The following is a 72,089-nucleotide window of genomic DNA, read 5'->3' as shown; positions in this document are numbered from 1 at the left end:
GCCCCGTCGCGGTACCCCCTTTCCCTGGGACCTATAGACTGCGGCGCCTTACACCCTGGGATCGGGCCACGGGTATGGAGCACTTCTTAAAGGCCCCGATCTCGCCGATCACCTTGCCGAGCGAGGTCTATGCGGAGCTACGGCCGCCAGAGCGAGAGTAAATCTCGATACCATGGATATGTAAATAGTTAACTGCTTGTTTCCCTGCTTTTTGCTGCTAATACCCGACTAGGGTTATTCTTAAAGGGATCCCTTCGTTTACCCGGGATCCCTATTGCTTTTTATTTTTGCTTTTATTTTCATTTTTGCTTTTGTTCCACAATGTTACAAAGAACTGCTGGATCATGAACTGTTGTGAATTTGGATTCTGGGCTCCCCCGGTGGCTACTGGTGGAATTGAACTTGTGACATCATCTTCCCTGTTCACCTGTTCTGATTAGATCTGGGTGTCGCTATATAACCTGGCTTCTCTGTTAGATGCTTGCCGGTCAACAATGTTATCAGAAGCCTCTCTGTGCTTGTTCCTGCTCCCAGACATCTACTAGATAAGTTGGACATTCGTCCATGTTTTGTTTTTGTATTTTGGTTCCAGTTCACAGCTGCAGTTTCGTTACTGTGTCTGGAAAGCTCTTGTTGATCAGGAATTGCCACTCTGGTATTATGAGTTAATGCCAGAGTCCTAAAGTAATTTCTGGATGTGTTTTGTTAGGGTTTTCTACTGACCATGAAAGTATGCTTTCTGTCTTCTGCTATCTAGAAAGCGGACCTCAAATTTGCTAAAACTATTTTCCTGCTGCGTTTGTTATTTCTTCTAAAATCACCGCCAATATATGTGGGGGGCCTCTGTCTCCTTTTTTTTGGGCATTTCTCTAGAGGTGAGTCAGGTCTTATATTTCCCTCTGCTAGCATTATTTAGTTCTCCGGCCGGCGCTGGGCATATAGGGATAAAAAGTAGGACATGCTACCTGGCTACTTCTAGATGATGCGGTAGGTTTAGTTCATGGTCAGTATAGTTACATCTTCCAAGAGCTTGTTCCTATAGAGGCTTATGCTAGTTCTCTGGCCATGGAGATCATGACAGTTTGACCGGCCCGCTAAAGGGTTAAAATCCTTGGCTGAGAAAGGAGAGAAATAAGAAGTCTGCTGAGAGTTTTTTTTTTTTTTTTTTTTTTCTCTGTGCTCTTAATTGGATCACTTGCCAGTCTGTCTATGCTGCAGTCTTTCTTTTTTTTTCTCTCTCCTTATAATCTTTGAATGGCTTTGTGTTCACCTGTTAATAATGGATCTTCAGAGTGTAACTGCAGGTTTGAATAATCTCACCACGAAAGTACAAAATTTGCAAGATTTTATTATTCATCATCTATTCCCTCTGAAATCCCTGAGTTCCTGTCTGATTATCGTGACGTCTTTGAAGAACCCAAGCTGGGTTCACTACCTCCGCACCGTGAGTGCGATTGTGCTATAGATTTAATTCCGGGTAGTAAATACCCAAAGGGTCGTTTATTTAATCTGTCTGTGCCTGAACATACTGCTATGCGAGAATATATAAAGGAGTCCTTGGAAAAGGGACATATTCGTCCATCGTCATCTCCCTTAGGAGCCGGTTTTTTCTTTGTGTCAAAAAAAGACGGCTCTTTGAGACCATGTATTGATTATCGGCTTTTGAATAAAATCACGGTTAAATATCAATACCCATTGCCGTTGCTGACTGATTTGTTTGCTCGCATAAAGGGGGCCAAGTGGTTCTCTAAGATTGATCTCCGTGGGGCGTATAATTTGGTGCGGATCAGGCAGGGGGATGAGTGGAAAACCGCATTTAATACGCCCGAGGGCCACTTTGAGTATTTGGTGATGCCTTTTGGTCTTTCTAATGCCCCTTCAGTCTTCCAGTCCTTTATGCATGATATTTTCCGCGATTTTTTGGATAAATTTATGATAGTGTATCTGGATGATATTCTGATTTTTTCGGATGACTGGGACTCTCATGTCCGGCAAGTTAAGAGGGTTTTTCAGGTTTTGCGGTCTAATTCTCTGTGTGTCAAGGGTTCTAAGTGCGTTTTTGGGGTTCAGAGAATTTCCTTTTTGGGATATATTTTTTCTCCCTCTTCCATTGAGATGGATCCTGTCAAGGTTCAAGCTATTTGTGATTGGACGCAGCCCTCTTCTCTTAAAAGTCTTCAGAAATTTTTGGGCTTTGCCAACTTTTATCGTCGATTTATTTCTGGTTTTTCGGATGTCGTTAAGCCATTGACCGATTTGACTAGACAGGGTGCTGATGTTGCTAATTGGTCCCCTGATGCTGTGGAGGCCTTTCAGGAGCTTAAGCGCTGTTTTTCTTCTGCCCCTGTGTTGCGTCAGCCTGATGTGACTCTTCCTTTTCAGGTTGAGGTCGACGCTTCTGAGATCGGAGCTGGGGCAGTATTGTCGCAGAAAAGTTCTGACTGCGCCGTGATGAGGCCTTGTGCCTTCTTTTCCCGTAAATTTTCGCCCGCTGAGCGGAATTATGATGTTGGGAATCGGGAGCTTTTGGCCATGAAGTGGGCGTTTGAGGAGTGGCGCCATTGGCTCGAGGGGGCCAGACATCAGGTGGTGGTATTGACTGACCACAAAAATTTGATTTATCTTGAGACCGCCAGGCGCCTGAATCCTAGACAGGCGCGCTGGTCATTATTTTTTTCTCGGTTTAATTTTGTGGTATCGTACCTACCAGGTTCTAAGAATGTTAAGGCGGATGCCCTTTCTAGGAGTTTTGAGCCTGATTCACCTGGCAACTCTGACCCCACAGGTATTCTTAAGGAGGGAGTTATCTTGTCAGCCGTTTCTCCAGACCTGCGGCGGGCCTTGCAGGAGTTTCAGGCGGATAGACCGGATCGTTGTCCGCCTGATAGGCTGTTTGTTCCTGATGATTGGACCAGTAAAGTCATCTCTGAGGTGCATTCTTCTGCGTTGGCAGGTCATCCTGGAATTTTTGGTACCAGGGATTTGGTGGCAAGATCCTTCTGGTGGCCTTCCCTGTCACGAGATGTGCGAGGCTTTGTGCAGTCTTGTGACGTTTGTGCTCGGGCCAAGCCTTGTTGTTCTCGGGCTAGTGGATTATTGTTGCCCTTGCCTATTCCTAAGAGGCCTTGGACACACATCTCGATGGATTTTATTTCAGATCTGCCTGTTTCTCAGAAGATGTCTGTCATCTGGGTGGTGTGTGACCGTTTTTCTAAGATGGTTCATTTGGTTCCCCTGCCCAAATTGCCTTCTTCTTCCGAGTTGGTGCCCCTGTTTTTTCAAAATGTTGTTCGTTTGCATGGTATTCCTGAGAATATCGTTTCTGACAGAGGAACCCAATTTGTGTCTAGATTTTGGCGGGCATTTTGTGCTAGGATGGGCATAGATTTGTCTTTTTCGTCTGCTTTTCACCCTCAGACTAATGGCCAGACCGAGCGGACTAATCAGACCCTGGAGACATATCTGAGGTGTTTTGTGTCTGCTGACCAGGATGATTGGGTTGCTTTTTTGCCATTGGCGGAGTTCGCCCTCAATAATCGGGCCAGCTCTGCCACCTTGGTTTCCCCGTTTTTCTGTAATTCGGGGTTCCATCCTCGATTTTCCTCCGGTCAGATGGAATCCTCGGATTGTCCTGGAGTGGATGCGGTGGTGGAGAGATTGCATCATATCTGGGGGCAGGTGATGGACAATTTAAAGTTGTCCCAGGAGAAGACTCAGCTTTTTGCCAACCGTCACCGTCGTGTTGGTCCTCGGCTTTGTGTTGGAGATTTGGTGTGGTTGTCTTCTCGTTTTGTCCCTATGAGGGTTTCATCTCCTAAGTTTAAGCCTCGGTTCATCGGTCCGTATAAAATATTGGAGATTCTTAACCCTGTTTCCTTCCGTTTGGACCTCCCTGCATCCTTTTCTATTCATAACGTTTTTCATCGGTCGTTATTGCGCAGGTATGAGGCACCGGTTGTGCCTTCCGTTGAGCCTCCTGCTCCGGTGTTGGTTGAGGGTGAGTTGGAGTACGTTGTGGAAAAAATCCTAGACTCCCGTGTTTCCAGACGGAGACTCCAGTATCTGGTCAAGTGGAAGGGATATGGCCAGGAGGATAATTCTTGGGTCACTGCATCTGATGTTCATGCCTCTGATCTGGTTCGTGCCTTTCATAGGGCCCATCCTGATCGCCCTGGTGGTTCTGGTGAGGGTTCGGTGCCCCCTCCTTGAGGGGGGGGTACTGTTGTGAATTTGGATTCTGGGCTCCCCCGGTGGCTACTGGTGGAATTGAACTTGTGACATCATCTTCCCTGTTCACCTGTTCTGATTAGATCTGGGTGTCGCTATATAACCTGGCTTCTCTGTTAGATGCTTGCCGGTCAACAATGTTATCAGAAGCCTCTCTGTGCTTGTTCCTGCTCCCAGACATCTACTAGATAAGTTGGACATTCGTCCATGTTTTGTTTTTGTATTTTGGTTCCAGTTCACAGCTGCAGTTTCGTTACTGTGTCTGGAAAGCTCTTGTTGATCAGGAATTGCCACTCTGGTATTATGAGTTAATGCCAGAGTCCTAAAGTAATTTCTGGATGTGTTTTGTTAGGGTTTTCTACTGACCATGAAAGTATGCTTTCTGTCTTCTGCTATCTAGAAAGCGGACCTCAAATTTGCTAAAACTATTTTCCTGCTGCGTTTGTTATTTCTTCTAAAATCACCGCCAATATATGTGGGGGGCCTCTGTCTCCTTTTTTTTGGGCATTTCTCTAGAGGTGAGTCAGGTCTTATATTTCCCTCTGCTAGCATTATTTAGTTCTCCGGCCGGCGCTGGGCATATAGGGATAAAAAGTAGGACATGCTACCTGGCTACTTCTAGATGATGCGGTAGGTTTAGTTCATGGTCAGTATAGTTACATCTTCCAAGAGCTTGTTCCTATAGAGGCTTATGCTAGTTCTCTGGCCATGGAGATCATGACAATGAACACTGCATGATTACAAACTCATTGTAAATAGTTTGCACCTTCTTAAAGGTGCCCTCTACTGGTTTTACAAAAGAAAGGACTCTTTGCGAAGAAACTGTTCCTGGAAACAGCACCGGAGTCCTTACTGCATACGGACTTGCAGCTTGAGAAGTTGCACTACCTCATAGAGACTTGGTCCCCTCTTAAAGGGAACGTTCATTAATAGCACTTAAAAAATGATGATACTTTAACAGAAGAAGTAATAATGCTGACATGTAGCAGTTATATGTAGTTAGCTAGTTAATTGTAAGGAATGTTTAATGTGTTAGAGAATGAGGACAGGAAGTGAACCCGTACGGGGTTAGTCGGTGAGTCCTCCTAGGAGCCATACAGAGATGGCTCGGTGATCCTGAACTGAGAGATGGATGATACGTTCTATACTGTGTATAGTAGCAGAAAGGCAGTAGGCCCGGGCGGAAAGGGGCGGTCCTGCAACAGAACGAGAGGCAGTTGGCCTGGGGCAGATAGACAGGCGGTCCTGCAGATGTAAGGATGGAAAATGAAGGAAAAGTTGATTAGCCTTATAGTGTTTTATAAGAAGGTCTTTAGTGGATTCAGTGTGTACGTCCTTAAAGGCAATGTTAAATTATTGTTCAAAAACTTGCACTTAGTAGAATACCCGGTTGGGTAAGAGAAGTTATTTATAGTATGTTATTTAAAATATTTAACCATGTTTGTAATGTTCAAGTGTCCTCACCTCCCATAAAGGGAAGCTCTGTTCAAACTTACTTATTGTTATTGCATTTCAAAATTGTATGTCTTTTTGCTGACCTGTATTGTTGTTTTCTTCCCAGTCCAGGAGTACTGGATTTAACCGGGGGGGAGTGCAGAGTCCTGGTCGTTGCAGTACTGATGCTCCGCCGCTAAGGGGGGCTATGGTACGTCTGATGGCACTGAAGGAGTTCACCTGACCAGGTATCACAGACACTGTCATGTCCCACGACTTGAGAAATCATTTAATGTTTGCATTCCATCCTTTCTTTCTAGGCAGAAGTTTGCCTTTCCCTTTATTTTGTCCCAACTCTCTCACTGTAGTCCTGTGATGTATGTTTGTTCACGCCCTTATTCTCCATTTTGTCATCATCCCCATATCTGTATGCATCCTATTACATGTCCTCTGTTGAATATTCCTTTTTACCTGCTACTTTCATCATAATACAAGAATTTCGGTTAAAGCAATCCTCTTTTCCTGGAGTCTTCTTACATGAGATCGTGGCTGAGTTAAGCTATCTGATAAATCGGTATGAACGTGAGTACAGGTCAATACGGAAGCGCCCAAAAGAATAGGTCTATCCAGGCACCACTGCGTTCTACATACCCATGAGTCAGAATAGTAAAAAGGAATAGCCTGCCTTCAGAGACAGTAACTCAAGGTCTGTGCTGAACCTCAGTGGAAAAGGACATTTCCCAGATACACAGTAACCCAGTTCCCAGCCAGACCCCAGTGTGCATAGAAGCACACACTGCAGATAAACAGTGAGAAGTATAACCCTCATCATCCACTCTTCCTGCCTGCAAGCAAATCATGTCTGAAGCAAGGAATACAATGTCCCTACCAGACTTACAAACACAGGACAGAGACCCAGATCCCCATCCACCAGCTAGTGAAAGAGGAAAACGTACAGTTAAACCTACATGGAAAGTCATGGAGAATTTAGAGACTGAAAAATGTGTTGTATATAGTGATGTGTCTTCACTGTGGGAGAAAGTGCTGAGTCACATAGACACTGTATCAAGGCCTGCTTCTCATGAGTTACCACTTGAGGGAGCCCTAGAACAATTATGCACAGCATACCAAAGGTATATGGAGAAGACTGACCAATACATTATTCTCCTGAAGAAACTGAATTTGCCAGAGACTTTAAAAGAATTGCAAAGTTTCCAGCAGCTTAATTCTGAAAGGGACTGCACCGTACGCGACATTAAGACAAAGATAGAGGCTAAAATTGCACGGACACCAGATGCATCATCTCGCTCATCCAAATCGTCTAAGCACTCAAAACGCTCATCTAGGTCAAGTCCATCAAAATATTCCACTCTCAGCCAGCAGCTTATAAGGGCACGTGCTAAGGCAGAAACGTCTAAGATACAAGCAGCCTTTGCGCAAAGGAGAGCAGATATGGACGCAGCCACAGCACAAAAGAGAGCAGAAATGGATGCAGCCACAGCACAAAAGAGAGCAGAAATAGAAGCAGCCAGAGCAGAAAAGAGAGCAGAAATGGATGCGGATGCAGCACGCAAGGAAGCTCTGGAGAAGGAATGTGAGCACGCAACAGCCATGGCGGAGTTAAGGATCCTGGAGCGAGCTATCAGTGGGAGTCAAAGAGACAGCATCAGTTTGTGTGAAGTGGAGGCGGAGGACCCTATTGAACGCACAAGAGACTACGTGCTAAGCCAAAATGGCGAACCGCAGATCATCACTAACACTTCTGATGGCGTTCATGCTTCTCCAGGACACCAGGATGCCGATCAACTTACAGAACCCTACACTCAAGGTCAGTACAATGCTCCCAAACTTGAACTTCCTTCGTATTCCAGTATGCGCCAAGACCCTGCATCTCATCAAACTCCACAGGCTATTATCTACACGCAACCCAATATACCGGCAGGTCATTATACTCTCGACAACCGCACAGTGCCAGCTCCGCATGTAGCAGAGACTATACCCACCAAACCAGTTGCTGGACTAAATGCATATGCCACTCCATACTTACCCACGTTTCAAGTCCAAGACGTCTCCACTCCTATGTACAACACCGCTCAGCCCACATTCGTGCATCCTAAGTCAGAAAGAACAGACATGTCCGACTTCGCAAGGTACATGATTCGCCGCGAACTTACTAAAACCGGTCTCACAAGGTTTGACGACCAACCTGAAAATTACAGAGGTTGGAAAAATGCCTTTAGAACCGTAACTAGTGACCTCGGCATCACTGCTGCCGAAGAGCTGGACCTGCTAATCAGATGGCTAGGACCACAATCCACCGAGCGTGTCAAGAGACTCAGGTCTGTACATATCAGTAATCCAACGGCTGGTCTCATGGCTGCATGGGAAAGACTAGAGAAAAACTTTGGCAGTCCAGAAGCCATAGAGGACGCACTGTTCAAGCGATTACAGAGTTTTCCAAAGATATCAAGCAAGGACAGTTCAAAGTTCCTAGAGCTCAGTGACTTGCTGTTAGAGCTCCAGCTGGCCAAGGCAGACACCCACCTACCTGGCCTCAGCTACCTGGACACTGCTCGTGGAGTAAATCCCATTATCTCCAAGCTACCGTACAACGTGCAAGAAAGGTGGACTACACTAGGGTCAAAATACAAGAAAGACCATCAAGTGTCATTTCCTCCATTCTCCTACTTCTGTGAGTTTATAAAAGACGTGGCAGAGCGCAAGAACGACCCAAGCTTTTCTTACCAAGAATCCAGTGGCCCAGCTTCACCTCCTTCTAAATACGTCAGCGCACGCTCGAACGACAGAAACCGCAGAGGTCCAGTGTCAGTGAAGAAGACGGATATTCTTCCCTTACCAACACCAGCCCCAGACAAGAGTAACAAAGGTGAAAAGATAGAGAACCCAAATCGTGAATGTCCCATCCACAAGAAGCCACATCCCTTAAAAAAGTGCATCGGCTTCAGGAAGAAACCGCTCCAGGAACGCAAGGAGCTTCTAAAGAGGTTCGGGGTATGCTACAGATGTTGTGCTTCTACTGAACACCTTGCTAAAGACTGTAAAACTACAATTAAGTGCATGGAGTGTGACAGTGAGGACCACGTACAAGCACTCCACCCATTCCGTCCTGACTCTACACTTACTCCTTCCCCCACCACGAGCCATGGCGGGGAGGACGCAGCTCAAACTGCAAGCCATACCACAATATCTTCTTCATGCACAGAAGTCTGCGGAGAAGACCTCTGGGACAAGTCCTGTGCGAAGATTTGCCTGGTGAACGTATATCCCAACGGTCACCCAGAGAAAGCCGTGAAGGTGTACGTCCTTCTGGATGATCAGAGCAACCGATCACTTGCAAGGTCAGAACTCTTTGATATGTTTAACTTAAAGGGAAATGCCTACCCTTACACCTTAGGTACCTGCAGTGGTGTTACAGAGGTTTATGGGAGAAGGGCCAGTGGTCTTACAGCGACATCTCTCGAGAACACCGTCGAGATACCGTTACCTACACTGGTCGAGTGCAACCAGATTCCATCCAATCGAGAAGAGATCCCAACGCCAGAGGCTGCTCTTCATCACCAACATCTCAAGGGGATAGCAAACAAGATACCAGCCCTCAACAACAGTGCAGATATCCTGATTCTGCTAGGCAGAGACATCCTCCGGCTGCACAAGGTGCGTCAGCAAATTAATGGACCACACGATGCACCATTTGCCCAACGCTTAGATCTAGGCTGGGTAATCATAGGCAATGTTTGCATACACAAGATGAAGAGACCTAACAACATCTCCTCTTACAAGACACACATTTTGTCAAATGGTCGCAGCACCCATTTCCAACCATGCCCACATCACTACTGGGTGAAAGAGAAAGTGAGCAACACCAAGTGGCAACAGGAATCCTTCAACAACATGAACACACTCCAGTCCTGGGAAGAAAACCTCGGGTCATCAGTGTTCGATTCCACAAGTAATGACAACAAGTTGGCACCCACAAGGGAAGATAAAGAATTTATAAAGGTTATGGATAAAGAATTTGTTCAAGACGACTCCAACAGTTGGGTAGCTCCTTTACCCTTTCGTTTCCCAAGAGTGAGGTTGCCGAACAACCTGCAGCAAGCAACTGCAAGGTTCTCATCCTTAAAGCGTACCCTAAAGAGGAAACCAGAGATGGAGAAGCATTTCATTGACTTTATGCAGAACATCTTTGACAGAAATCATGCTGAACCTGCGCCACCACTGAGGGAGGGAGAAGAATGTTGGTATCTTCCATCCTTTGGTGTCTATCACCCTCGCAAGCCTAATCAGATCAGAGTGGTGTTTGACTCCAGTGCTCAGTTTGAAGGCCTCTCTCTCAATAACCTGCTCCTAACTGGGCCCAACCTGAACAACAGCCTCCTTGGAGTATTGATCCGCTTCAGACAAGAACCTGTTGCCATAATGGCCGACATTCAGCAGATGTTTCATTGCTTCATTGTGAAAGAAGACAACTGAAACTATCTTAGGTTCCTATGGCACAAGGACAACAACGTCAACAATCAGGTCATAGACTACCGGATGAAGGTCCATGTCTTCGGCAACAGTCCCTCACCTGCTGTGGCGATCTATGGACTGAGACGGACAGCCCAGGAAGGTGAGAGAGAGTACGGTTCCGATGCTCGGCAATTTGTAGAGAAGAACTTCTACGTGGACGATGGGCTCAAGTCCTTGCCCACAAGCGAAGATGCAATTGACCTACTCTCCAGAACACAGGAAATGCTATCCACATCAAACCTCAGACTCCACAAGATTATCTCTAACAGTCAAGAGGTAATGAACGCGTTTCCATCTGAGGACCATGCCACAAACCTAAAGGACCTCAACTTGGGTTCCGATGTTCCTCCAACACAGCGCAGCCTTGGTCTACTGTGGGATATCAAACGGGACACCTTCACTTTCCAAGTGTCACCCTATGACAAACCCTTTACCAAACGAGGAGTCCTATCTGTCATAAATAGCATCTATGATCCTCTCGGGTTTGTAGCACCCATCACTATTCAAGGCAAGATACTGTTAAGACAGCTTACGGCCGAGAACACGGATTGGGACACCCCGCTCCCAACTCAGAAACAGCAAAGGTGGGAGGCGTGGAAGAAGTCTCTGAAGTTCTTAGAGCAACTCCAAGTCCCACGTTGTTATTCTCCAAGATCACCTTCGACTGCAATCAGAAGAGAAGTCCATATTTTCTCTGACGCATCTACAGAAGCCATAGCCGCAGTAGCTTATCTGATGACCTTAGGAGCTAACAAGGTACACTGTGGTTTCATCCTGGGTAAAGCCAAATTAACTCCAAAGCCTGCACACTCTGTACCCAGACTCGAGCTTTGTGCTGCGGTATTGGCAGTAGAAATTGCTGAAGTTGTACAAGACGAAATGGACATTACAATTGATTCCTTTACTTTCTACACTGACAGCAGGGTGGTACTCGGGTACATTCACAACCAAACAAAGCAGTTCTATACATATGTGAGCAACAGAGTTGAGCGCATCAGAAGTTTTTCTACCCCTGAGCAGTGGCATCACATCTCCACCGATTTAAACCCAGCCGACCGAGGTACAAGACTCGCAGCTGCTTCTAAGCTTGGTGACAACATGTGGTTGACGCCTCCCAGTCTCCTGTACGAAGATTTCTGTGCGAACAACACCAAAAATGCTTATGAGCTGGTGGAACCAGAATCTGACAAGGAGATAAGACAAACTATCTCTGCTCACTATACTTCAATGACATCTAGGCAAGGTTTGAAGTCTCATCGTTTTGAACGCTTTTCAAGCTGGTCCTCCGTTGTACGAACTGTAGCTCGTCTCATTCACATTGCTCGCTGTTTTACAAAGGACAAGCCCTCAGGGTGCCATGGTTGGCACGTGTGTAAGAGCCGTCTTACTGCCGACGACATAGACCATGCTGAACAAGTTATCATCAGGTGTGTGCAACAAGAAGAATATTCACATGAGATTGGCAGTATTACCAAGGGAGTCAGCGTGTCCAAAAACAGCACTCTACTCGACTTGAATCCAGTAGTCGATCATCTCAAGTTTCTAAGAGTGGGAGGACGTTTAAGTAAATCAGACCTATACGATAAGGAGCAGAACCCTATCATCATTCCAGGTCGACATCACGTCACTACTCTGTTGATTCGGCACTATCACGAACGAGTACAGCACCAAGGCAGACATCTTACTGAAGGTGCCATCAGGTCTGCTGGCTTGTGGATCATGGGAATGAAGAGGTGCGTCTCTTCAGTTCTCCATAGATGTGTCAAGTGTCGAAGGTTACGAGGAAAACACCAACAACAACAAATGGCGAACCTCCCAGCAGATCGACTGAGCATGGACCAACCGTTTTCATATGTTGGTGTAGACGTCTTCGGGCCATGGTCGGTTGTTACCAGGAAAACCCGTGGAGGAGCCGCGAACAGTAAGCGATGGGCTGTCCTATTCACCTGTCTCAGTATCCGTGCAGTTCACATCGAGGTTATTGAATCCATGGATACCTCCAGCTTCATCAATGCCCTAAGAAGATTCTTTTCCATCCGGGGACCTGCCAAACAACTCCGGTCCGACTGCGGCACAAACTTTGTAGGAGCCTGCAAGGAACTGCAGTTTGACAACTTCTTGTCCGACAATGGATGCACTTGGGTATTCAACCCTCCACACTCTTCACACATGGGTGGATCTTGGGAACGCATGATTGGTGTTGCACGAAGGATCCTCGACTCCATGTTGCTGGACCATAAACTTCCCCTTACTCATGAAGTTCTGGTCACCTTCCTCGCAGAAGTGTCAGCCATAATAAATGCTAGACCTTTGGTTCCAGTATCATCCGACCCCGATGCTCCAACGATACTTACTCCAGCTACACTCCTTACACAGAAGATTGGAGCCGCTACAGTCCCACCTGGGAATTTCGATAACAAGGACATTTACAAACGTCAGTGGAGACAAGTTCAACACCTGGCTAATGTGTTTTGGCATCGCTGGAAGACCGAATATTTACACTTGCTTCAAAACCGTCACAAATGGCAGACGCCCAGTCCCAATCTCCAAGAAGGAGACCTTGTTCTCTTAAAGGACAAAGAGGCTCATCGTAATGACTGGCCAATGGGACTTATCACCAAAGTCCTACCCGGTGAGGACGGAAAGACTCGTAAGGTAGAAGTTAAGGTGACAAAAGGGGGCTCTACCCGAACCTTCTTCCGCCCGGTCACTGAACTCGTGCTGCTTCTACGAAAGGAGGACATCACATGAACTGAACATGCTCCTGGACGTTGTTCACGGCGGGGAGCATTCCTCCTCATTCCCCAGTTTACTGAATGTTGACATTTTCCATTGGATTGAACCCTTAACATTCCCATTGGATTCTGGGTTGGTGGAAGAGTTTGCATGTTTGCGGCTTCCCCAATCTGAAGATGGGTTTTATATACTTGAACTTATCTTTCGGTGTGATCTACGGGTCAACAACAACGAGTTGGACTTAAAAATCTTTTATGTTTATTATTGCATGCATGTTTTCTTCCTCTTGTTTTTTCAGGTTCGAACGACTTCGAAAAATTACGGACATCGTGAAATCCAAGGATTTCAGACGGGGAGTGTCATGTCCCACGACTTGAGAAATCATTTAATGTTTGCATTGTTTGTGTTCCATCCTTTCTTTCTAGGCAGAAGTTTGCCTTTCCCTTTATTTTGTCCCAACTCTCTCACTGTAGTCCTGTGATGTATGTTTGTTCACGCCCTTATTCTCCATTTTGTCATCATCCCCATATCTGTATGCATCCTATTACATGTCCTCTGTTGAATATTCCTTTTTACCTGCTACTTTCATCATAATACAAGAATTTCGGTTAAAGCAATCCTCTTTTCCTGGAGTCTTCTTACATGAGATCGTGGCTGAGTTAAGCTATCTGATAAATCGGTATGAACGTGAGTACAGGTCAATACGGAAGCGCCCAAAAGAATAGGTCTATCCAGGCACCACTGCGTTCTACATACCCATGAGTCAGAATAGACACCAATGCACTTCACAGTCTGGCCTCCAGGGGGAGCTAAGGGCGCTATGTATTAGGCCACTCCTCACAGTCTGGTAAAACTGGGGGTTAGACAGGAAGTTAGAGAGAAGCTGACTGGGTTGGAGCCAGGCAACATCCTGTGGCAGAGGGTGTTGCCGGGGAAGATTCAGGGGGGGTCCCTGTCAGGGGTGGGATCCTGACAGAGGCCTAGCGAATAGAGAGAATGTTACGGGACCGCGCCTGCACGAGATAGCGGCGGTGCCCTAAGAAAGGACAAGAAGCGAGGTTTATTGTGCTGAGTGAGAAACGAGATCGACGCAACAAGGAGAAACACCAGTAGGAGTCGTGCTGTGAGACGAGGCAACATCCTACTGAGGCGCGCAGCCGGTGGCCAGAACGCCGAGGAAGTATAGAGCTCCAGGCCTAACTTCAAACCTACGGCAGGACAGTCAGTTATAGGCGGGCTGTCTCACCCAAATCACCTAAGAAGACATAGGGGGCAACAACAGGAGAGGGGCGACACTAGGGTCCAGGAAGAGCTCCGAGCCTACCCGTCATACGGGTGCGTCCTAGCCATATCATCTGGGGGACGAAGAAGAACATCATAATCGAGTTGTGAGGGAACTTCAGAAACAGACACAACAGTTGTGGGGACTATCCCGTAAGCACAGCAGGGGAGGACCACAACACACAAGCGCTAGAAGGTAGGCACAGATTTCCACCTGCAAAGGGAACTCTGGAGGTGCCATCGGACCGGCCGGACTTGCGCAGCCTGGTTAACCGTATTCCGGACTGAGGATCCTGAAGCCTTCAATAAAGAGGTAAAGAGACTGCAACCTGGTGTCCTTGTTATTTACTGCGGCCCGCACCACTACAGCATCACCACCCACACCTTTCATTGGGCGCCCCTCAGCAGGGTCACGGACCGGGTCTAGCTACCGTGACAACCCCAGAGCAGAGACTCAGAGGCCCGGTACCGGGTACCCCTCGGCCCTGTGGCAGTGGGGGCGCTACAATAATACTATATGGAGGACTGAGTGTATTATACTATATGAAGGACTGAGTGTATTATACTATATGGAGGACTATGGGGCATATTATATGGAGGACTGTGGGGTGTGCATTTTACAATATGGAAGACTGTGGTGCCTATTATAATATATCGAGAACTATGGGGTGTATTATACTAAACAAGCAAAATGCTGCATATTCATTGAGTGATTGGATTGTTTATGCCGGAACAGAAATCATTGTTCTCAGCAGCACATTGCCGGTGTAAACTGTAGATATGCTGCTGATAACATGATACTGTATGGTGATCTGTTAGTGATCCGTTAGTGATTGTTCTGTTCTCATCATTCTTTCTCAGATGGTGGAAAGAGAACGGGAAACAAGCATTGAACAATTTCAATATTGTCGATCACATGAAAATACAACCGAAATGCTTCTGTGTGATGGTGCAGTATGTTAGCATTTGGGGCCCCATTTTAAACTTTACCTAGGGCCCCACTTTGCCTAAAACCGGCCCCGAGTACTGCAGCTCGGCTCTGTACACCATGTAGTGGCCATTCTCGGAGCTGCATCTTTGATTCTAGTCACTGTAATCGGAGCCGATGCTGCAGTACTGAGCTGGGCTGCTACACGATGTATGGACCTGAGCTGCAGTACTGAGAATGGCTACTATATGGTGCATGGAGCTGATCTGTTTTGGCTCTATGCCCCGGACATATCTGGACACAGCAGGAGGTGATAACAGACAACCAGTGATGGTGCCAGAAATCTGATATGCATGACCTATTTATTTATAAGACCCAGAAAGCCTTTCAGAACCTTATGGTAGGTGAGGGTCCCTGTCACAGACTTCACATCAGAATCAAGCATCTTCCGGTTTCGCCACTAATCATAAATGCTGCAGCGATATGAATGTGCCGCCATAGTCATCTACTAAGTACTAATGACTGCACAGGTCCGCGGAGATCCGGTAATGTCAGCAATCAATCCCTTCCCTTGTGACCCCCCAACCATGATTTAGTAAATTACATTAGTAAATTTCTGGTACTACTTATTATTACAAAAAAGTCTACTAATTCAGCAGAACTGGAAATGTGAAGTGAGGGAGAAAAGAAACATACGAATGTGGAGATACAGAGTGACGAGCAGAAGGGTAACGATGTTCTGACTTCTGATTTTTATGCTCCATATCTCACCATCCACTGCTGCTTCTAACGTGAGACCTCCATCATCTTATAGACAGTCATCTTGGATATCGCATACATAAATGTGACTTTCAGCTAATTAGCATATGATTAGTTATGCAGATTCTTATCATGTTGTTGCATTGTTATTGTTTTGCTCCTAAAAATCTAAATTTTATTATTTATTTTTTTGTAACTATTTTGTAGATCCACTTTTGGCTTTCACCTCGGCCTGAATCCTTCTGGGCAGCTCTCCATTAGATTCAAGCAAGTCTAGACCAATATCTGATCCACGGTCTCATCTCCACGTTCCCCATGTTGGTGCACACTGGTCGCCTCACTGAGGTCTGTATTCAGCTTATTCTTCACCTCTCCCCACAAGTGTTGGATTGGGTTGAGGTCTGGGGACTGTGGGGACATTCCAGCACCTCGACTTCATTGTCATTGAACCATTTCTTCTCCAATTTCTCCCGTTCCAATCCTCTTCTGTTCACTTTTTTACTTATTTGCAAACTCGAACCGACACTTCTAATGACAAATATTGAAGTTAAAGCTTCTTAACCTTTTTTTCACCATTCCAGACTTGTGTAATGTTCGTTGCACGGTGCTTGTATGGACATCTATGATCTCACTTTTATGAGCCTCCTCCACTGCTGTGTTTGTCACCCCAGAACTGATAGACATTGGGATGAGCTGACTCGGTGACTCCAATATTTTGCCTGGATGTCCACCTTTTGGCTTCTAAATGAATGGACGGACTTCATTTCATATTCTTCCAACTGTCATGGCACTCACATAATGCATATTGGCAATTTACATGGCCAAGAGACTGCCATCGATGAGCTGGATGATAATGATTTTTCTCTTTTCTTGGGAAATCTTCTTCTTGGTGGCTCCTCAATATGAACCAGTGACCTTTCATATGGGAATCATCCTAATAAAACACTGAGCTATTGGGAATATGAGAACAGTTTGTGATTTGTAGGATTCAGGAAGAAAAAGATTATTCCATCACCAGGAGCAAAACAGTAACAATGCAGCGACATGATAAGAATCTACATAACTAATCAAATGCTACATATCTGCAATGCAAGTCACATTTATGTATTAGATGGAATAGATGATTGTCTATAAAATGATGGTGGTCTCACGTTAGGGTACCGTTACACAAAACGATTTACCAACGATCACGACCAGCGATATGACCTGGCCGTGATCGTTGGTAAGTCGTTGTGTGGTCGCTGGAGAGCTGTCACACAGACAGCTCTCCAGCGACCAACGATGCCGAAGTCCCTGGGTAACCAGGGTAAACATCGGGTTACTAAGCGCAGGGTCGCGCTTAGTAACCCGATGTTTACCCTGGTTACCATCGTAAATGTAAAAAAACCCAAACAGTACATACTCACATTCCGGTGTCCGTCAGGTCCCTAGCCGTCTGCTTCCCGCACTGACTGAGTGCCGGCCGTAAAGTGAAAGCAGAGCACAGCGGTGACGTCACCGCTGTGCTCTGCTTTTACTCTCCGGCCGGCAGTCAGTCAGTGTGGGAAGCAGACGGCTAGGGACCTGACGGACACCGGAATGTGAGTATGTACGTTTTTTTTTTTTTTACATTTACGATGGTAACCAGGGTAAACATCGGGTTACTAAGCGCGGCCCTGCGCTTAGTAACCCGATGTTTACCCTGGTTACAAGCGAACGCATCGTTGGATCGGTGTCACACACACCGATCCAACGATGACAGCGGGAGATCCAGCGACGAAAGAAAGTTCCAAACGATCTGCTACGACGTACGATTCTCAGCGGGGTCCCTGATCGCCGCTGCGTGTCAGACACAGCGATATCGTATGGATATCGCTGGAACGTCACGGATCGTACCGTCGTAGCGACAAAAGTGCCACTGTGAGACGGTACCCTTAGAAGCAGTGGTGGATGGTGAGATATGGAGCCTGAAAGTCAAGGTTTCAAAACATTGTTCCCTTTTGCTCGTCAATGTATATACATGCATATGGGAAGCTACAAAAGGCGGAGAAGGAAGGAAATTGTATTGACAGAGCTGAAAGGAAGAAGAGCGAGCTGCAGAAGAAATGAGAACGAATATGTACTAACATCCTCACGCCCTCGTTACCACTTGTGATTTCTCTTATGCAAACACATACTCGATTATTCATCCTTGGCATTACCAGCTATTCCCATGCATATAAAGCTGATATTACTTTGTCGTACAGTAACACAATAGTACAGCAGATTCCATGTCAGACACTCACTAGGATAAAGCTGTATCTGCTACTTCAATTAACTACCACTAGGAGCTCACTGACATGCCCACCAGGGCCGTGGGGTACTCGGGAACGGGTCAGACAGTTCTTTGGGGAAAGCTGTGCCGTTAAATGGGGAATATGTATATGGGATTTAACATGACGCCACCTGTGGTGTTCGGCAACGGATGGCAGACGCTGCTAAAGGAGACCGCTGGGGCTGATGGTGACGCAGCTGGGATGGTTCTACTCCCTCCAGGTGGAGCTGGCTCCAGGGCTGTCTGTCCCTTTTATGTCAGGCTTCGTGTACCTTGTGGTGCAGGGCTCAGGGCACAAGAGATCACTGAATGACACAAGGGGTGTAGTTTTCTATTCCTTTACTTGATGGTTGATAGTACAGACCGGGGTACTGGTAACAGATTGTAATGGAGAGCCGGGCAGCCTGGAAGCAATTTTTGGCTACGCCTGGCCAGGTAGGTACGGAGGCTTTCCTTCTGCGCTGTCCTCCCTTTTTCCTTGCTGCCTAACAGCTCACCCTCCTGCTGCTAACTGTCTCTCTCTTTTTAAAAACTGTTTCCTGCATGGCAGGCAGCTCGAGCCTATCACAGGTGCCGCTCCTTTGTGTCGGCTCCAGGCTCTAGTATGCTGCTGTGCCGCCGGGTATTTGATTGGGCCAGGAGACCTGCAGTCCTCTGCCCTCCGGATTTAGCTGCCAGGATTTCAGTACCCATGCAACCACGGACTCCGGTATCCAGCTCTCGGGCGAGTTTAATTACAGCTCCACTCCCCAGGTTCTGCTCTACTTCTCTCCTACTGACACCTGGTAAGGGGACCCCTCCTTGCTTCCAGGCATGACATTACTCCCTGTGAGGGAGGCAATGCCACTGTGGCAACCGGACTCCTGGGGTGCCACATCACTACTTACAGATTTATACAGCAACCACTAGAGGGGGCTCACTACATACAAATTTATACAGTCACTACTAGAGGGAGCTCACTACATACAGATTTATACAGACACCACTAGGAGGAGCTCATTACATATAGATTTATACAGTCACCACTAGGGGGAGCTCGCTACATACAGATTTATACAGCCACCACTAGGGGGGAGATCACTACATATAAATTTATACAGTCCCCACTAGAGGGAGCTCAGTATATACAGATCTATACAGTCACCACTAGGGGAGCTCAGTATATACAGATTTATACAGTCCCCACTAGGGGGAGCTCACTACATACAGATTTATACAGTCCCCATTAGGGGGAGCTCACTATATACAGATTTATACAGTCCCCACTAGGGGGAGCTCACTACATACAGATTTATACAGTCCCCACTAGGGGGAGCTCAGTATATACAGCTTTATAAAGTCACCTCTAGGGAGAGCTCACTACATGCAGATTTATACAGTCACCACTAGGGGGAGCTCACTACATACAGATTTATACAGTCCCCACAAGGGGGAGCTCACTACATACAGATTTATACAGCCACCACTAGGAGGAGCTCACAACATACAGATTTATACAGTTACCACTAGGGGGAGCTCACTACCTACAGATTTATACAGTCAACACTAGGGGGCTCAATAGATAAAAGATTTAAACAGTTCCCACTAGGGGGAGCTCAGTATATACAGATTTATACAGTCACCACTAGGGGGAACTCAGTGCATACAGATTTATACAGCCACCACTAGGGGGAGCTCAGTATATACAGATTTATACAGTTCCCACTGGGGGGAGCTCACTACATACAGATCTATACAGTCCCCACAAGGGGGAGCTCAGTATATACAGATTAATACTAGTTAAACACTAGTTGTACAAATCTATACACTGCGAGCTCCCTCTAGTGGTTTCTACGTTTAGCCAGATTTACATTATTATTATTATTATTATTATTATTATTATTAAACAAATCAGAAAAACAGCACTTTACTGATATATAATTACATCTGTGCAGTATCTTGGGCATATTGGTGGAAATTAAGACATAGAACATTTGAAGGAGCTCTCCGCAGACAACTATTGGATGTTATAATTTTTTGATGGCTTCAGGACAGCAGAAATGAATTTGAATTCTTATCCTTTGTCAGATTGATCCTACGTGTTGGAGACATAATTTCTGGAACATCTAGACATACATTATATCCACTTGCACCATGATATTTTCAGAGATTGCCATCTCTCATATGGGATCCTGTTGACAGTGGTTTATCTCAAAATCGCACATAAGGGCCAATTTCAATAGGAAACCATTTAAGAGATCTGTATGTTTTCAGGGTGTGGAAGGAAGCATGACACCTTGGTGTAAACTTAACCCCTTCACCTTCCTGAACAGGCCAATCTTTACAATTCTGACCACTGTCACTTTATGAGGTTATAACTCTGAAACGCTTCAACGGATCCAACTGATTCTGAGATCGTTTTCTCCTGACATATTGTGCTTCATGGTCGTGGTAAAAGTTCCTTGAAATGATTTGCGTTTATTTGTGAAAAAAATGGAAATTTGGCTAAAATTTTGAAAATTTCATAATTTTCAAACTTATCATTTTTATGCCGTTAAATTAGAGAGTAATATCGCACAAAATAGTTAATTAATAACATTTCCCACATGTCTACTTTACATCAGCACAATTTTTTTTAAAAAAATTTCTGTTCGGAAGTTATAAGAGTTAAAAGTTGACCAGCGATTTCTCATTTTTACAACAAAATTTGCAAAACCATTTTTTTAGGAACCACCTCACATTTGAAGTGAGTTTGATGAGCCTATATGACAGAAAATACCCAAAACCATAAACTACAAGAAAAAGGTATAGGCCATAAAGAGGGGATCACCATAGAGGCATGGATGTAAGATCCAAAATTTCTTTATGTAGGTACAAAACTACACACAAACAACATTAAAAACATTAAAAATACTCACACATGTGACATAGCTAGATATAACAAAAGTTCATAATAAAGCTAACCACCATGAACCAGATTACATGTGTGCAATAATATACAGTGACTCTATAAGCAGCACACCAGCATTAATAAAGCTCCTATTCACTTACACCATATAAGCGTCCAAAATATCCCCACATGATGAATCCTTACTACAACAAACCCACCATGTTTCAATAAAAAATACAACAAGGGGGCTTACCAAATACAAGCGCCATGTAAAATGGTCATCATAGCCCAAAATTGGAGCAGAGTAGAAAGAGAGAGCTGGGTGGACGATTAGTTTAAGTGTAGAGAGATCATATGGGTATAAAATAACCATTAGGATAGCTGCCCATAGATGGAATCATAAGGCAGCTATGATGCGATGCAAGCAGATAAAGTGCACATGAAATCGGGTAGGCAGAAAGGACCCGATGCGTGTCGCCACTCCCGGTGGCTTTGTCAGGCACCCCTGAGCACTTCCAGAGCCTTTGAGCTACGAGCAATGTGCAAGCCCCCTATATTTCCGTTAACACATGACAGACCTGAGTGGAGACTTGCTTTTTTTGTGGATTGAGTTGAAGCTTTTATTGGGAACATTTTACATAACATTTGAGATCACAGTTATCCGGCTCTCTACACTGAGCACTTACATTGGGGTTTCCAGCTAAATCTCTGAGTGACATGGCAGATGAAACCCCAGAGGGATCCATCTATATATATAATTGTCTAAGGGTTTTTCTGTCTGTCTGTCTGTCTGTCTGTCCTGGAAATCCCGCGTCTCTGATTCGGCCTCGACCAATCAGCGACGGGCCCAGCATGGCGACGATGATGTCATAAAGGTTGCCTCGACCAATCAGCGACGGGCACAGTCTGCCGCGAATTCTGGAATCATCATTGTCCATATACTACGGGGACATGCATATTCTAGAATACCCGATGCGTTAGAATCGGGCCACAATCTAGTTTACTATAATGAGGCAGCAGATTAACTCTGGACTCCGTCTGGCCTCTGTTCAGCGGTGTCCTTGTTTTCAGAACTGCACAAAACTCGCTGGGATAATGGCAGCTGTTACTTCAGAGCTTCCAGGGTCACTACCCCACCTGTTGCAGCACACAGAGAAGAGGTAACGACAAGCTTAGGAAGCTGACAGTCCATTGAGTCCAATACAAGGTACCAGGCTAGTTGATCAAATGATCACAAACTGGCTTATCCAAACATTTCAATGGAACCAGGCGAACGGCAGGTCCCAATCCTGGCTTTCCCCAAACGTATCCATGGTTCAGTGATGGTCAAATATGGCATCTCTGTATTACTTCAGTTGGAGTAATGATGCCATGACTTCTGTAATGTAGACTCCCCGAACACATTCAGAACCTCTCTTTTTATAGGTTACAACTTTTCATTCAGCCATTCCACCACAGGCTTGGGGAAAGGAGGTAGGAGGTCATCCATCACTGTAGGAGTGTGCAAACAACATGCATAGATTTCCCCTCTCTACTTTCGAAGTCAACAAACTTGCTCCGCAACACAATGCATAGTTAGCATATCAGCAGACCTCACTCTACACAAGGATAAGAGCACACTATGTTATATCACATATCATGTTGCAAATCAATATTCCAGGTTCACACAAACATAAGTCTTGTTTTCTTGACCCACTAGAAATCAACTTACATCCAAAAGCCAACATACAGATTAACCCCTTCACCCCCAAGGGTGGTTTGCACGTTAATGACCGGGCCAATTTTTACAATTCTGACCACTGTCCCTTTATGAGGTTATAACTCTGGAACGCTTCAACGGATCTTGGCGATTCAGACATTGTTTTCTCGTGACATATTGTACTTCATGATAGTGGTAAAATTTCTTCGATATAACTTGCGTTTATTTGTGAAAAAAACGAATATTTGGCGAAAATTTTGAAAATTTTGCAATTTTCCAACTTTGAATTTTTATGCCCTTAAATCACAGACATATGTCACGCAAAATACTTAATAAGTAACATTTCCCATATGTCTACTTTACATCAGCACAATTTTGGAACGAAAATTTTTTTTTGTGACGGAGTTATAAGGGTTAAAAGTTGACCAGCAATTTCTCATTTTTACAACACCATTTTTTTTTAGGGACCACATCTCATTTGAAGTAATTTTGAGGGGTCTATATGATAGAAAATACCCAAGTGTGACACCATTCTAAAAACTGCACCCCTCAAGGTACTCAAAACCACTTTCAAAAAGTTTATTAACCCTTCAGGTGTTTCACAGGAATTTTTGGAATGTTTAAATAAAAATAAACATTTAACTTTTTTTCACACAAAATTTATTTCAGCTCCAATTTGTTTTATTTTACCAAGGGTAACAGGAGAAAATAGACCCCAAAATTTGTTGTACAATTTGTCCTGAGTACGCTGATACCCCATATGTGGGGGTAAACCACTGTTTGGGCGCATGGCAGAGCTCGGAAGGAAAGGAGCGCCATTTGACTTTTCAATGCAAAATTGACTGGAATTGAGATGGGACGCCATGTTGCATTTGGAGAGCCCCTGATGTGCCTAAACATTGAAACCCCCCACAAGTGACACCATTTTGGAAAGTAGACCCCCTAAGGATCTTATCTAGATGTGTGGTGAGCACTTTGACCCAACAAGTGCTTCACAGAAGTTTATAATGCAGAGCCGTAAAAATAAAAAATCATATTTTTTCACAAAAATGATCTTTTCGCCCCCAATTTTTTATTTTCCCAAGGGTAAGAGAAGAAATTGGACCCGAAAAATTGTTGTGCAATTTGTCCTGAGTACGCTGATACCCCATATGTGGGTGTAAACCATTGTTTGGGCGCAGGGCAGAGCTCGGAAGGGAAGGAGCGCCATTTGACTTTTCAATGCAAAATTGACTGGAATTGAGATGGGACGCCATGTTGCGTTTGGAGAGCCCCTGATGTGCCTAAACATTGAAACCCTGTACAAGTGACACCATTTTGGAAAGTAGACCCCTTAAGGAACTTATCTAGATGTGTGTTGAGCACTTTGACCCAACAAGTGCTTCACAGAAGTTTATAATACAGAGCCGTAAAAATAAAAAATCATATTTTTTCACAAAAATGATCTTTTCGCCCCCAATTTTTTATTTTCCCAAGGGTAAGAGAAGAAATTGGACCCGAAAAATTGTTGTGCAATTTGTCCTGAGTACGCTGATACCCCATATGTGGGTGTAAACCATTGTTTGGGCGCAGGGCAGAGCTCGGAAGGGAAGGAGCTCCATTTGACTTTTCAATGCAAAATTGACTGGAATTGAGATGGGACGCCATGTTGCGTTTGGAGAGCCCCTGATGTGCCTAAACATTGAAACCCCCCACAAGTGACACCATTTTGGAAAGTAGACCCCCTAAGGATCTTATCTAGATGTGTGGTGAGCACTTTGACCCAACAAGTGCTTCACAGAAGTTTATAATGCAGAGCCGTAAAAATAAAAAATCATATTTTTTCACAAAAATGATCTTTTCGCCCCCAATTTTTTATTTTCCCAAGGGTAAGAGAAGAAATTGGACCCGAAAAATTGTTGTGCAATTTGTCCTGAGTACGCTGATACCCCATATGTGGGTGTAAACCATTGTTTGGGCGCAGGGCAGAGCTCGGAAGGGAAGGAGCGCCATTTGACTTTTCAATGCAAAATTGACTGGAATTGAGATGGGACGCCATGTTGCGTTTGGAGAGCCCCTGATGTGCCTAAACATTGAAACCCTGTACAAGTGACACCATTTTGGAAAGTAGACCCCTTAAGGAACTTATCTAGATGTGTGTTGAGCACTTTGACCCAACAAGTGCTTCACAGAAGTTTATAATACAGAGCCGTAAAAATAAAAAATCATATTTTTTCACAAAAATGATCTTTTCGCCCCAATTTTTTATTTCCCCAAGGGTAAGAGAAGAAATTAGACCAGAAAAGTTGTTGTGCAATTTGTCCTGAGTACGACGATACCCCATATGTGGGGGTAAACCACTGTTTGGGCGCATAGCAGAGCTCGGAAGGGAAGGAGCGCTATTTTACTTTTCAATGCAAAATTGACTGGAATTAAGATGGGATGCCATGTTGCGTTTGGAGAGCCCCTGATGTGCCTAAACATTAAAAACCCCCACAAGTGACACCATTTTGGAAAGTAGACCCCCTAAGGAACTTCTCTAGATGTGTTTTGAGAGCTTTGAACCCCCAAGTGTTTCACTACAGTTTATAACGCAGAGCCGTGAAAATAAAAATTCCTTTTTTTTTCACAAAAATGATTTTTAGCCCCCAGTTTTGTATTTTCACAAGGGTATCAGGATAAATTGGACCCCAAAAGTTGTTGTCCAGTTTGTCCTGAGTACGCTGATACCCCATATGTGGGGGGGAACCACTGTTTGGGCGCATGACAGAGCTCGGAAGGGAAGGAGCGCCATTTGGAATGCAGACTTAAATGGATTGGTCTGCAGGCGTCATGTTGCATTTGCAGAGCCCCTGATGTACCCAAACAGTACAAACCCCCCACAAGTGACCCCATATTGGAAACTAGACCCCCAAAGGAACTTATCTAGATGTGTTGTGAGAACTTTGAACCCCCAAGTGTTTCACTACAGTTTATAACGCAGAGCCGTGAAAATAAAAATTATTTTTTTTTCACAAAAATTATTTTTAGCCCCCAGTTTTGTATTTTCACAAGGGTATCAGGATAAATTGGACCCCAAAAGTTGTTGTCCAATTTGTCCTGAGTACGCTGATACCCCATATGTGGGGGGGAATCACTGTTTGGGCGCATGACAGAGCTCGGAAGGGAAGGAGCGCCATTTGGAATGCAGACTTAAATGGATTGGTCTGCAGGCGTCATGTTGCATTTGCAGAGCCCCTGATGTACCCAAACAGTACAAACCCCCCACAAGTGACCCCATATCGGAAACTAGACCCCCCAAGGAACTTATCTAGATGTGTTGTGAGAACTTTGAACCCCCAAGTGTTTCACTACAGTTTACAACGCAGAGCCGTGAAAATAAAAAATCCTTTTTTTCCCACAAAACTTATTTTTTGGCCCCCAGTTTTGTATTTTCCCAAGGGTAGCAGGAGAACTTGGACCCCAAAAGATGATGTCCAATTTGTCCTGAGTACGCTGATACCCCATATGTTGGGGTAAACCCCTGTTTGGGCACACGGGAGAGCTCTGAAGGGAAGGAGCACTGTTTTCCTTTTTCAACGCAGAATTGGCTGGAATTCAGATTGGATGCCATGTCCCGTTTGGAGAGCCCCTGATGTGCCTAAACAGTGGAAACCCCCCAATTATAACTGAAACCCTAATCCAAACACACCCCTTACCCTAATCCCAACAGTAACCCTAACCACTCCTCTAACCCAGACACACCCAACCCTATTCCCAACCGTAAATGTAATCCAAACCCTAACCCTATCTTTAGCCCCAACCCTAACTGTAGCCCCAACCCTAGCCCCAACCCTAGCCCTAACCCTAGCCCGAGCAATAACCCTAGCCCTATCACTAGCCCTAACACTAGCCCTAACACTAGCCCTAACCCTAGCCCTAACCCTAGCCCCAACCCTAGCCCTAACCCTAGCCCTAACCCTAGCCCAACCCTAACCCTAACCCTAGCCCCAACCCTAGCCCTAACCCTAGCCCTAACCCTTGCCCTAACCCTAACCCTAGCCCTAACCCTAGCTCTAACCCTAGCCCTAACTCTAGTCCTAACTCTAGTCCTAACTCTAGCCCTAACCCTAACCCTAATGGGAAAATGGAAATAAATACATTTTTTAATTTTTTAATTTTTCCCTAACTAAGGGGGTGATGAAGGGGGGTTTGATTTACTTTTATAGCGGGTTTTTTAGCGGATTTTTATGATTGGCAGCCGTCACACACTGAAAGACGCTTTTCATTGCAAAAAATATTTTTTGCGTTACCACATTTTGAGAGCTGTAATTTTTCCATATTTGAGTCCACAGAGTCATGTGAGATCTTGTTTTTTGTGGGACGAGTTGACGTTTTTATTGGTAACATTTTCGGACACGTGACATTTTTTGATCGCTTTTTATTCCGATTTTTGTGAGGCAGAGTGATCAAAAACCAGCTATTCATGAATTTCTTTTGGGGGAGGCGTTTATACCGTTCCGTGTTTGGTAAAATTGATAAAGCAGTTTTATTCGTCGGGTCAGTACGATTACAGCGATATCTCATTTCTATCATTTTTTTTATGTTTTGGCGCTTTTATACGATAAAAACTATTTTATAGAAAAAATAATTATTTTGGTATCGCTTTATTCTCAGGACTATAACTTTTTTATTTTTTTGCTGATGATGCTGTATGGCGGCTCGTTTTTTGCGGGACAAGATGATGTTTTCAGCGGTACCATGGTTATTTATATCAGTCTTTTTTGATCACGTGTTATTCCACTTTATGTTCGGCGGTATGATAATAAAGCGTTGTTTTTTGCCTCGTTTTTTTTTTTTTTTTCTTACGGTGTTTACTGAAGGGGTTAACTAGTGGGGCAGTTTTATAGGTTGGGTCGTTACGGACGCAGCGATACTAAATATGTGTACTTTTATTGTTTTTTTTATTTTATTTAGCAAAAGAAATGTATTTATGGGAATAATATATATATATTTTTTTCTTTATTTAGGATATTTTTTTTATTTATTTTTTTACACATGTGGGGAATTTTTTTTAAACTTTTTTACTTTGTCCCAGGGGGGGACATCACAGATCATTGATCTGGCAGTGTGCACAGCACTCTGCCAGATCTGCGATCTGCTGTGCAGGGCTGCAGGCTTACCAAGTGTCTGCTCTGAGCAGACACTCGGTAAGCCACCTCCCTCCCTGCAGGACCCGGATGCCGCGGCCATCTTGGATCCGGGACCTGCGGCGAGGAGGGAGGTAGGAGACCCTCGGAGCAACGCGATCACATCGCGTTGCTCCGGGGGTCTCAGGGAAGCCCGCAGGGAGCCCCCTCCCTGCGCGATGCTTCCCTATACCGCCGGTACACCGCGATCATGTTTGATCGCGGTGTGCCGGGGGTTAATGTGCCGGGGGCGGTCCGTGACCGCTCCTGGCACATAGTGCCGGATGTCAGCTGCGATATGCAGCTGACACCCGGCCGCGAACGGCCGCGCTCCCCCCGTGAGCGCCGCTGATCGGTGATGACGTACTATCCCGTCGGTGGTCATACGGGCCCACCCCACCTCGACAGGATAGTACGTCAGATGTCAGGAAGGGGTTAAGGCCATGTGCACACGTTCAGTATTTTTCGCATTTTTTTCGCGCTTTTTCGCTATAAAAATGTGATAAAAACGCGAACAAATCGTGAAAAAAACGCTTACATATGCCTCCTATTATTTACAGTGTATTCCGCATTTCTTGTGCAAATGTTGCATTTTTTTCCGCAAACAAATCGCATCGCGGAAAAAAAAGCAACATGTTCATTAAATTTGCGGAATTGCGGGGATTCCGCACACCTAGGAGTGCATTGATCTGCTTACTTCCCGCACGGGGCTGTGCACACCATGCGGGAAGTAAGCAGATCATCTGCGGTTGGTACCCAGGGTGGAGGAGAGGAGACTCTCCTCCACGGACTGGGCACCATGTAATTGGTAAAAAAAAGAATTAAAATAAAATATACTCTGATGGCCCCCCGGAGTCTTCCCGCCTCTCTGTTGCACGCTGCCGCTTCCGTTCCTATAGAAGGTGTGTGAAGGACCTGCGATAACGTCGCGGTCTTGTGATTGGTCGCGTGACCGCTCATGTGACCGCTCACGTGACCGCGACGTCATCGAAGGTCCTGCACACACCATCTATAGGAACGGACGCCACTGAGGAGATCGGCTGTCTGCAGGTGAGTATAACCATTTTTTTTATTTTTTTATTATTTTTAAACATTCTATCTTTTACTATTGATGCTGCATAGGCAGCATCTATAGTAAAAAGTTGGTCACACTTGTCAAACACTATGTTTGACAAGTGTGACCAACCGGGAAAAAAACGCAAAAAAAAAATGCGGATTTCTTGCAGAAAATTTCCGGTTTTCTTCAGGAAATTTCTGCAAGAAATCCTGACGTGTGCACATACCCTAAAGGTACCTTCACACTAAATGACTTTGCAAGGATAACGATAGCGATCCGTGACGTTGCAGCGTCCTGGATAGTGATATCGTTGTGTTAGTCTAGAACTTTATTTGGTCGTCAGATCGGCGTGTATCGTCGTGTTTGACAGCAAAAGCAACGATGCCAGCAATGTTTTACAATGGTAACCAGGGTAAACATCGGGTTACTAAGCGCATACTCACCTTCTGATGTCCGTCAGGTCCCTGGCCGTCTGCTTCCCGCACTGACTGTGAGCACTTACAGTCAGGGCGGGAAGCAGACAGCCAGGGACCTGACGGACATCAGAAGGTGAGTATGTACTGTTTTTTTTTTACGTTTACGCTGGTCGTTGAGGTCCCGCTGACATCGCTGAATCGGTGTGTGTGACACGGATTCAGCGATGTCTTCACTGGTAACCAGGGTAAACATCGGGTTACTAAGCGCAGGGCCACGCTTAGTAACCCGATGTTTACCCTGGTTACCAGTGTAAATGTAAAAAAAAAACCAAACACTACATACTCACCATCTGATGTCCGTCAGGTCCCTTGCCGTCTGCTTCCTGTTCTGACTGAGATCCGGCCGTACAGTGAGAGCACAGCACAGCAGTGACGTCACCGCTGCGCTCTGCTCTCACTGTACGGCGGATCAGTCAGAGCAGGAAGCGGACGGCAAGGGACCTGACGGACACCGAAAGGCGAGTATGTACTGTTTGTTTTTTTTGGTAACCAGGGTAAACATCGGGTTACTAAGCGCGGCCCTGCGCTTAGTAACCCGATGTTTACCCTGGTTACCCGGGTGCTGCAGGGGGACTTCGGCATAGTTGAAGACAGTTTCAACGATGCCGAAGTCGTTCCCCTGAACGTTGGTCGCTGGAGAGAGCGGTCTGTGTGACAGCTCCCCAGCGACCACACAGCGACTTACCAACGATCACGGCCAGGTCGTATCGCTGGTCGTGATCGTTGGTAAATCGCTATGTGAGACGGGGCCTTAAGCAGAGGAAGACAAGCAGGCTGGATCTTATATATATGTAAAGCAATCATTCTATCAATCCCCTCTGTATCTCAAGGTCTCACACCATTGTACTCCCACTCCTAGGCCCATTGTGTGGATGGGGATAGTAGACCCAAGGGAGCCTTTACCACAGGGGGTCTCACATACAGCCCCATGTGATAGAATCTGCTTTGTTCTGTGAGCTAAAGAAAATTGTTTAAGTGGGAGGGAAAAGGGCACATGGTTTGAATCTGGCAGTTGTTGGAGGGACTTCGAAGGGAAAGGATCGAAGCTGAGATAGATGGATGGATGGATGATCTATGGAGTTTTGGAGATTTATTGTTGGCTGGAAGGTTATCCATGAGTTACGGTCATGATAGCCATCATATGGAGGAACATAGGCTGTGAATGCACACTATACCGGCTGGAGATACCAAAAGCTGTGGGCCAACCAAAAGTTGGGAGACAGTGGGCATCGCCTGGTATGGTGCCAGTGGAACTACCGATCTCAGATTGGGAACTTGTGGAATGAAGACATTGTATTTTGGCCATCTACATGGATTTGTTGTACAACCATGGATGTATGGAATAAAAATAGTTGCATCGTTAATGTACCTATTTTTATAACCCACAACCTCAGATCCTTAGTTATGCAGATTCTCATCATGTCCCTGCATTGTTACTGTTTTGCTCCTGGTGATGGAGTAATCTTTTTCTTCCTGAATCCTACAAATCACAACATGTTCTCACATTCCTTCAGTGTGTTATTAGGTTTATTCCTAAGTGAAAGGTCACTGGTTCGTATCAAGGAGCCACCAAGAAGAAGATTTCACAAGAAAATAGAAACGGCATCATCAGCTCATCGATAGCGGTCTCTCAGCCAACAAAATTATCGAACTGCATCATGTGAGTGCTATGACAGGTAGAAGAATACAGAAAGAAGTCTGTCCATCCAATCAGAAGCCAAGAGGTATACGTCCAGCCAAAATATCGGAGTCAACAAGTCTGCTCATCACAAGGTCTATCAATTCTGGAGACAAACACGGCAGTGGAGGAGGCTCGTATGCTTCATAATAGTGAGCTCACAGACGTCCATACAAGCACCGTGCAACGAACATTACACAATTATGGAATGGTGAAAAAAAGGTGAAGAAGCTTTGACTTGAATATTTGTCATTAGAAGCGTCGGCTCGAGTTTGCAAATAAGGTCAAAAAGTGAACAGAAGAAGATTGGAAAGGGGTGCACCCTTTTACAATCTTCATCAGTCAACAGACGGCTCTGATGGTTGCAAATGGGTATGAAAGAAACAAGGGTTACAGGGGCTAACGGATCGAGACATTGAAGGAACTGTGAAGTTTGGTTGAGGAAGCCTGATGATATGGGGTTGTTAGACAGCTAGAGGCATTGGACACTTGACCAGTATCGATGGTGGTCTCAATGCTGAGCTATATTTGAGTATCCTACAAGAAGAGTTACTTTGTACACTTGAGTACCATGGGTATGAATAGGATGACATAGTGTTCCAGCAGGACAACGACCCAATGCATACAGCGAGACTGGAGAAGAAATGGTTAATTAACAATGAAGTAGAGGTCCCCACAGTCCCCAGACCACTTGTCGAGCACTTGTGGGGAGAGGTGAAGAAACAGCTGTATACAGACCCCAGTGAGGTGACCAGTGTGCACTAACACGGGGAACGTGTAGATGAGAGCTGAGATCAGATTGTGGTCCAGAAATGTTTGAATCTGACGGAGCAAAAGGATTCAAGCTCTGGTGAAAGCCAAAGGGGATTTACAAAATAAGCAAAATTGACATTTTTAGGAGGAAAACAGTAATGTAGCAACATAACCATAATCTGCATAACTAATCATATGCTAAATAGCTGAAAATCACATTTATGTATGAGATAGAAAAGATGATTGTCTGTACTATAAGATGATGGTGGTTTCACGTTAGAAGCAGCAGTGAATGGTGAGATAGCCTGAAAATCAAAAGTTCACAACATTGTTACCCTTCTGCCCATCAGTGCATGCTATAGCAGAGGCGTGTGGCTACAGGGGACGATTCCATAGTTATTTTGGCCCATCAGTGTATGCCATAGCAGAGGCGTGTGGCTACAGGGGACGATTCCATAGTTATTTTGGGGCTGATATTGCACCTGTCATGTAGTGCACTGTGGAACCCCAGCAGTCAGAATGAAGACATAATCTGTGGCAGAACAATCACATCCTCCCAATAGGGTCAGTAATAATCGTCGTGATCCCATATTCCAATTTTCAGAGTGCTTATTAAACACGTCTGGTTAGATTTACAACAACGCTTCCTCTTTGTGAGCTCGGCTGGCTTCAGTCCACAGACAGCAGAGTTGGATACGCCTTGCTCATGCCTTCTTTATTTTACATGTCAATTGCTTCTCCCCACCTCTTTCAGATATCCTGGGAGCTGAACTGCACACTTGAAGAAAAGCAAGTTTCAGACCGATGAGTAATTCAGACGTTACACACATTGGCTTCTGCCTTCTGCATAACTTTTAGTCTCATTATGAGTCTTCACGATGAGCTTTACCCATGCTCCAATAGCCAGGCCATCCAAGGGGATTTTTCGGCAATACCCAGCTCTTTGCTATTTTTTGCCGGTCTATTGGGAAATATCATCGCCATCTTCATCCTATGGCAACACAAGTTACGCTCAAGGAAAAAAACCTCCGTATTTTACATCTTGGTTACGGGTCTAACTGTGACCAACCTGATGGGGAAATGTTTGGTGAGCCCCATGGTGTCTGCTGCTTACTACAAAAACCAAACCCTGGTGGAGATGGTCGAGAATCGAACGCTATGTGATGTCTTCAGCTTCTTCATGATTTTTTTCGGCTTGGCCCCCATGCTTATACTTCTGGCCATGGCTCTGGATTGTTGGATTGCTTTGGCAAATCCATTCTTTTACCACATCCACATCACCAAAAAATTTGCTGTGCTGGTCCCGGTGATGGTATATGTCTTCAGTGCCGTCTTCTGTGCAATGCCGTTCTTTGGCATTGGGAAATTTGACCAGTATTGTCCGGGGACGTGGTGCTTTATACAGATGACTGCAGAGCCTTCGGAGCCACGGGTCCTGGCTTATTCTTTATTATATGGGACTGTCATGGGACTGCTAGTTGTAGCCATCATCATCTGCAATGTGGGCACCATGACACGCCTTTACCAGATGTACAAAATCCAGAACCAGAGGAATTCCATCAAAGTTGGACCCAAGGTCGAATTAGTAAAGCAGTCCGGCATGGAGGAGCTAGACCACCTCATCCTCTTGGCAGTCATGACAATCCTTTTTTCGGTTTGCTCCCTTCCTTTAACTGTACGTATCCGCTCCTGCCAAATGTGTGTGCAAATAGTTGTGCAAGTTTTTGCTGTTGTTTCACTGCAAAATATTGATTGTGACATCCACGTGGTTTCCTGACCCTGAGCGCAGTTTAGGTTTTCTTGTTTTGAGTCAAAGAAGGGTGAAGCTGAAAAAAAAAACAGGGGCTCTCCACAGTCTAAATCTTGAGTGGACCTTATTACGTTACAAATGATCCAATTATGCCTCTGATGACTCCCAACTATTTTGTGCCATTTATGCTACTGGCATTCGCTATTGGGTTCCGGCTCCTTGCTCTAAGTGCTATATCTGCACCCCTAAAGTAATACCCCGGAGATTGTGTCGGTACTGAATGTACACATTATGTATAGAGTCTGTGTAGGTGGCTCATCCATACTACTATCCGAATAGTCACAGTCCCAACATTCCCAAACAAAAACTCTTTAAATTGCCCATTCTATTCTAATGCAAATGTATCTTTATCTTCCACCCTTGGATGAGATTGGCCTGGGGACAACTCATTGTCAGCATTGGGTGAAGAGCCAACAAAAATAACCCTTTCAGACAATCCCAATCCCGATGTTTTTCTAATACAGATATAGATTGGTTGGGTGCAATGGTTTCGGATATGAGAAACTTCCAAGATCACTCAATTAAGAATTGGGGTAAAATGGAAGAGGCAAAATGTGCACCAGGCACCTCTCCCCAAGCAATGCCCTGAGATGTGCTGCATCTGCCATCTGTGGGGCTTTGAGAACATATTCGCAATGCAGCTGCCTGAAACTGAGCTATTACCAGGGAACGGCACGAAAACTTAGTGCAAGAATGTATCAGAACTTTGATTGTTTTATTTTATTTGCAGTTCTTCATATAAATGTGTGTATATATATATATATATATATATATATATATATATATATATATATATACACTCACCGGCCACTTTATTAGGTACACCTGTCCAACTTCTTGTTAACACTTAATTTCTAATCAGCCAATCACATGGCGGCAACTCAGTGCATTTAGGCATGTAGACATGGTCAAGACAATCTCCTGCAGTTCAAACCGAGCATCAGTATGGGGAAGAAAGGTGATTTGAGTGCCTTTGAACGTGGCATGGTTGTTGGTGCCAGAAGGGCTGGTCTGAGTATTTCAGAAACTGCTGATCTACTGGGATTTTCACGCACAACCATCTCTAGGGTTTACAGAGAATGGTCCGAAAAAGAAAAAAAATCCAGTGAGCGGCAGTTCTGTGGGCGGAAATGCCTTGTTGATGCCAGAGGTCAGAGGAGAATGGGCAGACTGGTTCGAGCTGATAGAAAGGCAACAGTGACTCAAATCGCCACCCGTTACAACCAAGGTAGGCCTAAGAGTATCTCTGAACGCACAGTGCGTCGAACTTTGAGGCAGATGGGCTACAGCAGCAGAAGACCACACCGGGTACCACTCCTTTCAGCTAAGAACAGGAAACTGAGGCTACAATTTGTACAAGCTCATCGAAATTGGACAGTAGAAGATTGGAAAAACGTTGCTTGGTCTGATGAGTCTCGATTTCTGCTGCGACATTCGGATGGTAGGGTCAGAATTTGGCGTAAACAACATGAAAGCATGGATCCATCCTGCCTTGTATGGAGCATCTTTGGGATGTGCAGCCGACAAATCTGCGGCAACTGTGTGATGCCATCATGTCAATATGGACCAAAATCTCTGAGGAATGCTTCCAGCACCTTGTTGAATCTATGCCACGAAGAATTGAGGCAGTTCGGAAGGCAAAAGGGGGTCCAACCCGTTACTAGCATGGTGTACCTAATAAAGTGGCCGGTGAGTGTATATATATATATATATATATATATATATATATATATATATATATATAAATACAGGAAAGATATATATCTTGGTACCGTGTTAGCCAGTGGATAGAAGAATATGTAGAATTGAGAGTCCTCGGTGGTTGATACCTTTTAATGGCTAACTGAAAAGATGGTAAAAATTGCAAGCTTTCGAGACTACTCAGGTCTCTTCATCAGGCATAGACTTTCTATGTCTATGCCTGATGAAGAGACTATCTCTATGTCTATGCCTGATGAAGAGACCTGAGTAGTCTTGAAGCTCGCACTTTGTTACCATCTTTTCAGTTAGCCATTAAAAGGTATCAACCACTGAGGACTCTCAATTCTAAATATGTTATATATAAATGCATATATATATATATATATATATATATATATATATATATATATATATATATATATATATATATATATATATATATATATATATATATATACACACACACACATTACATATGTATACAAGTTCAGACTGGGAACCACCAGTGACATTGACTCTGGGCAGTCAACGCTCAGCTACATGGATTATTTCTTGTCCCATTTCAGGAATTTCGCTCTGCTTCTATATAATAATAAACTGGGGACTTTGGTACATGAATGATGAGATGCTGCAGTTGTCCGTAAATGTTGCATTGAATTTACTGTGACAATTACTTCTGATGTAAGGCAAATGGGGGGGCCCACCAGGGGATTCACCTGTCGTGCTTTGGACCAGTCCAAAGCTGTGCGTATTTATTTATGTATATAAAATTTACATTTTGCAGTAATTTTATCTGCATGAAATTCATTCAGTGCAAATTGAATTATTTATTATTCTGCTTTGCTTATTTAGTGCCATCATATTCCACAGCGGTTTACAATCATCACCATCACTGTCTCCATCAGGGCTCACAATCTACATTCCCTATCATTATGTTTCTGTAGTGTGGGAGGAAATTGGAGAACCTAGAGGAAACCCATGTAAACACTGGGAGAACATACAAACTAACTGCAGATGTCGGCCTTGGTTTGATTTGAACCCAGGACCCCAGCACTGCAAGGCTACAGTGCTAACCACTGAGCCACCATACAGTGCTAACCACTGAGCCACCATACAGTGCTAACCACTGAATCACCATACAGTGCTAATCACTGAGCCACTATACAGTGCTAACCACTGAGCCAACATGCTGCCCATTGAATGTACATTATTCTGCTTTTAATCTCTCCAGATAAACATGTAAATAAAAATGAATAATAGTGCTAGTCACCCGGCTGTCATCTGTTCAGGCACAGTCTTCTTCAGTTCAGTCACTGGTGTGGTCAACACTGGTCCATCTGTGGCATCTTCTGGTGCCCCAGTATCTTTAGAGTCTCCTTTTCTGACTCAGCCATGATATTATAAGATTGTGTGATACAGAATGTATCAGTGTCAGTGCAGGAGACGCCAGACAGCACCAGAAGACTCTTGACGATGGCCCAGTGAAGACCACACTGGTGACCAGACTGAAGATGGCAGCTGAGGGTCAGGTGAGTATTACATTCCCTGAGTCTTCTCCAGCAGACCTGTGTTTTCTTGTGCTCAGCGTCTCCTCTGTGCCACAGATCGGGCTCTATACCGTGTGACGGGTTCCCCTACATAATTGGCCATTTCAGTATGTCAGTGATTCTGCAGTCGCCCCGTGGATGGACGTTGCAGTGGGCTACATGCAAGAGGTATAAGGGCCTTTTGTGAAACACATTTAGTACAATAATTAGACAGTGATTATGATATTATGTAATAATATTTAATATAGTATTCATTAAAATAATAGTATTTAATATTTTACTTCACTTACAGTACAGACCAAAAGTTTGGAAACACCTCATTTAAAGATTTTTCTGTATTTTCATGACTACGAAAATTGTACATTCACGCTGAAGGCATCAAAACTATGAATTAACACATGTGGAATTACATACTTAACAAAAAAGTGTGAAACAACCGAAAATATGTCTTATATTCTAGGTTCTTCAAAGTAGCCACCTTTTGCTTGATGACTGCTTTGCACACTCTTAGCATTCTCTTGATGAGCTTCAAGAGGACGTCACCCGGGAATGGTCTTCCAACAATCTTGAAGGAGTTCCCAGAGATGCTTAGCACTTGTTGGCCCTTTTGTCTTCACTCTACGGTCCAGCTCACCCCACACCATCTCGATTGGGTTCAGGTCTGGTGACTGTGGAGGCCAGGTAATCTGGCGTAGCAGCCCATCACTCTCCTTCTTGGTCAAATAGCCCTTACACAGCCTGGAGGTGTGTTTGGGGTCATTGTCCTGTTGAAAAATAAATGATGGTCCAACTAAACGCAAACCAGATGGAATAGCATGCCGCTGCAAGATGCTGTGGTGGCCATGCTGGTTCAGTATGCCTTCAATTTTGAATAAATCCCCAACAGTGTCACCAGCAAAGCACCCCCACACCATCACACCTCCTCCTCCATGCTTCACGGTGGGAACCAGGCATGTAGAGTCTGTCCGTTCACCTTTTCTGCGTCGCACAAAGATACGATGGTTGGAACCAAAGATCTCAAATTTGGACTCATCAGACCAAAGCACAGATTTCCACTGGTCTAATGTCCTTTCCTTGTGTTCTTTAGCCCAAACAAGTCTCTTCTGCTTGTTGCATGTCCTTAGCAGTGGTTTCCTAGCAGCTATTTTACCATGAAGGCCTGCTGCACAGTCTCCTCTTAACAGTTGTTGTAGAGATGTGTCTGCTGCCAGAACTCTGTGTGACATTGACCTGGTCTCTAATCTGAGCTGCTGTTAACCTGTGATTTCTGAGGCTGGTGACTCGGATAAACTTATCCTCAGAAGCAGAGGTGACTCTTGGTCTTCCTTTCCTGGGGGGGTCCTCATGTGAGCCAGTTTCTTTGTAACACTTGATGGTTTTTGCCACTGCACTTGGGGACACTTTCAAAGTTTTCCCAATTTTTTGGACTGACTGACCTTCATTTCTTAAAGTAATGATAGCCACTCGTTTTTCTTTACTTAGCTGCTTTTTTCTTGCCATAATACAAATTCTAACAGTCTATTCAGTAGGACTATCAGATGTGTATCCGCCAGACTTCTGCACAACACAACTGATGGTCCCAACCCCATTTATAAGGCAAGAAATCCCTCTTATTAAACCTGACAGGGCACACCTGTGAAGTGAAAACCATTTCCGGTGACTACCTCTTGAAGCTCATCAAGAGAATGCCAAGTGTGCAAAGCAGTCATCAAAGCAAAAGGTGGCTACTTTGAAGAACCTAGAATATAAGACATAATTTCAGTTGTTTCACACTTTTTGTTAAGTATATAATTCCACATGTGTTAATTCATAGTTTTGATGCCTTCATTGTGAATGTACAATTTTCATAGTCATGAAAATACAGAAAAATCTTTAAATGAGAAGGTGTGTCCAAACCTTTGGTCTGTATTGTATGTTAAGAGCATGAACAAATAGCGACCATTGTGATCAATCCGATGGCAGACGTCATAGACTTCAGTGGACTGCCCATGTGATTACACGACAGCCTGGATGCCCTGCAGCTTGTATGGGTAATTATTATTAAAGGGAACCCGTTACGTGCACAATCTGTGGACAGCAGCACTGTATAGAGAAGGAGCAGCAGAATGATGCATGGCTTCACTGGAACATTTTATTCATTGAAATCCCTGGTGCCTGTATGCCTGAGTCCAGTGGGTGGTCCTAACCTATGGGCATTAGACCAGTGGGTGGTGTTACTAGTGATTGTCAGCTATCGCTTCATGCACAGAGGTTAGAATCGCCTACTGGACTATTGCACAAAAGTTAGCGCCACCTACTGGACACTTGCCCAGAGATTAGGAACACCCTCTGTGCTAATGCACAAAAGTTAGGGCCGCCTACTGGACACATGCACAGAGGTTAGGACCACCCACTGGACTCATGCTCAAAGGTTAGGACTGCCCACTGGACTCAAACCTACAAGTTAAGGCCGCCATTGGATGCATGCACAGAGGTTAGGATAGCCCATTGTACTCATGCACAAAGGTTAGGACAGGCCACTGGACGCATGCCCATAGGTTGGGACAGGCCACTGTACTCATGCACATAGGTTAGGACAGGCCACTGGACTCATGCACAAAGGTTAGGACATGCCACTGGACGCATGCACAAAGGTTAGGACATGCCACTGGACGCATGCACATAGATTAGGACATGCCACTGGACGCATGCACATAGGTTAGGACAGGCCACTGGACTCATGCACATAGGTTAGGACAGGCCACTGGACTCATGCACATAGGTTAGGACAGGCCACTGGACTCATGCACATAGGTTAGGACAGGCCACTGGACTCATGCACATAGGTTAGGACAGGCCACTGGACTCATGCACATAGGTTAGGACAGGCCACTGGACTCATGCACATAGGTTAGGACAGGCCACTGGACTCATGCACATAGGTTAGGACCACCTACTGGACTCATCCAATATAGATACCAGGGATTTCAGTGAATAAAATGCAAGTTATACTGACTCTATACTGATCAGATACTTCACTCTTGGTTTTTATGGATGTGTTAGCCAGAGCCGGCTCCTGGTTTTTGAGGGCCCCGGGCGAAAAAGTCTCAGTGGGCCCCCCCTTTAACACATACCACGATTCATGATCGCACATACACTAGCCATGTGGTATGTAACACAGCCCACGAAGTATATAACACAGCCACGTAGCATATAACACAGCCATGTAGTATATAACAGCCCACGTAGCATATAACAGCCCATATAGTATATAGCACAGCCACATATTATATAACACAGCCCACGTAGTATATAACACGGCCCACGTAGTATATAGAACAGCCATGTAGTATATAGAACAGCCCACGTAGCATATAACAGCCCATATAGTATATAGCACAGCCTATGTAGTATATAACATAGCCATGTAGTATATAGCACCGACATGTAGTATACAGCACAGCCCCCCCTCCCCCCAAGAATGGCCCCATAGCCCAGTACTCACTGTTATAGTTACAAAAAAAAAAACACTCCTCACCTCTCAACGTGCCCGTGCTGCTCCCTGCTTCGGTCTCGGCGGCTGCCGCTGCACTGCCTGACACACACAGCGTGTGCGCGATGATGTCATCGCGCACCCGCAGCGGCAGTGTCAGAGGCAGAGTGGGGAATGATGGGAGAGGGAGCGTCAGGTGACGCTCTCTCCTCCATCATTTACTTTGAACTTTACAGGCAGACGCCGGTATAGTTCAATGCGGCGGCGGGTGAGTTGGCGCTGGTGACAGGCGGGCCCCCCTGCCTCACAGAGGCCCCATAGCGGCTGCATGATGTGCTGCTAGCTGAGGGCCCCTGGGGGAGTGGGGGCCCCAGGCAGCTGCCTGCCCCTAACGCTGGCCCTGAATGGGCCCCCCTGTCTCGCCAGGGCCCCGACACTTGCCCGGGTACGCTGGGTGCTGACGCCGGCCCTGGTGTTAGCCATCATCAATACATTATTAGTACTTAAATATATCAGGAATTCAGGATTCCTTTTTTGCTTGCAACATGCATATTGGGTTTTCTTTTATCAGGGCTCTTATGAAGTGAGGGGGTCCCCTGAGCTCAAATCAGGGGGATCAGTTTGCTAGAAATTCTAGAACCAGCATTAGCTGCTGTACCTGCCCTTATCTCAAGCATGGAATAAGGAGCTATCGCTATTACTAAAAGTTATCACCTGTCCACATGATAAGAGATGACTTTGTGTTCCTGGGGGGTCCGACTGTCTGCACCCGCATTGATATCGAGATTAAGGCTCTTGAATGCCTCAGAGTGGAGCCGCACCAGCGCTCCAGTCATTGTCTATGGGACTGCTTCTCTAGATGTCCTATAGACAATGACATTCCAGCTGAGAATTTAAAGTCCCATTTTCGGGATTAGTGGGGTCCCATCATGTAGACCTCCATTATAATAAAATTATCTTATGGATAGGTGAGAACTTTTAACATTTGGAATTACCATTTTAAAGGGGTTTGCCCAGGCTTATAATACTGATGACTAATCCCAAGGAGAGATATTCAATACCAGATCATGGGGTGCAGCACCCTACACCCAAATCTATCAGCTATTTTTCAGCTCTGGTGGTGGCCAGATCTAACAGGCACTACAGCGCCGTATAATGTGCAGGGTACTACAGCTCAGCTCCTATAGAAGTGCTTGGGGGCCAAACTGCAGGAATGGCCACTGCACAATGAATGGAGGAGAATGGTTGCTGTACATAAAGCACTTATGTGCTGGGTCCTCCAGAGAAGCATACACTATTTGTAGCTGCTCTCTTCTTCAGCTAATCAATATAGCTCTTTACAGGAGACCCCTGACATCTACTAACCCCGAACCCCATCTTAGTATTTGAGAAAACAATATCCCCCTTTGAACACAGTGTTTTCACCTTTGTTTGTTTGATTTTTTAATCTATTCCATTTTTTTTTTATTTAATGCATATATTTGGGACTAAAGAAAAATATTTTCTGAAACTGGGTTTCCTAAACATTTTACACCATTTGGCTTTTACTGGCCATTTCTTTTCCTTCACTGTAGTGTCAGAAGGAGCTCATTGATGGATTCTTAGTTAACTCATTGTGCTGCGAGTAATAGACCGTGTAACATAGCGGCCAAAGAGAGCAAATGGTGCAAGATTTTTAATGAAACCCAATTGCTCAAATTATTCTTTTTTTTTTTTTTTTTTTTAGCCCTGATAACTTGTTTTTAAATGAAAAAAGAAAATTGATCCTGAAGTTGGACAAGGCAGAAGATTGGACACAGGTCATTAAAAAAAAAAAAAGAAGTAATTTATGATCAAGGACCTTTACTAAAAGGCAGGTCATCTAGAGGAACCAAATCTGCGGATTTAACCCCTTCGTATCTGCAGCTTTCATCACTTTCCGCCTCTTGTGTGGCTGAGGTTGCACAAAGGGGCCGTTATTAAGAACGCGGACCCTCCATATAATTGGAACCATCTGGATAATAATCGAGGCTATTTGATGACTTTGTATATTATTAACCCCTCCAGCGTTTCCATGGAAATCTTTTTTTGGGATATGCAAATGATGGTTTCTTTTGATAGATGTGGTTACACAGGCAATGGCGACTTGTAATGTGCCCTAATAGGGGGTCTGGTTTGGAAATGTTTTTCTAATCCTTATTAGGAAATGGTTCACTGATTGAGGGGGTCTCCTATTCAGCACCCATAATGGAAAGCGGTACCAAAATTCTTCTCTTTTCCTGGAGCACTCGGCACGTCCTTATATTACATGTACAGAAAACTGATTTTAATGAGGGTGGTGTAATGCTTCTCTGTTCCTGTGGGGGTGCTGCAGGAAAATGTAACGTTACTAAGTTCCCTACAGAATATAGAGGATAGCTGGTGGTTCCGATTGCATGAGGAACCTTCAAGCAACAAAGGAAAAAGTCTAAAGTGGTCAATGTCCAGATGTTCCAGAGAAATCTGAAGCCAAAATAACACTGCGCATTGTAAATTGGCATGGTCAACAGCACTGCAGCCAATAACTGATTGGATGCAGCTCTGTCGATGTGACGGCAGCGCTGCAAACAACAAACATTGAGAACAGCAGCAGAGACTCGGGACTGGACTCAGTGTATAAAGCCCAAACTGTGACTCCCCCTTTAAGTCACACTTACAATATTCCTTCTTGCAGAATAGTATTATAGCAATGTCATGCTGGGAGTTGTAGTGTTTAATGTATAAAGTATAAGAAAATTGCAATATGCTTATGTCCAAAGGACGTTGAAAGTTGTAGTGTCCTATAGGTGCAACAGTAACAGAAATTATTTTTTCTACAAATTGGTATCTAACACATTGTGGCAAATGTCCAGAAAACCATAAAAGCCTCCAGATAACGGAATCTAGAAAACTTGATGATTCAGTAAATTAAATCCGCACCGGACCTCAGACTGATCTGCTGGACACGTCCGCACCAGACCTCAGACTGATCTGCTGGACACGTCAGCACCGGACCTCAGACTGATCTGCTAGACAAGTCCACACCGGACCTCAGACTGATCTGTTGGGCACGTCCACACCGGACCTCAGACTGATCTACTGGACACATCCACAACAGACCTCAGACTGGTCTGCTGGACACGTCCACACCGGACCTCAGACTGATCTGCTGGACACGTCCACAACGGACCTCAGACTGATCTGGACACGTCCACACCGGACCTCAGACTGATCTTCTGGACACGTTCACACCGGACCTCAGACTGATTTGTTGAACATGTCCACACTGGACCTCAGACTGATCTGCTGGACATGTCCACACCTGACTTCAGACTGATCTGTTGGACATGTCCACACTGGACCTCAGACTGATCTGCTGGACACGTTAGCACCGGACCTCAGACTGATCTGCTGGACACGTCCACACCAGACCTCAGACTGATCTGTTGGACATGTGGAGCGCCCCCACACCGCCGCAGGGCCGAGGGGTACCCGGAGCCGGGCCTCTGGGTCTCAGTCCTGGGGTTGTCACGGTGGCTAGACCCGGTCCGTGGCCGTCTGTCAGTGGGGGACGTCCAGTGCAATAAGTGGTGTTGTAACGGTGCAGTTGTGGGGTGCAGGTTGCGGTAAATAACGAGGACACCAGGTTGCAGTCTCTTTGAGTCCTCAGTCCAGAATACGGTTCACCAGGCTGCGCAAGTCCGGCCGGTCCAATGGCACCTCCAGAGTTCACTTCACAGGTGGAAATCGGTGCCTTCCTTCTTAGCGCTATGTGTTGTAGTCCTTCCCTGCTGTGCTTACGGAAAGTACCCCACAACCGTTGTGTCTGTTTCTTAAGTTCCCTCACAACTCGATTAAATGTTCTTCTAATCTTCCGTCCCTTCCTGATGTTACAGTTAGAACGGCACCCGTTTGTCGGATAGGCCTGGAGTTCTTCCGGGACCCTAGAGACGCCCCTCTCCCGCAATTGCCTCCCAAGACTTCATAGGTGATATGTGTTAGACAGCCCGCCTTAAACTGACTGTCCTGCCGCTGTTTAGAGTATTGCTTGAAGCTGAATGTTATAATACTCCCTCGGCGTTCCGGCCACCGGTAGTGCGCCTCAGTAGGGTGTTGCTCCGGTCTTACAGCACGACCCCTACTGGAATTCTCCTATTGCTTGATCTCGTTTCTCACTCAGCACAATCTATCTCGCTTCTAGTCCTTTCTTGGGTCCCGCCGCTTCCCGGAGCTGGCGCGGACCCGTTACGTTCTTTTCAATGCCAAGCCTCTGTCAGGATCCCACCCCTGACAGAGACCCTACTGTCTCTTCCTCCACAACACCCTCTGCCACTAGGTGTTGCTTCGTCCAATCCAGTCAGCTTTCTCATCTAACTTCCTGCCTGACCCCCGGTTTACCCACTATGGTGGGGAGTGGCCTAATGAATAGCACCCTTAGCTCCCCCCGGAGGCCCTGCTGTGAAATGTATTGGTGTCTGTGATACCTGATCAGATGAACTCCTTCAGTGCCATCGGACGCACCGTAGCTCCCCATAGTGGCGGAGCCACAGTACTGCAACGACCAGGACTCTGGGGCGCTGCACATGTCCATACTGGACCTCAGACTGATCCGCTCACAGCGTCCATACTGGACCTCAGACTGATCCGCTCACAGCGTCCACACCGGACCTTAGACCGATCCACTCACAGCGTCCACACCAGACCTCAGAAGGATCCACTCACAGCGTCCACACCAGACCTCAGACTGATCCGTTCACAGCGTCCACACCGGACAACAGACTGATCCGCTCACAGTGTCCACACCAGACCTCAGACTGATCTGCTTGACACGTTCACACCAAACCTCAGACTGATCTGTTGGACACATCCACACTGGACCTCAGACTGATCCACTCACAGCATCCATACCGGACCTCAGACTGATCCGCTCACAGCATCCACACCGGACCTCAGACCATTCCACTCAAAGCATCCACACCAGACCTCAGACTGATCCACTCACAGCGTCCACACCGGACCTCAGACTGATCCACTCACAGCATCCACACCGGACCTCAGACTGATCCGCTCACTTCGTCCACTACGGACCTCAGACCGTTCCACTCACAGCGTCCACACCGGACCTCAGACTGATATGCTCACAGCAACCACACCATAGTCTGCCCTCTCTTGTAGTTCTTGGACTTCCTAGAGTCACGCTGCACAGTTCTGTGGTAGATCGGCAGACTCAGGAGGTGGTAAAATGGACTGAGTACTGTCAAGCACATTGCTTGGGCACCCGGCTAGTTAGGGTCTGTGTCTAAATACTAATTTTGGGTGTGTGCTAATTCCCCTTCTTCTCTTACTTTGGTTTTTCCCCATCCTCCACTACCCAATGCATTCCTCTGTTGTATTTGTGAGTATATTTGTGTCATTGGTATTTTTTATTACCCCTGTTCATGTTACCTTGTTAGTCTTGTTGGTGTATTACGATACACTACTACTCCCCTCTATTCTGGGTGAGGGGAAGGGTACAGAGTGAGGGCGGATTCAGAATTCAAGGCAAGGTACATGGCCCCAGCATCTTCACGATCAGAAGTAATCCAGGGAACAGGGCAAGCTAGGGCGCCCCCTAGTGTTAGGGACATAGAAGGATACCTGACAACAGAGGTGTGACAACATCTCTACAGTAGATGATACAGAATCCACCAGTCACAATAGATGGTATCACAGCTCATCTGTTCCTGGACAATAACTGAACTCTTTCACGGGGATACCATGACAGAGGGGACAGAAAATTGCAGCATCTGGTCACACAAAATCCTGCACTGATTAGAACTGCTTCACCATCCTATTAAACTGGTGCAAGTTTCCCTGATGTAATTGAAAGGGTTTTCCATTCAGCTGATCTCCTAGAGCTCTCCATCCTGAATTGTCTCAGCTGTTCTGTGTTGGCCACTCCCCTCTGTTATATATATTCACCACTGGCTCTTTGGAGTTGCTAGATATAGTTCTACATCTTGGATTGGTGTTGGAAGAGAAATTCAGTGTTTGGAGTAGGTGGCTGAAAAGTTGTTCAGGAGATTGCTGCTTGGAGTTGTTTTGCATGTTTATCCTCATCATCTCCTATTTGGTTTCTCCTACCTATTTCTCCCGTGTTTGACTCTGTTGTTTTATGAGTGTATTTGTATGATTGTAGTTTTCTTTTATCACTGTTTGTTTATCCCTGTCTGACTGGTTAGTGTAATCCTAAACACATTGGCCTCACATCTCCCTGGGGGGGAAGTAACAGATAAGGTTTAAGATAGGATCATAGCAAGGTATGTGACCCCAGTGTCTCCACCTTCTGGGGTAATCTGTCACAGGGATAGACTAGTGCGCTCTATAGTTCGAGGGATCAGGTAGGTGCCCACAGTCCCTAGTCACTATGTGACAACTTCTATGTAGAATATATAGCACAGGATCCACCACTCACAATAGATGGTATCGCAGCTCACCTCTTCCCCTTTTTGTACAATGACTGATAACAGTTCTATATACAGTAGATAATGCAGGATCCACCATTCACAATAGATGGTATCACAGCTCACTTCCTCTTCTGTAATGTTGTAGCATACAACTTGCTCTGATTTTACCTCTAAGCAGGAGTCCCCATTATACAGGACCCCTTATAAAGATAAGACTCACAACTTTACATTTGCATCATTTGCTTTACAAGGTTAAAGGGAGACTCCAGAGTTTCCCATGTGTAAATATTCATTAGGGGACCCAGACTCATTAATGAGTTTCTCAGACAGGAATTCAATACACCAGATCCCAATATGATGCAACCTCTTTAATATAATCTGGATAGAATTTCCCCACATTCTCAGAGCCTCTAATTCGGCCACATTATTAACCCTGTCCATGCCGGCTCAGCAGAACCTTCTTCACAAAATAACTATATTTTGTCCACTTACTGTAAAACCTATTGTGAAAGCAGTCTCTAACCACAGACACTCTTGCCCTGGAAAGTACAGTGTGACTTCACCCTCACGTGCGGCTTTCCCATCAGAGCAAATGTGGAAAGAAAAAATAAAGAAAAAAATAAAGAAATAATAAAGACAAAATAAATCTAGCACATGAGTCCTTTAACACATGATGGCAGCCGGAATGAGACATGACGGAGTCATATTAGATTTTTTTTTACAAACATTTTTAAAGTAAATTACAGCTACAGAGATCATTCCCAGGAAAATTCTGTTCCAAGGCAAAAAAGAAGGCAAAGGTTGATGTGTCTTCAATAAAGGTAGCTTCACACGAAACGACGCTGCAGCGATAGCGACAACGATGCCAATCGCTGCAGCGTCGCTGTTTGATCGCTGGAGAGCTGTCACACAGACAGCTCTCCAGCGACCAACGATGCCGAGGTCCCCGGGTAACCAGGGTAAACATCGGGTTGCTAAGCGCAGGGCCGCGCTTAGTAACCCGATGTTTACCCTGGTTACCAGCGTAAAATGTAAAAAAAACAAACAGTACATACTTACATGCGTCCCCCGGCGTCCGCTTCCTGCACTGACTGAGCGCCGGCCCTAACAGCAGAGCGGTGACGTCACTGCTGTGCTGTACCTTCACTTTCACTTCACGGCGCTCAGTCAGAGCAGGAAGCGGACGGCAGGGGATGCGAATGTAAGTATGTACTGTTTGTTTTTTTTACATTTTACACTGGTAACCAGGGTAAACATCGGGTTACTAAGCACGGCCCTGCGCTTAGTAACCCGATGTTTACCCTGGTTACCAGTGTAAAATATCGCTGGTATCGTTGCTTTTGCTGTCAAACACAACGATACACGGCGATCGGACGACCAAATAAAGTTCTGAACTTTATTCAGCGACCAGCGACATCACAGCAGGATCCTGATCGCTGCTGCGTGTCAAACACAACGATATCGCTAGCCAGGACGCTGCAACGTCACGGATCGCTAGCGATATCGTTACAAAGTCGTTTCGTGTGAAGGTACCTTAACTGGCCTAAAACATGTGACAACTGCAGCCGTCTGCCTCACTACGACCGATGAGCCCAGTGATTGACTGCAGTGGTCACTTGCAGGATGTAACCACTGCATGTTTGTCAATAAATAACAGTGGGAAAACAGCAGAGACGTGGCCATACGGAAATATGTTTTGTTGCTAGAAATTTTTTTTTTTTTTTCATATAAACACATTAAAAAAATCCAGGGAGTTCTAATATTAGACTCCTACGTCCTATTCTTTACATGGTCATTAGCAGCAGTAAGCTGATTCAGGTATAACTTGGGCATGCTCTAATCTGTGTTATCTACTGTATATAGTGGTGTTTTCAGTCATTGTACAGGAGGAGGTGAGCTGTGACATCACCTTTTGTGAATGGTGGATTCTGTGTTATCTACTGTATATAGAGGTGTTCTCAGTCATTGTACAGGAGGAGGAGGTGACCTGTGACATCACCTATTGTGAATGGTGGATCCTGTGCTATCTACTGTATATCGAGGTGTTATCAGGCAATGTACAGGGGGAGGAGGAGGTGAGCTGTGACATCACCTATTGCGAATGGTGGATTCTGTGTTATCTACTGTATATAGAGGTGTTATCAGTCATTGTACAGGAAGAGGAGGATGTGATCTGTGACATCACCTATTGTGAATGGTGGATCCTGTGTTATCTACTGTATATAGAGGTGTTATCAGTCATTGTACAAGAGGAGGAGAGCTGTGACATCACATATTGTGAATGGTGGATCCTGTGTTATCTACTGTATATAAAGGTGTTATCAGCCATTGTACAGGAGGAGGAGGTGAGCTGTGACATCACCTCTTGTGAATGGTGGATCCTGTGTTATCTCCTGTATATAGAGGTGTTTTCAATCATTGTACAAGAGGAGGGGGAGAGCTGTGACATCACATATTGTGAATGGTGGATCCTGTGTTATCTACTGTATATAAAGGTGTTATCAGCCATTGTACAGGAGGAGGAGGTGAGCTGTGACATCACCTATTGTGAATGGTGGATCCTGTGCTATCTACTGTATATAGAGGTGTTATCAGTCAATGTACAGGGGGAGGAGGAGGTGAGCTGTGACATCACCTATTGTAAGTGGTGGACCCTGTGTTATCTACTGTATATAGTGGTGTTATCAGTCATTGTACAGGTGGAGGAGGTGAGCTGTGACATCACATATTGCGAATGATGGATCCTGTGTTAGCTACTGTATATAGAGGTATCAGTCATTGTACAGGAGGCGGAGGTGAGCTGTGACATCACTTATTGTGAATGGTGGATCCTGTGTTATCTACTCTATATAGAGTGTGTTGTCAGTCATTGTACAGGAGGAGAAGGTGAGCTGTGACATCACCTATTGTGAATGATCCTGTGTTATCTACTGTATATAAAGGTGTTATCAGTCATCGTAAAGGAGGAGGAGGTGAGCTGTGATATCACCTATTGTGAATGATGGATCCTGTGTTATCTACTCTATATAGAGTGTGTTATCAGTCATTGTACAGGAGGAGGAGGTGAGCTGTGACATCACCTATTGTGAATGATCCTGTGTTACCTACTGTATATAGAGGTGATATCAGTTATTGTACAGGAGGAGGAGGTGAGCTGTGATATCACCTATTGTGAATGGTGGATCCTGTGTTGCCTACTGTATATAGAGGTGTTATAGAGTATATATAGAGTAGAGTTTAGTGAATTTGTTCGGGTCCCTGCTTATTCGGCAAGCTATAGAGCTTACCGAATAAGCTGCAGAGGGAACCCAGCTTCCTGGATCGCTCCAGCCAGGGCCGCCATCAGGGCATGACAGCCATGACTGGCGTATGGGGCCTGGTGGGCAGAGGGGGCCCGCATCGGGCCCCGTCTAATCTGCTCACCGGGCCCCCCCTGCAGGCGCTGCCGCACACTATTGACGTCAATAGTTAACAGCCGCCGCCAGCCAGTCGGAGGCTGGCAGCTGACTTGAGCGGCCGCAGTGCGCAGTCGCACTTCGCCGGCGTCTGACGTCATTGTCAGCCGCCGGCGAGTGCGTCCTTCACCTGCGTGGAGGAAGTGGGCTTCCCCGCCGCAGGAGCATGGCAAGGTAAGAACTCTTTTCTTTTTTTTTTTTTTTTAGAGCGGCGATCCGGAGGGGTGGGAGGGCCCGGGGCAGAAAGCTGGACACAGAGGCATTATGCTGGACACAGGGGCCCGGGGCAGAAAGGTGGACACAGGCATTATGCTGGACACAGCCAGGGCCCGGGGCAGAAAGCTGGACACAGGGGCCCGGGGCAGAAAGCTGGACACAGGGGCATTATGCTGGACACAGGGGCCCGGGGCAGAAAGCTGGACACAGAGGCAGAAAGCTGGACACAGGGGCATTATGCTGGACACAGGGGCCCGGGGCAGAAAGCTGGACACAGGGGCATTATGCTGGACACAGGGGCCCGTGGCAGAAAGCTGGACACAGAGGCATTATGCTGGACACAGGGGCCCGGGGCAGAAAGCTGGACACAGAGGCATTATGCTGGACACAGGGGCCCGGGGCAGAAAGCTGGACACAGAGGCATTATGCTGGACACAGGGGCCCGGGGCAGAAAGCTGGACACAGAGGCATTATGCTGGACACAGGGGCCCGGGGCAGAAAGCTGGACACAGAGGCATTATGCTGGACACAGGGGCCCGGGGCAGAAAGCTGGACACAGAGGCCCGGGGCAGAAAGCTGGACACAGGGGCATTATGCTGGACACAGGGGCCCGGGACAGAAAGCTGGACACAGGGGCATTATGCTGGACACAGGGGCCCGGGGCAGAAAGCTGGACACAGAGGCATTATGCTGGACACAGGGGCCCGGGGCAGAAAGCTGGACACAGGGGCATTATGCTGGACACAGGGGCCCGGGGCAGAAAGCTGGACACAGAGGCATTATGCTGGACACAGGGGCCCGGGGCAGAAAGCTGGACACAGAGGCATTATGCTGGACACAGGGGCCCGTGGCAGAAAGCTGGACACAGAGGCATTATGCTGGACACAGGGGCCCGGGGCAGAAAGCTGGACACAGAGGCATTATGCTGGACACAGGGGCCCGGGGCAGAAAGCTGGCCACAGAGGCATTATGCTGGACACAGGGGCCCGGGGCAGAAAGCTGGACACAGAGGCCCGGGGCAGAAAGCTGGACACAGGGGCATTATGCTGGACACAGGGGCCCGGGGCAGAAAGCTGGACACAGGGGCATTATGTTGGACACAGGGGCCCGGGGCAGAAAGCTGGACACAGAGGCATTATGCTGGACACAGGGGCCCGGGGCAGAAAGCTGGACACAGAGGCATTATGCTGGACACAGGGGCCCGGGGCAGAAAGCTGGACACAGGGGCATTATGCTGGACACAGCCAGGGCCCGGGGCAGAAAGCTGGACACAGAGGCATTATGCTGGACACAGGGGCCCGGGGCAGAAAGCTGGACACAGGGGCATTATGCTGGACACAGGGGCCCGGGACAGAAAGCTGGACACAGAGGTATTATGCTGGACACAGGGGCCCGGGGCAGAAAGGTGGACACGGGCATTATGCTGGACACGGCCAGGGCCAGGGGCAGAAAGCTGGACACAGGGGCCCGGGGCAGAAAGCTGGACACATGGGCATTATGCTGGACACAGGGGCCCGGGGCAGAAAGCTGGACACAGAGGCCCGGGGCAGAAAGCTGGACACAGGGGCATTATGCTGGACACAGGGGCCCGGGGCAGAAAGCTGGACACAGGGGCATTATGCTGGACACAAGGGCCCGGGGCAGAAAGCTGGACACAGAGGCATTATGGTGGACACGGGCATTATGCTGGACACAGCCAGGGCCCGGGGCAGAAAGCTGGACACAGGGGCCCGGGGCAGAAAGCTGGACACAGGGGCCCGGGGCAGAAAGCTGGACACAGAGGCCTGGGGCAGAAAGCTGGACACAGGGGCATTATGCTGGACACAGGGGCCCGGGGCAGAAAGCTGGACACAGGGGCATTATGCTGGAGACAGGGGCCCGGGGCAGAAAGCTGGACACAGAGGCATTATGCTGGACACAGGGGCCCGGGGCAGAAAGCTGGACACAGAGGCATTATGCTGGACACAGGGGCCCGGGGCAGAAAGCTGGACACAGAGGCATTATGCTGGACACAGGGGCCCGTGGCAGAAAGCTGGACACAGAGGCATTATGCTGGACACAGGGGCCCGGGGCAGAAAGCTGGACACAGAGGCATTATGCTGGACACAGGGGCCCGGGGCAGAAAGCTGGACACAGAGGCCCGGGGCAGAAAGCTGGACACCGGGGCATTATGCTGGACACAGGGGCCCGGGGCAGAAAGCTGGACACAGGGGCATTATGCTGGACACAGGGGCCCGGGGCAGAAAGCTGGACACAGAGGCATTATGCTGGACACAGGGGCCCGGGGCAGAAAGCTGGACACAGAGGCATTATGCTGGACACAGGGGCCCGGGGCAGAAAGCTGGACACAGAGGCATTATGCTGGACACAGGAGCCCGGGGCAGAAAGCTGGACACAGAGGCATTATGCTGGACACAGGGGCCCGGGGCAGAAAGCTGGACACAGAGGCATTGTGCTGGACACAGGGGCCCGGAGCAGAAAGCTGGACACAGAGGCATTATGCTGGACACAGGGGCCCGGGGCAGAAAGCTGGACACAGAGGCATTATGCTGGACACAGGGGCCCGGAGCAGAAAGCTGGACACAGGGGCATTATGCTGGACACAGCCAGGGCCCGGGGCAGAAAGCTGGACACAGAGGCATTATGCTGGACACAGGGGCCCGGGGCAGAAAGCTGGACACAGAGGCCCGGGGCAGAAAGCTGGACACAGGGGCATTATGCTGGACACAGGGACCCGGGGCAGAAAGCTGGACACAGGGGCATTATGCTGGAGACAGGGGCCCGGGGCAGAAAGCTGGACACAGAGGCATTATGCTGGACACAGCTGTAAGGAGGTTGCTTTCCCTGCTCCTTGCCTGGAACCACTTAGCCAGACAGCTGGGTTGTTGGGGGGAAGACTTTCTGCCCTGGACAGAGGGGACGTGGTGACTGCTGGGAAAAGAGAGGGGGGTGGTCTGAAAAGAGCGGGAGAGCAGAGAGAAGGCAGCGCGCCAAAGAGAGGGCAGGCTGCAGCGCCGTGCTCACCTAAAAGTAGTGCTCCCCGTGAGGGCACTGAGGCTGAGATACCCACCAGAGTGAAGGCTGGATGTGGGGGTGTAGATTTGGAAGCCTTCTGAATCAGAGACAGTGACTGTGCAGCCCTGGTGACCGCAGTGACAAGCAAAGATCCCTGAGTGTGATAAGTAACTGCCCAGTGTGTGTGTGACACCGTTACTACAGAGAGACTGTCGGCCTGGTACACAGAGGCTCTTGCAGCAGCGACGGAGACTGTGCTATTTCCTGGTTCCAGTTTCACTTTGAGAAGAACAGACTGCAAAAGTTTAACCCCGGAGTCTCCAGGAGTCTCCAGTTCTCAGAAGACAGGAAAGACTTCAGACTCTTCAAGTGTTGCTGGTGACGGTACCCACATTGGAATAAGGACCCTTCAGTCAGGACCTCCCTGGACTGATAAGTTACAAGAACACTCGTTAACCCTTTCGTTTCCGTTTAACTGTTTACTATTGATTTACCTCTATTAACCCCCTGTTTACTCCCTGCGAGGAGAATCTACTCCTGTAAATAAATTCCCCTCAACAGTTGGTCTGTCTGTTCCGTGGTGACATACGCAACCCTGCACTCTATTACACAGCCAGGGCCCGGGGCAGAAAGCTGGACACAGAGGCATTATGCTGGACACAGGGGCCCGGGGCAGAAAGCTGGACACAGGGGCATTATGCTGGACACAGCCAGGGTCCGGGGCAGAAAGCTGGACACAGAGGCATTATGCTGGACACAGGGGCCCAGGGCAGAAAGCTGGACACAGGGGCATTATGCTGGACACAGCCAGGGCCCGGGGCAGAAAGCTGGACACAGAGGCATTATGCTGGACACAGGGGCCCGGGGCAGAAAGCTGGACACAGGGGCATTATGCTGGACACAGCCAGGGCCCGGGGCAGAAAGCTGGACACAGAGGCATTATGCTGGACACAGGGGCCCGGGGCAGAAAGCTGGACACAGAGGCAGAAAGCTGGACACAGGGGCAGAAAGCTGGACACAGGGGCGGAAAGCTGGACACAGGGGGGCAGAAAGCTGGACACAGGGGGGCAGAAAGCTGGACACAGGGGGGCAGAAAGCTGGACACAGGGGGGCAGAAAGCTGGACACAGGGGGGCAGAAAGCTGGACACGGGGGCAGAAAGCTGGACACGGGGGCAGAACGCTGGACACGGGCAGAACGCTGGACACGGGCAGAACGCTGGACATTGGGGCAGAACGCTGGACATTGGGGCAGAACGCTGGACACTGATGCAGAACGCTGGACACGGACAGAAAGCTGGGCACAGGGGCAGGAAGCTGGACACGGGCAGGAAGCTGGACACAGGGGCAGAAAGCTGGACACAGGGGCAGAAAGCTGGACACGGGCAGAAAGCTGGACACAGGGGCAGAAAGGAGAAACGGGGCATGAGGGCATGACTGGAGACAGATGGGGCAGGAATGGAAACAGATGGGGCAGAATTGAGACACAGGGGGCATGATTGCAGAAATGGGGGCATGATTGGAGACGGGGCAGAATGGTGATACGGGCATGATTGGAGACACTGGAGGCAGGATTGGAGACAGATGGGGCATGATCATGGGGCAGGATGGATACGATGGAGACAGATGGGGCAGGATGGGGAGATCATATGGGGCAGGATGGATACTCATTAGGGCAGGATGGGAGAACATATGGCTGACGCCAGAAATGAGACACACGGGGCCAGGATGGCGAATATTATTACCATAGGGGCTAATTAAGGGATATTATTACTGCAGTGATGTATTTATTTTATTTTTTTAGTATACTGTTTTAAATGGAGGGGCGGTCCTATTACTGTGTAGAGTGACACTATGTCGCCTTCTTCATGTGGTGTAATGTAGAAGTTGGGAAAATTAAGTAATGTGTTCTGCAAACGGAACTCGAGATAACTGTGTTATTTCCTGCAGAGACGAGTCCTGGCTGGATGAAGTGATGGCGGTCTGTGCGGGATGAAAGATGAAGGACTTCACCTAGAGACGTCACTGGTGAGTCAGTGTTACCTATACACTGACACTATACACTGTATACTATATACAGAGGTCCTGCGTATAATATCACCAGTGATCACTGGATTACCTATAGACTATATACAGAGCTCCTGTGTATAATGTCACCAGTGATCACTGTATTACCTGTACACAGACACTGCATACTAAGTACAGATCTCCTGTGAATACTGGCATTTATGGTGATAGTATTGTGGGGTTTTTTATTATTGATCAGTATTGTAGTATTCAGTCACTATGTGGTGGTAATATGTGGTCTGGTCATGATGTTGTGGTATTTGTTCCTTGTATTTGATATTATTCGATCACTGTGGTGGTAATATGTCATCTGGTCATGGTGTGGCGGTATTTGTGCCTTGTAGATAGTATTATAGGTCACTGTGGTGATATGGTGTCTGGTCATGGTGCTGTGGTATTTGTTCCTTGTATGTGGTATTATAGGTCATTTTAAAAATTGAAAAATAAAAATATACCTAAATTGTACTGCATATTTTAACAAATATTTAATAGGTTACAGTAGAGTAGGGCCTGGCCAAAAGTGTCTACCTTGTCATTTTGGTGGCTTAAAAAATCTTTTGGCCAAAACAAAAGCTGCCGGCTATATGTGTGATCTGATGATGGGAACTGTCAATGTGTGATAGGTGAGAAGTGGAGTTTTTCCAAGAGAGAGCGGTGGGACTGTGGACAGTTTGAGGGGTGGAGGCGGGGCTGGGGTGGAGCCTGGGCGGAGTCTCAAGGGGGCCCCGGAAATGTTGCCAGTATGGGGCCCCAAAATTTCTAGTGGCAGCCCTGGCTCCAGCTGATCAGCTGTTCGGCTCCACAGCTGCATGTGTCGCGGCTGTGTCACAGTCACAACAAACAGGCTCTCCATGTATGTGCTGTGACTGTCACACAGCCGTGACACATGCAGCTGTGGAGCCGAACAGTTGATCAGCCGGAGTGATCCAGGAAGCTGGGTTCCCTCTACAGCTTATTCGGTAAGCGCTATAGCTTGCCAAATAAGCAAGGACCCGATCAAATTCACTCAACTCTAGCTATCAATCATTGTACAGGAGGAGGAGGGGGTGAGCTATGACATCTATCTCCTATTGTGAATGGTGCTTGCTATATATAGAGGTGTTGTCTCACAATGTAATCCTGCCAATGATGATAATAAAACTGCTGAAAAGTCTTCGGTACAGAAGTGGAATTAGGACTCTAGTTCACGTCTTAGTGGTCGGTGTGATTATGGCAAGATTTCAGATTTTTTATATAACAAATATGTTGTAACAATTCCTCAGTACGGCAAATAAGCCTCCTTACCTTGACAAGCCAGAGATGGTATGTCACTCTCCATAAGGAGAAACGATACCCCTTAGACCCCATGTCCAGAGCCTCTCACCTAGCCAAATCAGTTCTCATGCTTCGCACTGACGAGGGCCAACAGCCCGAAACACCGTGTCTGCGAATTGAGATACTGATTTGGCTTTTATCCTAAGTCATATTGCACGACTCGTTAAAGGGTTAATTGTGACTTGTAGGATCGCTACTTCCAATAGGTGGCGCTGTAGAGTTTAAGTCCTCTTTTTCTCAGAAGAGGCAATTTGCATATTTAAATTCCCAGAGGAGCATTGTACGGCAAATAAGCCTCCTTACCTTGACAAGCCAGAGATGGTATGTCACTCTCCATAAGGAGAAACGATACCCCTTAGACCCCAGTCCAGAGCCTCTCACCTAGCCAAATCAGTTCTCATGCTTCGCACTGACGAGGGCCAACAGCCCGAAACACCGTGTCTGCGAATTGAGATACTGATTTGGCTTTTATCCTAAGTCATATTGCACGACTCGTTAAAGGGTTGATTGTGACTTGTAGGATCGCTACTTCCAATAGGTGGCGCTGTAGAGTTTAAGTCCTCTTTTTCTCAGAAGAGGCAATTTGCACATTATTTAAAACAAATTCTTCTCCTGATTAGTCACTCCAAAATAAAAGTCTGATAGTAATCAGTAGGTCAGAAAAAGCAAAATCAGGTGTTGTGTATATATAGTGTGTATATCCACCTGATTAGAAGAGATTCCCAACATATGAGGATAAAACAATATATTTTTTTTGATTCACAAAATTAAAACCATTTAAAAAGACAGCGGATATGACCTTGAAAGAAGGGAGAGGAGACTGCTGCAAAACCGATTGAAAACCTGTTAATATGGAGGTAAAAACAAGGAGGATGAAGGAGGATTCTAGAAATGAGGCTGTGAGCTTATAATGGGTGAATAAGTGTAGTAGATGATACCGTGCAGTCCTGTATAGGGCTCTACAAAATGCACATGTCCAGGCACTTATCAATACAGAAACAACAATAAACAGGCTCTAGATCCAATCACTCCCTCAGCAGTGCACACAAGGCTGTACAGACAGAATGGTCATTATTTACCTCCACAGAGATGATAGTGCAGTCAGGATGGCGTGCATTGTTCCCCTCACACCCGACGCGCGCCGTTTCGCTGATCGCTTCTTCTGATTCTTCTGTGGTGATAAGTGCCTGGACATGTGTATTCTGCAGAGCCCTATAGAGAACTGCACGGCATCATTTACTACACTTATTCACCCATTATAAACTCACAGCCTCATTTCTAGAATACTCCTTCATCCCTTTTGTTTTTATCCTCAAATGTTGGGAATCTCTTATCAGGTGGATATACACACCATACATACACACCACCTGATTTTGTTTTTCTTAATGAATTTTTGAGCTGCCTAACCCCTATTTAGTGCAGTTTGGACAGGTACAGCGGCTGGAACCAGGCCTCACTTCTCCAACAATCAAATTAATCAATGAACATGTAATATGTAGAGTACAGTAACCACTCCTCTGTACAGCAGGCGGTGCGCGGTCTTGGTTTTCTCTTCTAATGGGGAAATGAGGACATCATGTGACTGCTGCAGCCAATGATTAGCTACAGTGGTCACATTCCTTCTGAGCAGCAAAAATAATCTCTTTTTTTCCTGGTTCAGACAAAATATGACCTATGTACATAATCAGTGGCCATCCAAAGGCTGCAGTGATCACCTGAGTCCCCCACTACCACAGAAGTCAACCACAGCAGCAGTACCAAATAGTGTTGTGGTCCAGAAGGTAAGTATTGAAGCCAATTTTGTCAAAGTAATGGACAACCCCTTTAACTAGTCACCCATTTATTTAAATAGCCATCATGTAATACCACATTTGTCCAGAAGTGGCCACTGCAGGAGTAATGTGGAGAAGCCGCAGGGAGCTTTAGCTGCTGGATCAGAGGCGATCAGCCGATTGTAAAGGATTCCTCAGTTGCAGGGGTAACATGTCACGTAGCTGTTATATTACATTATATTGTGCAAAAACTTTCCAGCCAATATAGGGGGAAGCTAAACAGGCACAAACAAGATAGAGCTTCACAGAAATTCATGGAACCCAGTGACAAGCAGAGACTGTCAATAAAGGTATATTAACCTTGGCGAGACCAGCCCTATTGATCAGAGATCAGCGGTGCCAATTATTTGCTGGCACCTCCGCTGGTGCTTTGTGTCACTATCTCTTCACCTTTATCCTACCTGAACCTGAGTAACTTAATTACCTGGGAAATTCGTGTTCTACAAACTTGTTATCGGAGCTTGAGCAAACATCTTGCACCAGATTCTGTTTTCCTTGGTATAAGGTGGGAGCCTCACATAATTGGCAGCTGCACATCAATTCTTCTCGCTACTAGAAGACGGCGAGAAATTATACAGTGCGGAGCAGGGTAATATAATCTGTCGTCCGTCCTGTGGAATCGAGTCTCGAGAACTCACGTGTGGAGAGGAATTACTGCAAGAGCATTACTCAACAGCAGCTTCAGCCACCCCCGAAATGGCCCACCGACCCTCCAAATAGGGTTCCGTTCCTTCTCACCCACAAAAGTCTATGTAGTTGGAAGCCACCACGCCATGAGTTTAAATGAATAGTAGGGCTACTTTCTTCCAATATTATTTATAGCTACGCCTAGATTAACCGATTAGTGCCTTGGGCATCCTACAATAAGGTCTTGTCCATTTTTTTGGCCATTTCTTTTGGTTAGAAGTGTGCACACCTAATTGCAACCTAAAGTTTCTGGGAACTTTGGTGATCAGTTGAACATTGCAACAAGTGATCAGTTCTCCTGCTGTGCCCCCATAGGGGAACTGAAGTATTATAGATCAAGAGGTGAAAGGCGCAGTTATTGTTGGATTTTACTTACCTGTCTCACGTCAATGTAATTAAATCTAAGAAAGTGAGTATAATTGATGGAAAAAAATCTGTGACTTTGTTTTAGGGCTTCTGTATAAATGTAATCAAAAATTGAATTATACATATTTTATGTTGTTAAAAAAATGGAGATTAAAAGCCCGTTAACCCTTGTTTTCTTTTCAGTTCCGAGTCTACATTGGAGCCTTCACAAAAGAGAAAAATGAATATGCCGATCTTATCGTCTTACGGTTTCTCTCCATGAATTCCATAGTGGATCCTTGGCTATTTATCATCTGCAGGACATCAAAATTTCACACCCATGTGCACAGTTTGTGCAGCTGGTTTCACACCACAAACACCACCCAGAGCCAACTACTGGACGAGTGCACCAAGAGTGAATTGTGATCTTGAGACTGGAGTACAATTTCTTGCTCTTGCCAAAATTTTGGCAGTTGACAATAAAAACGTTTGGGGATGAAGATGTTCCCTGCTGAGGATGCACTTGGTTCAGTAATATATTTACAATGTATAAATCCACTGATAAGTATTGAAGGCTATAAGGATATTATGAAGTCTTTATTTATGAGACCATTGCACATTAGTCTACGAAGATCGATCGGGTCAAGCTCTGGATTGTAATGGAACAGTCAAAAGGACACTCAGATGGAATCATGGGCAGGAAAGTGAGAAAGAGCGATCAGCTGGAGAGAAAAAATGAGAATCGGAAATAGAGATAGTTTACAGATTGTATATAATGTATATAAATAGGAGTCTGGGTCATAATATCAGATCTTTTATGGTGAGATAATTGAAGAGAAGTTTGTGGTGGAGGCAGAATAAACAGAAGCCTACAGAGCTATATCATAGAGTGTTCCCTTCTTAAAGTTACAACACATTTGGGTTATGTTTCTGGCGCCGTAAGGACTTCTGTCTAAAATCCCGATAAATGGGATTTGGCTAGGACCCATGGCAGTACCATTCACTATCATAGTCACTTCTGGCCTCCTTTCTGGTAGGGTGTGCTTTATCACACTTTTGTGCCCTTCTAAGAAAGATGGACCCTCTTGAAGCAGAGGCCAGGCAGACTGATCAGAAAGTGGCTCTGTCTGACTCATTATACGGAATTTGGCAATATGGAGAAAATCACATTAGGCTTCCTGTACTGAGAAATAAGCCTTGGAGTTTCAAATACGTTTTTTATTGATAACAAAATGTTTTGGCTCTGGCACAATGTATTTTTCAAGATCTAAAACAAATGTCATTTGTTTGTTTTTTTACCTTGATAAATACATCGGACTGTTGCCAAAATGCTTTGGAATCAATAAAAACCTTATTTGCAAGACTCTTTGTTTCTCACAACAAAAGACCGCCTACTGTTATTTTTTTTCATCTTCTCCGGCCACAGGGCAGCATCAGAAATCCACACTTAAACAAGTGTTGTGCCTTCACGCAACACCACCGGGTGAGCGCAAACGCCCCCTCTGTGGTCTCCCAAATGGTACGGCCCTGTTGTGTGCACTTCTGACAATCTCTAGACTTCTTCTTTATAGGGAATTATGCCATCGGGGGTAACATTCAAATTCCATTTTTCAGCAATGGAAACAGAAGTCCCAAGGAAGCCAAAAGTGTAAGGCCCAAACGTAATGTGAACATAGCCCATAACAGTGAGCAGGGGAAACAAGGAGACTGTAAGGGTATGTGCACACATTAAGTATTTGCTGCAGACATTTGTACTGAAAATGCTGAAGTGTTGTTGGCAGGAAAGATGAAGCATAAAATATGTACAGTTTTGCTGCATTTTTCCCCATTCATTAGAAAACAGAAAGAACTGACATGCCGCAAATTGGAACCTGCTGCAAATCTGCAACACGAGACTCCGGGAACGTCGTTAACTTTGCTGGAACTAGGAAATTCTTCATCTTTTGTGAAAGAAACTGCAGGGAAAAAAAGTGGCAAAAAATGCAGCAAATACTTAATGTGCACCACATTTTTGTAGAAGATTATTTTTTTGACCAAAATATATGTATTTAAATAAAAATATCTAACAAATAAAGAAGCACTCTACAGAGTAGCACGCTACAGTGCTATAGCATATAAACATGAAATATATGAAAAATTAACTGCATTACTGCGCTAGAAATTAAGAAAAAACAAGATACTTAGCTCATGAATTGGCCACATTATGCACTAAGTATCTTCTACGTTGTTATGTATGGAGATGGCTGCTCTTAGTTTGCACCTGTACACACCTGCTTGGAAGTGACAGTCAGTCTTTTGATGTTGAAATAAAAATATGTCCCTAAATGTGTCCATATTCTTTAAGATTCCACGGTCTTTTGTTGGGTAGGGGTACACTCTCTGGAGATGTGCATGCAGCCATGGCCACAGTCAGGATGACCGAGGAGCCATCCGTCCACCATAAGGGCTGTCTGGACACTTCTTTGCAGTGGCCTCCATGTCTGCTGAACTTTCCGATACACTATAACAAATTGTATGCAGACATGGAGGCCGGATGGAGGATGGAAGCTCCGTCTACTAAGGTGCCGTCTGCTGCACTTTCCCATAGAGTATAACAAATTGTATGCTGACATGGAAGCCGGACAAATACCTAGAGTAGGGGAGACAGCGGCACGCAGAGTGCAGGAGTTCAAAAAGGGTGCACGTCATGTACAAGGTGTGTGGAGCGGAGCCGTGTGTGTACGAGGTGTACGGAGCAGAGCTGCGTGTGTACGAGGTCTACAAAGTGGAGTTGGGTGTGTACGAGGTGTGCAAAGCGCAACCGTGTGTGTACCAGGTGTTCGGACCAGAGCCGTGTGTGTACAAGGTGTACGGAGTGGAGGTGGGTGTGTATGAGGTGTACAGAGCGCAGCCGCGTGTGTACAAGGTGTACGAAGAGCAGACGCATGTGTACGGAGCGGAGCCATGTGTGTACGAGGTGTATAAAGCGCATCCGCGTGTGTATGAGGTGTACGGTGCGAAGCCAGTTGTGTATGAGGTGTACGGAGCAGAGCCGCGTGTGTATGAGGTGTGCGGAGTGGAGCCACGTGTGCGAGGTACACGGAGCAGAGCCATGTGTGTGTATGGAGCGGAGTCGCGTGTGCATAACTCCCAACCATCCCAGATCCAACAGAAAAGTCCCGATTTTGAGACTCTGTCCTGCTGTCCCAGCCGGGATCCTCCTTTTCCCGCATGGCCTCAGACCAAATGTACTGCCGCTTTAAACTGCTAGCGCGATTGCTAGCTGTGTCGGATCGGAACAGATATTGCTCCTCGCTCTGACACTGATTGGCACAGGAGACATGGAGAGGTCTTTATCAGTGGCTTCCCGAAGCTGCAGTGACGTGAGCAGTCAGTGGCGCGGCGTGGCAGGATAACATCATTCAAAGCCGCGGGAGAGGAAGCTGCAGGCTGATGCGAGGGAGCGCAGTGAGAGGTGTGCGTGTGTATAGGTGTGTGTGTAGTGATGAAGAAGGCAATGATGGGGGTTGGGGAGAAGGCAATGATGGGGGTGGGGTAACTACGTGTTGCCATTATACTGTACGCAGTATCATGTGGGGCCATTATACTGTACCCAGCATCATGTGGGGCCATTATACAGTATGGAGCATCATGTGGGGCCATTATACAGTATGGAGCATCATGTGGGTCCATCATACTGTACCCAGCATCATGTGGGGCCATTATACTGCACCCAGCATCATGTGGGGCCACTATACAGTATTGAGCATCATGTGGGGCCATTATACTGTACCCAGCATCATGTGTGGCCATTATACAGTATGGAGCATCATGTGGGGCCATTGTGCTATACCCAGAATCACAGCATCATATGGGGCCAATATACAGTATGGAGCATCAAGTGGGGCCATTATACTGTACCCAGTATCATGTAGGTCCATTATACAGTATGGAGCATCATATGGGCCATTATACAGTATGGAGCATTATGTGGGCCATTATACTGTACCCAGCATCATGTGGGGCCATTATACTGTAGCCAGCATCATGTGGAGCCATTATACTGTATGGAGCATTATGTGAGGCCATTATACTTTATGCAGCATCATGTGGGGCATTATACAGTATGCAGCATCCTTTGAGGCCATTATACTATACAAAGCATCAGGGGAGGCCATTATACTGTACGCAGCATCATGTGGGGCCATTATACTGTAAGCAGAATCATGTGGAGCCATTATACAGCATGAAGCACTGTATGGCCATTATACAGTACTGAGCATCATGTGTGGCCATTATACAGTATGGATTACTACGTGTGACCATTATACAGTATGGAGCATCATGTGTGGCCATTATACCATATGGGGCACTATGTGTGGCTATTATACAGTATGGAGCATCATGTGTGGCCATTATACAGTATGGAGCACTGTGGGGACATTATACAGTATTGAACATATGTGGCCATTATACAGTATGGAGCATCATGTGTGGCCAGTATACAGTATGGAGCATCATGTGTGGCCATTATACAGTATGGAGCACTGTGTGGCCGTTATACAGTATTGAGCATCATGGGTGGCCATTAAACAGTATGGAGCACTGTTTGGCCATTATACAGTATGGAGCATCATGTGTGGATATTATACAGTATGGAGCATCATGAAGGGCCATAATATTGTTTTGAGCATTATGTGTGGCCATTATACAGTATTGAGCTTCATGTGTAGCCATAATGCAGTATTGCAGCTTTACATGAACACCCGAGCCTTACACTATGGCTGGTCCAAATAACTAAAGCAATTGTTACCATCCACCTCTCGTGTCTCCCCTTTTCCTCATAGTTTGTAAGCTTGGGAGCAGGGCCCTCATTCCTACTGGTATCTGTTTTCAACTGTGATTAATGTTATGCTGTAATGTCTATTGTCTGTACAAGTCCCCTCTATAATTTGTAAAGCGCTGCAGAATATGTTGGCGCTATATAAATAAAAATTATTATTATTATTATTGAGCATCATGTGTGGCCATTATACAGTATTGAACACCATGTGTGGCCATTATACATTATTGAGCACCATGTGTGGCCATTATACAGTATGCAGCATCATGTGTAGCCATTATACAGTATGGAGCAATGTGTGGCCATTATACAGTATTGAGCATCATGTGTGGTCATTATACAGTATGGAGCACTGTGTGGCCATTATACAGTATTGAGCATCATGTGTGGCTATTATACAGTATGGAGCGCTATGTGTGGCCATTATACAGTATGGAGCATCATGTAGGGCCATTATATAGTATTGAGCATCATGTGTGGCCATTATACAGAATTGAGCTTCATGTGTGGCCATAATGCAGTATTGCAGCTTTACATGAACACCCGAGCCTTACACTATGGCTGGTCCAAATAACTAAAGCAATTGTTACCATCCACCTCTCGTGTACTTATGCAGTACTGAGCATCATTGAGCATCATGTGTGGCCATTATACAGTATGGAGCATATTGTGTGGCCATTATACAGTATGGAGCACTGTGTGGCCATTATACAGTATGGAGCATCATGTGTGGCATTGTACAGTGTGGAGCACTGTGTGGCCATTATATAGTATTGAGCATCATGTGTGGCCATTGTACAGTATTGACCATCATGTGTGGCCATTTTACAGTATGGAGCACTGTGTGGCCATTATACAGTATTGAGCATCATGTGTGGCCATTATACAGTATTGAGCAACATGTGGGCCATTATACAGTATGGAGCACTGTGTCGCCATTATACAGTATGGAGCATCATGTGTGGCCATTATACAGTATGGAGCATCATGTGGGGCCATATTTTTTTGTTTACAATTATTGTTTATGAAACAGTGTGAGCAGCAGTGCTAAATGGGTGTGGATGGGGCGTGGATATGGGTGTGACTAGTTGTGAAATGGGTGTGGTTATTTTCCACCATAATATGCAAATAAAATGATAAAAAAACAGACAATGTGATTTTCTGGAATTTTTTTTCTCAGTTTGTCTCCCATAGTTGAGGTCTACCTATGATGTAAATTACAGACACCTCTCATCTTTTTAAGTGGTGGAACTTGCACTATTGCTGACTGACTAAATACTTTTTTGCCCCACTGTATGTATGTACGGTATGTGCATTTGGGTGTATTTTATATGTATGTACGGTATGTGTGTACTATATGTATATAACTGTATCTGTGTATGTACGGTATATGTGTGTGTATCTGTGTGTATGTACGGTATATGTGTGTACGGCATTTGTGTGAATGTACGGTATATGCATGTGTGCATGTACGGTATGTGTATGTATGATGGTATATGTATGTGTATCTGTGTGTATGTATGGTATATGTATGTGTTTGCATATACTGTATTTGTATGTGTATCTGTGTGTCTACGTACGGTGTATGTATGTGTATTTGTGTGTATGTATGGTATATGTATGTACGGTATGTGTATACTATCTGTGTATATAACTGTATGTGTGTATGCATGTAAGGTGTATGTCTGTGTATGTATGTATGGTATGTGTATCTGTGTGTATGTACGGTGTATGTATGTACAGTATATGCCGGAACAAAAATCATTGTTCTCATCAGCACATCGCCCAGTTAAAACTGCAGATATTCTGCTAAGATGATACTGTATGGGGACAGATTGATTTACTAGTGATCATTCTGTCCCCAGCCAGTGTAAAGAGGCTGGAAACAAGTGGCGAATGACTTCAATATTGTTGATCACGCTCGTTTAGTGGCCTGAAATCAGCGCATGTAGCTACAACCAAAATGTTTCTGTTGGTGCAATATGTTAGCATTTGGGGCCCCATTTTAAACTTTTGCCTAGGGCCCCACTTTGCCTAAAACCGGCCCTGCCTGTGGAGAGATCTAAAAATGGCAGTTTGGAGAAGGCACCCTTCAAATATCAGGGACCAGAAGCAGTTTGCCAAAGAAGAATGGTCTAAAATTCCAGCAGAGCATTGTAAGAAACTCATTGATGGTTACCGGAAGCGGTTGGTCGCAGTTATTTTGGCTAAAGGTTGTGCAACCAAGTATTAGGCTGAGGGTGCCAATACTTTTGTCTGGCCCACTTTTGGAGTTTTGTGTGAAATGATCAATGTTTTGCTTTTTGCTTCATTCTCTTTTGTGTTTTTTTCATTTAAGACAAATTAAATGAAGATAATAATAACAAAGAATTTGTGTTTGCAATCATTTTCAGGAAGAAACTGAGTATTATCGCACAGAATTGCAGGGGTGTCAATACTTTTAGCCACAACTGTACCATACATAGACACACAGATACACATACAGTACAGACCAAAAGTTTGGACACACCTTCTCATTTAACCCCTTTACCCCCCAAGGGTGGTTTGGATGTTAATGACCGGGCCAATTTTTACAATTCTGACCACTGTCCCTTTATGAGGTTATAACTCTGGAACGCTTGAACGGATCCCGGTGAATCTGACAAAGTTTTCTCGTGACATATTGTACTTCATGATAGTTGTAAAATTTCTTTGATATTACCTGCGTTTATTTGTGAAAAAAATGAAAATTTTGAAAATTTTGCAATTTTCCAACTTTGAATTTGTATGCAATTAAATCACAGAGATATGTCACACAAAATACTTAATAAGTAACATTTCCCACATGTCTACTTTACATCAGCACAATTTTGGAACCAAATTTTTTTTGTTAGGGAGTTATGAGGGGTTAAGAGTTGACCAGCAATTTCTCAATTTTACAACACTATTTTTTTTTAGGGACCACATCTCATTTGAAGTCATTTTGAGGGGTTTATATGATAGAAAATAACCAAGTGTGACACCATTCTAAAAACTGCACCCCTCAAGGTTCTCAAAACCACATTCAAGAAGTTGATTAACCCTTCAGGTGTTTCACAGGAATTTTTGGAATGTTTAAGTAAAAATGAACATTTAACTTTTTTTCACAAAAAATTTACTTCAGCTCCAATTTGTTTTATTTTACCAAGGGTAACAGGAGAAAATGGACCCCAAAAGTTGTTGTGCAATTTGTCCTGAGTACGCCAATACCCCAAATGTGGGGGTAAACCACTGCTTGGGCGCATGGCAGAGCTCGGAAGCGAAGGAGCGCCATTTGACTTTTCAATGCAAAATTGACTGGAATTGAGATGGGACACCATGTTGCGTTTGGAGAGCCCCTGAAGTGCCTAAACATTGAAACCCCCCATAAGTGACACCATTTTGGAAAGTAGACCCCCTAAGGAACTTATCTAGATGGTGTGGTGAGCACTTTGACCCATTAAGTGATTCACAGAAGTTTATAATGCAAAGCCGTAAAAATAAAAAATCATATTTTTTCACAAAAATGATCTTTTCGCTCCCAATGTTTTATTTTCCCAAGGGTAAGAGAAGAAATTGGACCCCAAAAGTTGTTGTACAATTTGTCCTGAGTACGCTGAAACCCCATATGTGGGGGTAAACCACTGTTTGGGCACATGGGAGAGCTCGGAAGGGAAGGAGCGCCATTTGACTTTTCAATGCAAAATTGACAGGAATTGAGATGGGACGCCATGTTGCGTTTGGAGTGTCTAAACAGTGAAACCCCCCAATTATAACTGAAAACCTAATCCAAACACATCCCTAACCCTAATCCCAATGGTAACTCTAACCACACCCCTAACCCTGACACACCCCTAACCCTAATCCCAACCCTATTCCCAACCGTAAATTTAATCCAAACCCTAACCCTAACTTTAGCCCCAACCCTAACCCTAACTTTAGCCCCAACCCTTACTGTAGCCTTAACCCTAGCCCCAACCCTAACCCTAGCCCTAACCCTAGCCCTAACCCTTGCCCTAACCCTTGCCCTAACCCAAACCCTAGCCCTAACCCAAACCCTAGCCCTAACCCTAGCCCTAACCCTAATGGGAAAATGGAAATAAATACATTTTTTTAATTTTTCCCTAACTAATGGAGTGATGAAGGGGGGTTTGATTTACTTTTATAGCGGGTTTTTTAGCGGATTTTTATGATTGGCAGCCGTCACACACTGAAAGACGCTTTTTATTGCAAAAAATATTTTTTGCGTTACCACATTTTGAGAGCTATAATTTTTCCATATTTCGGTCCACAGAGTCATGTGAGGTCTTGTTTTTTGCGGGACGAGTTGACGTATTTATTGGTAACATTTTCGGGCACATGACATTTTTTGATCGCTTTTTATTCCGATTTTTTTTTAGACAGAATTACCAAAAACCAGCTATTCATGAATTTCTTTTGGGGGAGGCGTTTATACCGTTCCGTGTTTGGTAAAATAGATAAAGCAGTTTTATTCTTCGGGTCAGTACGATTACAGCGATACCTCATTTATATCATTTTTTTATGCTTTGGCGCTTTTATACGATAAAAACTTTTATAGAAAAAATAATTATTTTTGCATCGCTTTATTCTGAGGACTATAACTTTTTTATTTTTTCACTAATATTGTTGTATTGCGGCTCGTTTTTTGCGGGACAAGAAGACGTTTTCAGCGGTACCATGCTTATTTATATCCGTCTTTTTGATTGCGTGTTATTCCACTTTTTGTTTGGCGGTATGATAATAAAGCGTTTTTTGCCTCTTTTTTTTATGGTGTTCACTGAAGGGGTTAACTAGTGGGACAGTTTTATAAATCGGGTCGTTACGGATGCGGCGAAACTAAATATGTGTACTTTTATTGCGATCTGATGTGCACAGCTCCAGCCTTACCAGCATTTTGGATCCGGGCCTGCTGCAGGGAGGAGGAGGTAAGAGACCCTCTGAGCAACACGATCACATCGCGTTGCTCCGGGGGTCTCAGGGAAGCCCGCAGGGAGCCCCCTCCCTGCGCGATGTTTCCCTATACCGACGGAACACTGCGATCATGTTTGATCGCAGTGTGCCGGGGGTTAATGTGCCGGGGGGCGTTCCGTGACCACTCCTGGCACATAGCGCCGGATGTCAGCACGATAGTCAGCTGACACCCGGCCGCGATTGGCTGCGCTCCCCCCGTGAGCGCGGACAATCGCATATGACGTATATCCCGTCGGTGGTCATATGGGCCCACCTTTACGGGATAGTACGTCTAATGTCAGAAAGGGGTTAAAGATTTTTCTGTATTTTCATGACTATGAAAATTGTAAATTCACTCTGAAGGCATCAAAACTATGAATTAACACATGTGGAATTATATACTTAACAAAAAAGTGTGAAACAACTGAAAATATGTCATATTCTGGGTCCTTCAAAGTAGCCACCTTTTGCTTTGATGACTGGTTTGCACACTCTTGGCATTCTCTTGATGAGCTTCAAGAGGTAGTCACCGGAAATGGTTTTCACTTCACAGGTGTGCCCTGTCAGGTTTAAAAAGTGGGATTTCTTGCCTTATAAATGGGGTTGGGACCATCAGTTGTGTTGTGCAGAAGTCTGGTGGTTACACAGCTGATAGTCCTACTGAATGGACTGTTAGAATTTGTATTATGGCAAGAAAAAAGCAGCTAAGTAAAGAAAAACGAGTGGCCATCATTACTTTAAGAAATGAAGGTCAGTCAGTCCGAAAAATTGGGAAAACTTTGAAAGTGTCCCCAAGTGCAGTTGTAAAAACCATCAAGTGCTACAAAGAAACTGGCTCACATGAGGACCGCCCCAGGAAAGGAAGACCAAGAGTCACCTCTGCTTTTGAGGATAAGTTTATCCAAGTCACCAGCCTCAGAAATCGCAGGTTAAAAGCAGCTCCAATTAGAGACCAGGTCAATGCCACACAGAGTTCTAGCAGCAGACACATCTCTGCAACAACTTTTAAGAGGAGACTTTGTGCAGCAGGCCTTCATGGTAAAATAGCTGCTAGGAAACCACTGCTAAGAACAGGCAACAAGCAGCAGAGACTAAAGACCACAAGGAATGGACATTGGGCCAGTGGAAATCTGTGCTTTGGTCTGATGAGTCCAAATTTGAGATCTTTGGTTCCATCCACCGTGTCTTTGTGCGACGCAGAAAAGGTGAACGGATGGACTCTATGCGCCTGGTTCCCGTGAAGCATGGAGGAGGAGGTGTGATGGTGTGGGGGTGCTTTGCTGGTGACACTGTTGGGGATTTATTCAAAATTGAAGGCATACTGAACCAGCATGGCTACCACAGCATCTTGCAGCGGCATGCTATTCCATCCGGCTTGCGTTTAGATGGACCATCATTTCTTTTTCAACAGGAAAATGACCCCAAACACACCTCCAGGCTGTGTAAGGGCTATTTGACCAAGAAGGAGAGTGATAGTGTAAGAGGGTGTTGCTGTTATGGACAGTAAGGAACACGCTGTCACTTTAAGAGACTGCACCCCCTTGTCTGGTGTGAGATGGAATGTTCTGCTTTTCCCCTGCTTAAGGCTGTGAAGATGAACTGCCCTACCTTGAGGGGAGGAGTTGAGCCTGTGCTGCGTGTGAGAGGAGAAGCTTCTAGAAAGATCTGTGTGTTGTTTGCTACAAGAAAGGTCCCAGGCTGGGACAGAGTGAACTTCTGAAATTTGAAAGACTTTACAGCAAAGGTGGCTGTTCTGTGCTAGTTTGTGAAGCCACGAAGATACTGAGAAAGGGACTTACAGTATCCAGAAACAAGGAGAAGACCACGCTTCGCAGAGCTGACAGGAATCCGTGCGCACCACCATGTTGGACTTCTGGGGGCCCCCTGGGACTGGACCTGTGTCCCCAACATCACCGTGAGTTTGTTCCTGTTTTGGTGCACCTGTTAGGGCCTAGTGTAGGCTTCAGTAGTCAGAACACGGGAGCCGTGTGGCCTGCTTAGTAAAGGCCAGGGAGGTTATACATAGAGTAGCATCGTTATTGGTTTTATTGTTTAAAGTTGCTTGTGAGATAAATTTTGAGTCTGTAATTGTTGGAGCTCCGTGCTATTTTCCAGACAAGATTACTCATTTATATTGTCTTTTGCTATTGTTAACTGTTGTGAATTTGGATTCTGGGCTCCCCCGGTGGCTACTGGTGGAATTGAACTGGTGTTTTCATCTTCTCTGTTCACCTGTTCCCATCAAGATGTGGGAGTCGCTATATAACCTTGCTGCTCTGTTAGTTGCTTGCCGGTCAACAATGTTATCAGAAGCCTCTCTGTGCTTGTTCCTGCTCCTAGACAACTACTAGATAAGTTGGACTCTTGTCCATGTTTGTTTTTGCATTTTTGTTCCAGTTCACAGCTGTAGTTTCGTTACTGTTTCTGGAAAGCTCTTGTGAACAGGAATTGCCACTCTGGTGTTATGAGTTAATGCCAGAGTTTTAAAGTAATTCCTGGATGGTGTTTTGATAGGGTTTTCAGCTGA

At 45.7% G+C, this 72,089-nt stretch overlaps 1 protein-coding gene across 1 annotated transcript; it reads left to right on the top strand.

Annotated features, from left to right (window-relative positions):
* The first annotated feature begins 32,519 nt into the window (after positions 1–32,519).
* Positions 32,520–61,964, top strand: PTGDR (prostaglandin D2 receptor). Its single transcript, XM_077270061.1, has 2 exons — positions 32,520–33,545; positions 59,977–61,964. Exons 1-2 carry the CDS (start codon positions 32,736–32,738, stop codon positions 60,196–60,198), a joined length of 1,032 nt encoding a protein of 343 aa, XP_077126176.1. The 5' UTR covers positions 32,520–32,735; the 3' UTR covers positions 60,199–61,964.
* Positions 61,965–72,089: the final 10,125 nt, after the last annotated feature.

This window comes from Ranitomeya variabilis, chromosome 1 (assembly GCF_051348905.1).
Source record: "Ranitomeya variabilis isolate aRanVar5 chromosome 1, aRanVar5.hap1, whole genome shotgun sequence".
NCBI classification, from domain to species: domain Eukaryota; kingdom Metazoa; phylum Chordata; class Amphibia; order Anura; family Dendrobatidae; genus Ranitomeya; species Ranitomeya variabilis.
The sequence above is the reverse complement of the archived record's forward strand: the minus strand, read 5'-3'. Positions and strand labels throughout refer to the sequence as shown.

What these genes read in the sequence shown, in the direction of transcription:
- PTGDR (XM_077270061.1), top strand. Translation starts at nt 32,736, where the DNA reads ATGAGTCTTCACGATGAGCTTTACCCATGCTCCAATAGCCAGGCCATC. An exon ending in TTTGCTCCCTTCCTTTAACT is followed by an intron (nt 33,546 to 59,976) that starts GTACGTATCCGC and finishes TTTTCTTTTCAG; the next exon opens with TTCCGAGTCTACATTGGAGC.